This window comes from Saccostrea echinata, unplaced genomic scaffold (assembly GCF_033153115.1).
Source record: "Saccostrea echinata isolate AGI-Se365-2 ecotype Australia unplaced genomic scaffold, CSIRO_AGI_Sech_v1 ptg000051l, whole genome shotgun sequence".
Taxonomy (NCBI): Eukaryota; Metazoa; Mollusca; class Bivalvia; order Ostreida; family Ostreidae; genus Saccostrea; species Saccostrea echinata.
The window spans coordinates 10,190,102-10,262,190 of NW_026889800.1; the positions used below are offsets into that span (position 1 = coordinate 10,190,102).

General features: G+C 33.5%; 2 protein-coding genes and 1 long non-coding RNA gene across 8 annotated transcripts; 2 read left to right on the forward strand and 1 right to left on the reverse strand.

Annotated features, from left to right (window-relative positions):
• Positions 1–9,776: 9,776 nt before the first annotated feature.
• LOC133203758 (adenosylhomocysteinase-like 1) lies at positions 9,777–45,896 on the forward strand. 6 transcript variants are annotated; one of them, XM_061339537.1, is made up of 17 exons: positions 9,777–9,892; positions 16,869–16,953; positions 29,432–29,490; positions 29,888–29,975; positions 31,039–31,139; positions 33,612–33,683; positions 37,126–37,251; positions 37,716–37,892; positions 38,132–38,178; positions 38,405–38,468; positions 38,910–38,998; positions 39,466–39,536; positions 39,898–39,992; positions 40,216–40,314; positions 40,506–40,653; positions 41,141–41,261; positions 44,181–45,896. In XM_061339537.1, exons 1-17 carry the CDS (start codon positions 9,782–9,784, stop codon positions 44,185–44,187), a joined length of 1,560 nt encoding a protein of 519 aa, XP_061195521.1. In that variant the 5' UTR covers positions 9,777–9,781; the 3' UTR covers positions 44,188–45,896. The 6 variants fall into 6 exon arrangements, with proteins under 6 accessions (XP_061195521.1, XP_061195525.1, XP_061195522.1 ...); XM_061339541.1 differs by lacking the exon at positions 9,777–9,892 and adding an exon at positions 10,719–10,736; XM_061339538.1 differs by lacking the exon at positions 9,777–9,892 and adding an exon at positions 14,972–15,058.
• On the reverse strand, positions 14,135–22,595 carry LOC133203759 (uncharacterized). Its single transcript, XR_009723464.1, has 4 exons — positions 22,409–22,595; positions 21,959–22,038; positions 18,870–18,935; positions 14,135–14,240 (listed from the first exon to the last, which is right to left on the reverse strand). It is a non-coding gene; the product is annotated as an uncharacterized LOC133203759 (long non-coding RNA).
• A 12,688-nt stretch (positions 45,897–58,584) lies between the features above and the next one.
• Positions 58,585–60,407, forward strand: LOC133203696 (uncharacterized). Its single transcript, XM_061339467.1, has 3 exons — positions 58,585–58,606; positions 58,882–59,091; positions 60,190–60,407. Exons 1-3 carry the CDS (start codon positions 58,585–58,587, stop codon positions 60,405–60,407), a joined length of 450 nt encoding a protein of 149 aa, XP_061195451.1.
• Positions 60,408–72,089: the final 11,682 nt, after the last annotated feature.

Below are 72,089 nucleotides of genomic sequence, written 5' to 3' on the forward strand. Positions count from 1 at the left end.
AACTTTACCTTTCTGCTTATACTTTCGAGTTATGGTTGTAAAAATACAAATAACTACCTATGTTGTACAAAGAGTACTAACAGAATGAAGTCTCACACCGGTGAGCCCTGATCTTTCAAATAGTGACAGAACTTTTGTTATTACACGATCAGTACGTACTGGTCCCAGCCGACAAAGCTGGTAACAACATAGTCTTTGTTAAGGCTCATTATTTGAATTGTATTAGAGAGGAATTAGGATTTAATTTTATGGGTGGAAATCCAACTTACAACCATACCTCCCTTACTAAGGAGGAAATTCTTCAAAATCATATGTCCGATTTAGATATATTTAATATTCCCACCAATCAAAATGAATTTGAATTACCATACCTTTACTGGATTCCTAAACTTTATAAAAATCCTTACAAACAGAGATACATAGCGGGTTCCAGTAAATGTTCAACCAAGCCTCTTTCTTTACTCCTCACTAAAATATTTACTGTAATGAAGAAACTTCAGGAGTACTGTACAACAGTATATACGAGGTGTAAATCAGATGTGGATACTTAAAAACTCAAGAACTTTTGGAAAATTTGAAATCACAAAATTTTACTAAAATCAATAGCATCAAAACTTACGATTTTTCAACACTTTATACAACCATTCCCCATGATAAATTGAAGCCCAGGCTTTTTGACATCACAGACAGCTGCTTTTTCAATAAAAATGGAACTCGTAAATATACTTACCTTGTCATTGGTCATTTACAAAATTATTTTGTTAAAAAACATTCTGATTGTACACACAAGTACTCTGATGTTGATATTAAAAAGATGCTTGAGATTCTGATTGACAATATCTATGTGGTTTTTGGAGATCAGTCTTCTAACAATCTATTGGAATTTCCATGGGTACTGATTGTACCCCCTTATTAGCAGACCTATTTTTGTATTCATATGAAGCAGACTTTATTTAAAATCTTCTACATGAGAAGAAGAAAACACTTGCTGTGGCCTTCAACTCGACATTTCGATATATCGACGACGTATTATCAATTAACAAGAGTTACTTTCATTCATATGTCGACTCGATATATCCCAGTGAGCTTGAAATAAAAGATACCACAGATTCTGACACATCTGTTTCATATTCAGATATTTTACTAGAAAAGGAAGTTAATGGTAACCTAACAAGAAAGTTTTATGATAAACGTGATGACTTCAACTTTTCAATCGTCAACTTCCCTTACTTATGTAGCAATATACCCTTATCACCTGCATATGGGGTTTATATCTTTCAGTTGATTCGATACGCAAGAGCATACTCTACGTATGGACAATTTCTAAAACGAGGCAAGCTATTGACAAACAAGTTGATGAAACAAGGATATCAACAGTCTCGTTTGTAGTCATCTTTTCGCAAGTTTTACGGGATATACAATGACCTTGTCAGCACATTCAATCTATCATTGAGTCAAATGCTGACTGACGTCTTTCATATTAATTGTCAGGCCATTATTTATACTCTGAACTGTCTACAGATTTTTCCGGTTTTTTCCCCCGATCATGACAAGGAGCACACGGTAGGGGATACTCACTCCTCCATGGCACCTGATCTCACCTCTAAATTTTGAGGACCTTGTTTGCTCTGCTCCAAATTTGTATCGTTTCATTGGACTTTGGAGACTGAATACTATTTGTTATCTTCATATTTCATTCTGTTATGATTTTTGCTGAGTTTCTCAGACGATTTGCTAAATATGAAGGGGAAGATCTTGTCCCTTTGTCAGAATGCACAGCTAGAGTTTGAAATGATTGTATAATAAAGATTAAAATGCAATATGTGTTCCTTCTATCCTTCCGCTAATTCCTGTAAATTGGAAGTGATAAAAAATAAGAAGAACTATTTCATAAACAATTTTAAAAGTAATGACTCTATAGCCGACAAAGCTTGCAACAACATAATCTATTTTTCATTATTGCAATTTCAGGTCTGATAATCCATCTTATACTCATGTGTCCTTTCAAAGGATGAAATAATGCAGTTTTAGATATTGTTGCTGAATTTGACTTACCATATTAATACATACTTTAATTCAAAAGCTTCTTTAAAATACTCAAAAGATATATTGTAGGGTCGCGTAAACTGTTATTCTAAAACCATATCTTTACGCCTTGAACACATATCAAGTGGCTCGAAAGGAGAAACATCAGATGTGCCATAACATATTTAAGAGGTGTAAATTAAATGTGGATTCTCAAAAACTACAAAGAACTTTTAGCAAATTTGAAATCTCATTTTCCCCCAATATTCAACACTTTGTACAGCCGTTTCTCAAGTTTAAGTAATGATCGACCAGGATATTTTGCCATAATGCATCTCTTATAAACATAGAACCAGGAATTTTTCATTTCTCGTGATTGGTCATCTACAAAATTATTTTGACATAAGTCCCTCTGATTCTAAACAAAAGTATTCTAAAGTTGTTATTAACTATAAAAATGCTTGAGTTCCTCATTAACAATATTTTTGTAGTTAGCAGATTTGTCTTTGTATTCTTATGAATTGTATTCAAAAACCTCTACAGAATCTACATGAACATAAGGGGAAAGGGGGAGGGCTATGGGCCACAACGCTCCCCTGATCGAGTTACTATGGACCTGCTGTTCTTCATCAGCTAATTTTTTCCCTATATATTCTTAAGCAAACCTCTGATCCTCAATTGTGGCCCCACCTTACCCTGGGGGTCATGATTTGAACAAACTTGAATCTATTCTACCCGAGACGCTTCCACTTCAATATGAATAATCGTGTCTTTGCTATTCTTGAGAAGAAGATTTTGAAAGATTTTTTCTTATATCTTCCTATGTAAAATTTTGACATCCCCCTTGGGACCCCTGAAGGTCAAGATTTGAACAGACTTGAATATAGATATGTAATGAAGCTTCCACATAAGTTTCAACTCTTCTGGCCCAGTAGGTTTTTTTCTGATGTTCAGCATAGAACGCTAAAGTATGATTTTTGAAGTCTCGCATGAATCCCATATTAAGTAAAATTTTCGGGAAATTTCCTTACAGAAGTTAATCGTTACGGAAGTTAATTTCCAGCAATAAAAGTTGAAATTCTTGGCAATAGATAAAATTATCGTTTGTTTTAAAATGTGAATCAAAAGTATCAAGTATTTCATTCCCAGAATAATAAAATTATATTTTCATGCAAAAACATCCATGAATTACCGTTACGGAAGTTAAATTTTTAAGAGAGACAACCGTTTTTGACTAATTCATTTTGTTATTTCGAAAATGTAATGGTCTAAAGTAGCTGACTCGTAACTATAATCGATGAAATTAGGTTCTATGGTCAATTTCAGGTAAGTTTCAAAACTTGAAATAAAAGACATCACATAGTGACAGAGTCACAGAGTCTAAAACTTCTATTTTTTATATTTGGATGTTTTACTGGCTATAGACGATAAGGGCCAATTAACAACTAAATTTATATTACAAACGAGATGACTTCAACGTATCCATCGTCAACTTTCCTTATTTATGTAGTAATATCCCACTGTCACCTGCATATGGTGTTTACATCTCCCTACTTATTCGATACTCAGGAGCATGCTCCGAGGACGATCAATTTTTAAACCGAGGCAGGCTACTGACAGATAAGTTGACGTTACAGGGATTTTAACTTCCTCGTTTAAAGCCGGCATTTCGTAGATTCTATGGTCGTTATACTGACCTTGTTAGTAAATATAACCTCTATCACTGGGTCGTATTTTGGCTGACTTGTTACACCTTTGTTTTTATACTGAATTTGACTACGTAACGTCTACCTGATCAATACATAGGACTCACGGCGGGTGTGACCGGTCAACAGGGCAGGCTTCTCCTACGCTCCTGATCCCACCTCTGGAATTTCCAGAGATCCGTGTTTTATGCCCTCTTCACAAATCTGTATTACTTACAGATTTTTTGCAGATTGGTCACTATTCGTTATCTTCACCTTTTTAATTCTCTGTGAAATCTGCATTCTGTGCGTGCAGTTTAAAACAAAATCGTTATGGAAGTTAATTGATTTTCAGCGACATGCTATGATTTCGTATGAAAGAAGACCAATGCATTTCTTCGCGAGAAGTGGTTTGTTATCTTTTTATATAAAAAAAAATATTTTCTTTAACATTTCTTGTAATCTATTCAAAAAGCTTATAGGGTTGAACATTTCATCTTGACTGAAATTTGTAAACGAACGAAGCGACATTATAAGATTTGCAATGGAATACTTTTTTAAATAGTATATTGTGTTCATATCAAAACTTTAACTGCATATTTCAGTATATCGCTAAATGTTTAAATGTTTACAAAACCCAGTGTGTATGTTAAGTCTTAGAGTTGAAATCGATCTTTAAAATTATAGTTAAGATATTACAATAGTAAATTTGTAAGCGACATAAAAAAATTCTTAATAGGACATGTTTTTGTAGAATGACTGCGCTTGTTACACAATTATGAACATGTTCTGAGTATGATATACTTTTTAAAAGTAAAAGAATGTTCCTTAGCCAGGAACTATAACTCTTAAATTTATTTTCTAATTAACAAAATCTCAAAATGAAGCTTGAAATTTAAACAATTTACATTTTATGCACATCGATATGATTCAAGATTCTTTGAGGTCTTAGAAACGGTCTTGTAAGAAGTTGATATTTGTACTCCATAAATGTACAAAAAAAATTAAGAGAAATCGAATTTCCTTTAATCTAGCATTTGATACCAATGCTTATTAGCATGATATGAAATTAGAAGTGATCTGTGATGTCTTGCAACGATAGCACAAGCTTTTTACACTATCCTGAAATATATTTGTTGATCAATTTTCAATTAGAAAATGCATAGCTGGTGCTTTTATTTGTGTTTCCTGAAAATACATCTGAGATTTGATTTAACTGTAATGATGAGCTTTGAAGAAATACCATGGGTAAATACACGTTACGCTGTAAAATCAGAGACATTTTGTGAGCATTTTCAATTGCTTAAAATCTGATTTTTAGAACCTGAAGATCGGACTACATGTACCTTAACCGAGAAAGACAGGCTACTGACAAAGACGTTTATGTTACAGGACTTTCAACAGTCTCGTTTGAAGTGAGCATTTAATTTTCAAATTCTATGGTCGTTATAGTGATCTTATTTATAAATACAACCTATTGTTGAGTCAATTTTTGGCTGACATGTTTCATAAAAATTATTAGGCCATTGTATTTAAACTGATTTTGACCATGGACCAATGATGGACGACTCCATTTACCTGATAATGCAGAAGAGCTTCCTGTGGATGTGACCTGTGGACAGGGAATGTTTTTTCCTCCAGGGATCTGTGTTTCAGGGGATCTAGCTCTGTTTTTTCCCGTTCACCATTTGTATTATTGACCAGTTGTCCTTTTTCACAAAAAATCTTACGACTAAGACAAAATTTTCCCTTATTTTAACAAGTACGTATCTAGTCTGTAGTAGGGCACAACAATCTGTTATTTCTATTATATAAGCTAAATATTACATTGTAAAAAAAAATATTTCAGAGAAAAATATATCTAATAAACAAAAAATGCAGAGTTGACAAAATTTTATCTTAATCATAAGAATTTTTATGAAAAGGGCCACAGACTTTGAGATTGATCACTGTTCCTTGTCTTAGATTCACCTTTTCATCTCCTCAAGAACCATTGGGGTAGGAAAGTTAGAACGTATGCATGAATGTTTCCCATTAACATTGCATTTTTATTTGAAAATCTGCTCTGCCCCTGGGTATTTGGCAAACTTACTAAGTGCATGGTTATGATGAGCAAGGATGTCTCTTCCAAAATTGTGTAATTTTTGGCCCCTGGGTCAGGGGCTCTGGTGTTAGGGTTGGATTATGTTGAATCTATTGTGAGAATTCATTATTTCTTTGAAAATATTTTTCTCGATCTGCCTCTGGGTATTTAGCAGACAAACTAATTGCATGTTAATGATAAGCAAGGATCAGGTGTCTCTTCCAAAATTGTGAAATTTGTGGCCCCGGGGTCAGGGGTTCTGGTGTTGGGGGAGAGGGCTCCATTGATTATATAGTGAAAATGCATTATTTGTTTGAAAATATTCTTCTCTTCTCGTGGGTATTAAGCAGAAAAACAGTCATATTTATGATGAGCAATTGTCAGAGGTTCTGTTGTTAGCAGTGGCTGATTTAAGGAGGCGCCCCCGGCGCCCCCCCCCCCCCTAAAATTTTCAAAGTTAGCATAAATCATAGTTTCGTCGAGAAAATGTAAAAATTTCTACTTGGTAGACCTCATTTTTACCCTTCAAAATCTCTAGAATCCAGGAGCTTCCGGGGGCTTCGCCCCCTTGGTCTCCACCAGGGCTACGCCCTGGAACCACTGGGGGCCTCAAGGCGACCCCCATACCCCCTGCCTACTTTCTGCGCCCCCCTAACTTCAATTCCTTGATCCGCGCCTGGTTAGGGTGGGGCTGTGTTGAATCAATAGTGAAAGTGCAGTAATTCTCTGAGGATCCTCTAATTCTCTGCTCACGGTCATCTAGGAGGCAAACAGAGCTCGTACAAAATTGTAACAAGCAAGGGTATTTTTACCAGATTTTTGAAATTCTGGACCACTTGGTCAAGTGTTCTGATGCTGGGCAGGGCTCTATTTATACGTATTCTACTGAAAGAAGTTATTCTCCTTTGCTTTCATCTGTTATAATTAATCATTGTAGATAATGTAATTGAAAGATCAATTGAATACTAGTAATAGAATTATACAAGAGTTTTTAGCTCTACTGGTCAGAGGCCAAAAGAGATTAATTGCGATTAGTAAGGTGTCCGTCATCCGTCCGTCTGTCTGTAAACAATTTTTCAAAATGCTACTCCTCCTTCAGTTTTGGTCTGATTTCAATATAACTTGGCATACAAGTAAACTACACTAAGATACACAATTCTGTATATCGGTTTTTGATTTCGATGAACGGTGTTGCCAAGGTCACTAAAAACAAAATTTCTGTTACATACTTTCAAAATGCTACTCCTCCTATAAGTTTGGTCTGATTTCAATATAACTTGGCATACAAGTAGACTACACTAAGATACATAATTCTGTGTATCTTTTTTTTTTTATTTCGATGAACGGTGTTGCCAAGTTACTAAAAATAGAAATTTCTGTTATATACTTTCAAAATGCTACTCCTCCTATATAAGTTTGGTCTGATTTCAATATAGCTTGGGCCACAAGTAGACTACACTATATGATACATAATTCTGGTTGGTTTTTGATTTCGATGAACGGTGTTGCCAAAGTTACTAAAAATACAATTTTCAGTAAAATACTTTCAAAACACTACAGTAACTCCTCTTACGGTTTTGGTCTGACTTCAATAAAACTTGGCACACAAGTAGACTATACACTAAGATACATAATTCTTTTTATCGGTTTTTGGTTAAAATTAACGATGTTGTCATGGTTACTAAAAAATAGAAATTTCTGTAAAATACTTTTAAAACGCTACTCTTCCGACAGTTTTGGTCTGATTTTAATATAATTTGGCATGCAAGTACACTAAACTGACATACATAATTCTCTTTAAGTTTTTATTTTTACTTTGATGAACATTGTTGCCATGGTTATTAAAGTTGAAAAATTCTGTAAAACTCTTGTAAAAGGCTACTCCTCCTACAGTTTTAGACTGGTTGCAATAAATCTTGACACAAAAAGAAACTAAACCAAGGGTCATTATTTTATTCATTGTTGTTGCAAGGTTTCAAGGCCAAGTGCTAGTTTTCTCTTCCTTTGTTTTAAGTACAAACCCGTAGAGCTACAGTCTCATCAGAGACTTCTGGTTAAAATATATAATTAGGCCATCTTTTAAAAATTGTTTGGTTCATGGGAAGAAATTCTGTGGATTTTCTCCAGTGTTCCTTTAGACTGAATTCAATCAAAGCGCAATTAACGCTTATCTTTATATTACCCATGAGAGTGATGCGAGACAAATGATGGCAGCACTGTTTATAGGGAAGGATCCAACATTTTTTCAAAATTAAAGCTTTAAAAGAACAATCTAAGGCCTTTCATTGGAAGGGGGCGTGATTTCAATTTCCTACGTGCTCAATAAAATAACGAGTTTAAAATGAAACATATCATTATAGAAAATAAACGAGTAAACAATAAACAAATTAAAATAAAAAGGAAATTAAAATACATGTTTGAGTTTGTAACCCTTATTTTGATGTTAGAAAGTATAAGTTTATCACAGGTTACTAATTTTACCCCTTTTCATTTTCATTACGCAAGTAGTGACATATAAAAATACAGGTTTTTTCATAAATATGTCTTCGGATGTATACGGGGTGGAATGGGCTGATTTTAGGGCATAGATGGGAAGGAGAGTGTCTGGGGGGAAAATTAAAATTTCAAATATTGAGAAATATTGCCTTTGAATGCGTAGTAGGAAGGGTGTAAATATGCCATGTTTACCTTCTTCTCAAGGGGTAAGTTAAATATATGCAGGGTATGGGATAACTCACGGTTCTTAGAGGGACTTGTACACTATAGATTCTCCTTAGATTAAAAATATTTCAAGGCTATAATAAAAAAGAAATTTCAAGATAAATTTAATTAATTCTAAATTAAATTTAAATAAATTCCACATGCAAAAAAAAAAAAAGTAGAAGAACGCAAGGTAGCAAAATACTATTGAGCATATTAAAGGAAATAAATGCTATAATTATCAATGACATCCGAGGAAAATATTTGTAAAAGTATTTTTTTTAGATCCACCTCTCAAGATTCTGCCATAAATTGTCTCGAATCACTCTTAGGGGAATATTGGTGATTAGCGTTAATAGCACTTGTATATTGAGTTCAGCTCAAAGCTAAATCGGACGGGATTTCTTGGGATGGTCCTCTCCCGACCGACTGGTAAAAATGGCCAGACTCAAAACTTTTTTCCAGGAAACAATTATTATTTTTTTTTGTCCAACAGATTTGGAATGTTGAAATTTTCTGGAAAAAAATATTTCTCATCTACTTACCGACCCATTTTTTTTAATCCTGAGTCGGGAGAGGACAAACAAACATCATGTTAAAGTTGGCCTTATATGAAAAGTGCTTTAATAGTTTTTAAAGGTCAGGTAGAAGTAAATAATAAATAAATAAAAATAAAACAAAAATACCTTATCTTTGTACACTAAACTGCTAAATGTTCTAGCTTATAACAGACCAAGAGAAGCTAATGTACGTATGAGAGAGAATGAGATGGGTTTATAATTCTCAAGCACTGTTGGTTTGTTTAGTCTGTGGGGCAAGTACAGGTAAGTATATAGATCTTCTTTATAAGAGTTGTTACGGAGTAGAAGAGTAATTATTTTGTCCTATAAGTAATTCTCTTGCTTTTGGGGCAACACACTTCGTCTATCAGTTTATGTTGTTTTATTCTATATTTCCTGTATATATGGAATAATCGCCACTGGTAGGGCTAGTATGTGGTCATAGCCTTAGAAACATCATACTCGGGTGACCATCATGGGCTTTGGGCCTCAGTAATTAAATGACTAAATGTCTCTGATTTACTAACTCTGACTCCGAAAGTATATTTTTTTTTCTCTCTTCTAACAGTCTATGAAAAAAAAGCGTAATGAAATCAACAACCAAGTTACGCTATTTTCAAAATCCCGTAGATTGAAAGTCGATCGGATTTACTCGTCACTTTTGTATTTCGCGCGTAAAGCTAACCAAACCGGAAGTTTGTATCACATGTTAATAAAGGGAAAGCAAAATGTCGGAGGCAGACGTGGAGAACGGAGACCATGTGGGTCTGCTGGCTCAGAAGCCCAACCCAGGTCTCAAGTTCGACAAGAAGCTCTCAGAAACCGAGAGATCTACCCGGGTAAGTGTTGCCCAATCCCCTACTGACACCGTGGTGCTCAAATCTCCTGTAAATACCAGTAGACAATGGCCATACCTTTCACGCATATTCGATTTCGTGTTTGTTTATGTTTTTTTAAAGGAAAGGCTATGTTGCTTTGTTATTGTAAGTGTATATTGGATGGTATAATTGGTAGATTTACAATGTCACCGATTCCTTGCATATAAGGAGAGTAACATTTATATACACTGGTTGATGTCCAAGTTCTTTTTGGACAATCCTCTCTTTTTGGTTTTCGATCATCGTTGAAACAGATGATAGTGACATTGCCTTGACATTGTAAAGAATCATCGGCGGATCATATGAACAATAACCTCAACTGTCTTCTGTTTACAAAATTCTCATCGTCGTCAAATCCGATAAAAAATAGCTTCAACTTCTTTATCTCTCTAAATTCTTAAATTCACAATATTCAAGTAGATCTATCAGTGTAAAATATTGAAAAGAATTTTCAACTTATATTTTTCTTTCAGCTTTTTAATTTCTAATATACATTGAATTTAATAGTTGGAAATAATATCTAATCTAGAATAAATTGAAAAGAAAATTTTGATGTTGAAGTCTTGGATTCAAGACCAGATGCATGTTATCTAAAACAAAAAAAAAAAAACAACAAAAAAAAAATAATAATAATAATTTGCATCATATATCTTATTTTATACAATAGAGGAATAGTAATTTTAAATATCAACATTGTAATCAATTTTCAGACTTGTAACTTTTACCATTTAACAAAAAAAAAATTATTTTGTATTTCTGAATTCTACAGGAAATACGAACTGTAGCATTTACAAAACCCAGAAAAGTAAGTTTATATGATACTTGTATTTGGTTTTGCACATAAATTATATTCATAGGAATCTGGGACATTTGTCTGCAGTACATGTAAACCATAAAATTTATAGAATTTAAAAAAAGCAAAGAAATAAGAAATGTAAAGAAAAATGGCAAAGTTTAAACTTTGCCCTTTTTCTTTACATTTTCTTATTTCTTTGGATGTCATTTAACTATCTGTGAAATGGTATTTGAGAAGGAAATCACAAGACATAGTTTTAACAGTCAGTGTATAAAATTCAACAAGCCCTAAGTCCAGATTTTCTCAGAATTTTTTTTCTAAAAATATACTGCTAAAAGTTCTAATAAAGATTTCAGCCCTGCTGAAGAGTAATACTAGTATTTGACTGATGGGTGTTGAAATGTTGTACGTGCTGATTGTTTGTTATCGATGTAAAATAAGCAGAACACATAGTTGCTTTTAGGTTGTTAACCCATATTTATTTTGACCTTTTATCATCACTATTGGCATAAAAGCTAGATCAAAATGAAACAAACAACAAATAATTTTCTGTAAATCATAGTATTTCAATATAATTATGTTTGGAAAAAAAAATCAACTAAGAAGTATAATAAAATTCATGTTTATCATAATTTTATTTGTTAAGGTTTTAAAAAAGGATTATTTTGAGAAATTATTTTTGTTACTTTTAAACAAAATACTCAATGTTTGCCTTTATTTTTGAACTTTATGTATATATATAGTTTTGATTATGCAGCTTTGGCAACAGCATATATTAGGCCTAAGGAAAAAGAATGTTTATGGTTACTCAATAGAGAGTAAATTTTTGCACCAACAGCAATGCTTCTTTTGACATATATACAGTACTGAAATTCATTGCATACATTTTTCTTTAAACACTACATTTTATATGTTGTGAGTTCCTTACCATTTTGTGAAAGCTGTTGGATAGAGGGGGGGGGGGGGGGGGGGGATTCAGCAAGAAAAAATGAAGTAGTCAAACTTTAAACTTTATGTAAGAAAAAAATTTATATTAAAACTAAAACCCTACATACCAACCTTATTTTTTATTAGCATGTAGTAGTACGTAACCAAGCATTTTTTCCCCCTAGGCCTTTATAACAACTATCTTTTCATATTTCATATTCTATTTTGCTTTGATTTTTTTTTTCACTATTATATTTTGCTTTTTAATGCTGACTTAAGTTATCTTTTGTTTATAGACATCTTCAATGCCTGTTAATTTAAAAGAAAATTGCAATTCATAACCTGGTGTTCTTTCAGTCTGCACTTATTTACATGTATCAATATCAATAGTGAAAGTGAGACATTTTCAATACTATTAGGTGTACAGTGTACACAAGAAATTATAAGAGGTAATTAAGAGGAAACTGAAACTGTTGAAAAACATGACAAAGTTTTCCAAATAGGGCCTAGGAATGGGATGAATATTGAATGTTTATTCATAAACATGAGGTGTCTAATGTTATAAATGTCTATTATCTGATAGCTAATTTGGAAGGAGAAAAAAAGAGAACATGGGAGGAATTATTATTAGGATAGAGAATGCGTTTAGCTTGATTTTTTTTTTTTTAATTTGGTATTCAGAGCAATGTACCTTTCATACACAGGATAGATATTACATTAAATATCCTGATTACCATTCAGCTTTTATTTGTCAGTCATAGCCACACTTTAAAATAAGTTTTCATGTTTGACCTTCCAGTAACTGAACTTTCAAATTGAATATTTTCATAAAAGATATGAGAATTTTTTCATAAAATATTGTTTATTGTAATTTTTCATTGTCTGATTTGTCCAACCTTAGGCATATCATGCATATTTCTTTTCTTATTGCTTATGTTACAGAGTTACCTCTCTTGTCTTGCATTCTTCATCTGCCATGCTTGTAATGTGTGTTCAGACAGTATGCTGTAAAAAACAAACTTCTAGATCCAACTTAATTTTTTTTTTTTTCACAGCACTTACAAAGTGAAATTATGATTAAGAATTTGATATTTGAATCAAGTATAATTGAATTATTAAGTTATATAAAAAAAAAAAAATCTTTGTAAAATACTACTTGTAGTCTTTTGTTTGTTTGAGAGAGAGAGAGAGAGAGAGAATAGATTATAATCAGTACACATAAGCCATTCTGGTCAGTACATGGATGATAAAGTTAATATGTTGACACAGTTTGGTCAGAATGACATACAATTTACAGAACTGTCAAATTGATGTTTGGGATCACAACCTTACTGGACAGTGAGAACTGCTATAAATTTCACATGTCACCTGGTCCTATTAATGGCCTGGCGCAGATAGTCACCTCATATCCCACTCCTTTTGAAGTCCATTTACTATCCCTGAATTGGTCATTTTTGTCTCTTGCTTGTCCCTTACTGAAAGGAAATTTGGAATACCATACTAATGTTTATGAATAGTCAACTGATGATTTTTTTTTCTGTTAGTTACAATTGCATATGTTACACATTTATTTCTGAATCATCAAATACATGCAATCTCTGTAAGTTATTAATGTACTTTAAAATTATGCAACACTGACAATGAAACACGCTTAGACATAAATAATTAAGAAAGTAATCCAACCTAAAAGAATGTTTTCTTCCAGCAACAAAAACTTGTGAGATATAATAACGTGTAACCTGTATGTAGGACATTATATCTCTGCCATGTGCACACTGACAATATTATCCCCAAAATGTATTTTACAAATTATGTCATGTATATAATGCATAAACAGTATCAAATATCCAGTTTTGCAAACATATCAAACCAAAAAAGAAAAAAAATCATTAGTTTTAAAAAACAAAAAATTCGATTTATCTTTATAGACATAGAAAATTTTAATCCAATGATAAAATTACAATATTAAGATATTTAGAAAAATTAAAAGGGAGCAGAATTTAGTGGGTGTTTTTCAGGAATCATTTGTTTGAGTATATATAATGTTCAGATTTACTTACCTAATCACTTTGATGTCTTTGAAGATTTCTAGATTCTTTTGATTCAGAATCTGATAATGATCATTACCAGCTGCAATGTCTGATGACCACAAAGTTTTCTGTAAATAATGAACACTTCATCAGGAAAAAGAAGAGCATTTTTTTTTCTAACAGAAACAGTCTTCAAAATATTTTGACTGACTCAAATTCCACTTTATCAAGATCAAATATTTAGCTGTGTTAGATAATCCATTTGTTTTAAAATTAAATTACCTTAATGTAGATAATGAAATGCTGAAATTTAGAGACTACTTGCAGAATATAACAAAATAAATCACATGATTGCCTCAGAATTTTGCCTATGATCATTTGTTTGAATTGACTTACCTATAAATGAATAAATGACTTACCTATAAATGACTTTGATTGACTTACCTATAAATGACTTTGATGCCCAGGTTCTACTGAGCCTGATTATACTACATGTAGTACTAAGTTGTCAGAAGCACCATCTTAGTTGTCCACTTTGTTTTCCAGCCCCCATGATCTGTGAATATTGTATTAAATACATGTAAATAATACTTTCATTTAAGAATACAGGAGAGATTTTTTTCTTCAATAAAGAAGCAGTATTAAAATATTCAGATTGACTCAACTTCACCATTTTCAAGAGTAGAAACAATATTTGGTTACATAAGATAATCCATTTTGTTAACTTGCTAACTGCAGTTAGGACCTTAAGAGAAAATGGAAGTAAAATGTATAGGGATTAGAATGAAGTAATATGAAAATTAAAAAAGCAGTCCATATTACCTGTTTCTGATATAAAAATATGTAAGCCGTAAGAAATCCTGCACCATTGAACAACATCATATAATTGTCAGGAAAAATTAATTGTCCAAATTAATGTGTCCCATTAGGACCGTGCAGTAAGCCCCCTGAAGGCGAGTTTTATCTTTGGAACTATACTTAGAGGTTCGTTGCCTATACAACATTTATCAGCGCAGGAGAATTTTTTTTCTTCTTTTGTATGCGGTACATTTATCAGAGGAGGGTTGGAGTTGAATGTGTAAGTGTGTTAGTGACATGCTGGCAATGTTATAAGGCTACGTTTGACAGAGTGTAGAAATATTAATTATCAGTAGAAGCCCAGTAAGTGAAACCCATATGTCAGTTACAAATGACAGCCATAGTGTAGGGACACTCAACAGACTCCGCTAAAAACTTGTCCACTGGGGGACTAGGATTTTGTGTACATTGTTTCCTGTTTACCTGAGATTTGACCTTAGCTTCATGACGACACATCTACCCTTGCTGAGTCGAGCTCGTCGACCATCAGCAGCTATAGAAGAAAAGGATGTCTCGGTCAGTTTTTTAGTAGATAATAGTAAAAATAGTCTTACCTATAAAGGGGGATTTTGTATTGGTCAGTTTACAGTACTAAGCTAGATAGTTATGGAGTTTACCTACAAAAGAGGTTTCTTTTCAGTAAGATATTTATCAAAATAGGAGCACACAAAGGTGCTAAGCATATTATGATTGTAATATTTTTTTAAGCAATTTGTAGAGTATCATTTATAGGAAGTAGTAACTGTTTAAAAGAGATCAGATCTGACCATCATATAGTGACTCAGGTCCATTGCGTCAGTTTTACACCGAAACGGAATGTCCAATGTCTCAGTGTCCCGTTTTGAGTTTTACTATCTTAACATGGAGTCATAAAAATATTTGTTTTAAAAAAATATTGCGTAAATCCAAGTATATAAATGAGTGTGATTAAAATCGCATGGACCATAGGATTTCTTGGTTCTGCATTTTCAATTGTTTAACTTTCTTATACCAGGTTTTTGGTCTGACAAAATTTTGTCAAGTCCTATGTGTTCCTCTTGACTGTAATTAAAAAAATAATAATCAAATTACTTATACCATCTACAGACTGCAGGGCAAAAAGAATTGAGATTCATATATAAAATTCATACAGTTTAAGCCTTGAATGTTTTACATGTATATGTTATAAATGGGATAGATACCAAGCTTTCTTAATTGTGTTGGCCTTGTGTTCTGCAGGTTACATGTCCATTTTCAAGCAAGCTTGGTCCTTATATGCAGAAACTTGGGTGAGGAATGGGGTATCTAAATAAGGTGATATACTCAAGGCTGTTGGAAGGGGGAGTGTTTGGTGGAATCAGAATGTTGAATGTGTTAATTTTCCCAATAGTCAATTCTTCCAAAATTGAAAGAAAATATAGTTACATGTATATAATATAAACTTGAATTGCTATTCATATTCCTCTGTATTGCAAAACAAAAAAAAAATTAGTTGATAACAGAGACCAGAAACCCAATATATTATGATTTTAAAGTATAATGCTTATCCCCAAATTACCCAAAAAGTCCTCATTTTCCTAATCTTTATGGCCCCGGCCCCATTCTCAAAAAGTGGTGTGAGAGCCCTGGCTGATATAATATTTGAAAAGAACCCACGAGAATGGGTCCATTTATAAAAAAGTTAAAAAAGGCTTAGGGAAAGGGTACCCCTCCCAGATCAACCCCCCAACCCCCTTCCCTTTTCATGTAACCAGAATTTACCTGATGATGGCCCTGATACTTTTATTTGATCAGTGTCTGGAGTGTTAGAAAGGACAAATTTGGTGTGTGTCACTTTATTAAGCTGTCTAAGCAATTCTTGCTGTGGCCATAAAATCAGCAAGTGAAGAAAGTTGTATGCTGGCATGTGTATCTGTCACACAAATGTGTTTTTATTAATGGCAGATTTATGACATAAAGTTCAAATAAGCAACAGAATTGATATTTAAGATTATTTTTAAACATCGTAAATTCTTTGTCAGTATTTATTAGATATTGCCTGAATTCTATAATGAATGGAGAATTTATAGTTCATATGCTTGTTTGAATTTTTACGTACTATCATGATTTGTTGTTTCTTTTATATATATTTTTGATACTATATATTTATTCCTGTTCATGCATGCGTGCTCAGCTGCTTGGTTAACATTTACAAAATGCACTCTGCTTATAGATAAATTAACAAATTACCCTATCATAGATGCAGATCAGATCTTTACATTTTACATGTGATCTATTGTAAGCAATATAGTAAAGAGGAAGTCCTACATGTCATTGATTTTGTAGCTTCTCTTATTTTGAATTGTAGGAGATAAAGTTCAACCTCAACCCAGGCCGGAATAAACTTCACACACGCTCTATATCACAGTCGTCCACAGACAGCTACAGCTCACGTAAGTCTTAACACCCTCCCCCCCCCCCCCCCCCCCCCAAAAAAAAAAAAAAAAAAAAAACTAGACCCACCTAATAAACTTTGCACATGCTCTATATCACAGTCGTCCACAGACAGCTACAGCTCATGTAAGTCTACAATCTACAAACCCCTTAACCCCCCATCCTCCCAAAAACGAGACCCACCTAATAAACTTCACACCTGCTCTATATCAAAGTCATCCACAGACATCTATAGCTTACAAGTCCCCCCCCCCCCCCCTTCCCCTTCTAAGTCCACCATATTAACTTCATACACACTTTATATCACAATCGTACACAGACAGCTAAATAACCCCTCCTCACACCATCCCAGTCAAGAAACATCCCCTACGCCAATTCCGTCTTAATTCCATTCTTTCTTGTTCCTTGTTTCAAGTGTGTTCTTTTCCTTAATCATAGAGAATTCAATTTGTAATTGCACATGTATCTCATGATCATATACTCAAGAAAGAGAATGTCTGAGCACCGCTTCCTAAACCTCAGAGATGGAAAACTATGCAAAGACAAAACTAATCTCTTAATTATGATATTTATGATATTTAATCTATATATGAAAGATTTTTACACTTATTCTAAAAAAGGATACTGGTTCATTAGATTCAATAACATTGCTTATCCTTAAAACGTAATTAAAAGGTGCCCCTTTCTGATTATAATTCTGTGATTTCTATTGCTCTCCACCTTTCGCTGGCATTTCTGTGCCCAGTTTTGAGGCATAATACAGAGCAATCCAACCATCATGGTAGCTCAGTCTGTAGAGCATTTGCTCTGTGATCGGAAGGTCGTAGGTTTAATCCCTGGCCGAGACAGACCAAAATTGATAAAAAATAGGTTGCAGCTGTTTCTTCGCCAAACGCTTGGCACTTTGAAGTGAACGTTGCAGGTATTCTGGATGAGACCTTTAATTGTTGGCACGATAAAGATCCCTCACAGCTTATAGGTCCTGAGTACGGAATAAAGGTATAGATTTGAAGGCCTTCGTGTATATATATATATATATATATATATATATATATATATATGGTGACCTCTTCATTGAGCAAAAAATTCTTGAATGGAAAGTAAAACAATATACAATCAATCAATCAGAGTAATCTATGAAAACATGGGGGTCAATATTCATTTTAATAATTTGGTGGGAAGCTGGTGTATACAGAAGATTCAATGAACCAATACATTGACAAAGTTATTAGTGGTGGGATCGTAAAATCATGGGTAACCAATGAAATCCACAAACATTAGTCTTCCAAGAATAATATTATGATGACTCCACAGTAAAGATTTTGTGTGACTGTATACATGTACAGACTCTGAAAGGAACATTTGCAAAAAAAAAAAAGGTTGCATATCAGTTCAATTTGTGACTTCTTTCTAATTATCAAATCAGTTAATGTGAGGGATGAGTGTTAGGTGAAGATTTCTTAAATGTAGCCTAGTCTTCCTGCACCTAATAAAGCAGTATCAAATCAAGTCCTTTTGACAGAACAGAAGTTTTCTCATAAAATCAGGAGTTGATGAAATCATTCAGAGCATGATGGGTATTGTACAATGGTAAGGGGAGATAACAGTTGGAGCAAAGTGTGCCATCTTGTTTTTACTGAATTAAGAAAAGCATGAATAATATGATGGTTAAAATGTCACATGCCTTGAAGTGGTAAAATGATTAAATGACTTCTTGATCAACTTAATAGCTTCAATGCCCTATAGCTTGGAAAAAGTTGCAAGGTTAAAATAACAATTGAATGATCAAGAGAGCAAAGTAAACAAAAATTACTTTTCAGAGATTTTTTTAAGGAGTCAATCATGGAAAATATTGAAAAATGAGTGTAGCATAAGGATGAGCGTGGACTAATTAAAAGAAAAAAAGATAACTTACTGATGCTTCCTAACTCTCTTTTCTGTTGTTCTGAATGTTTTCTGGTCCTGTTTAATTAATCTCTCCCTGTGAATGACAAATTTAAATAATCATTTTTGATATGGAATAAAATCCTTGAAAGAAAAAGCTGTGGATCTCTCTTTTACAACTAAGTGCAGAGGTTTGTCAATTTTTACGGCTGTCACATAGTAACAGGTGAATCCAGTGCTATGCTGACGTCAACATTTCCTTCTAATTAATATGAATTTTTAATTTATCACCCCCTGGGATCTTGTCATAGAGGACATAGAGAAGACGAACAAGAAGCCGACCGGTGTGGGACGACTTGTTCTGACTTTATCTGAGGTTTTGTCGGGGGAAGGAGAGTGTAAACTGGTTATTAAAGGGCCAGAGCACCTCATCCAGCAGTGAATTCTTGTGACAGAAATTGAAAGTTATTTTTAGGGATATTTACGGTAACTCGTGGCTTATAACCTTTGATGACAATTTCAAGGTGTCTTTCATTTTTCTTCTCTATGCTGTGAGGTAGATTGACTGAAGCTGAAGCACTGTCTACAGAAGAGGATCTAAGATAGATTTTTTTTTTTAACTTCTTTAGGAACATTATCTTTTTGCTTTGAGAAATTTTTGTGGACTAGCCATAAAGCTGAATTGATCAGTACATCATCAGCATTGCTTAAGTTAAAATTTTTGAGTGGACCTCCCCAAATTCTGAGTTACCTCATCCCACCACCACCATTCTCAGTGTCACCTCCTTGGCATCTTACTGTCTGAGAGTGGTCACTGACCTATTTGAAGTAGAGGCCCAGATTGAAATGCGACCGATGACCGACTTGGAACCTGTAACTGAAGTCAGAGACATGGAGGAAAGTTCTGTTGATGCTGCAAGCAATTTGAAGGAACAGGCAGAGCAGGATGAAAAAGACGCTTTAGAAAATCGTAGCGAAAAACGGCCACGTGCTCAAACATTTTGTAAGTTTTGCCTCTCAAAAGTTTAAGGGATGTTTCAAAATAATGGTGATTTTGTTGATAAATGAATTTTTACTTTAATAGTTGATTGTATGTACTCCTCCCTTATACAGTGTGTCAGTACTCATAGGTACATCTTTTCCATGTGAAGTACTCACAAAGATTTTAGGGTCATGAAGTTCCACACAAAATTAGATATGCTTTCTAAAAATAACTTGTCATATTTGATTAATGGAATAACTTTCTTTAAGTGTAGGTTCAGTAATGCTAATTTTTTGACAGATACGTTTTTGCAACAGTAGTCAAAGATGTGATTTGGACAAGGGAAGAAAAAATGTTTTTCTTAAGGGGATGAACACTTGACTTTCATACAGTCCACTCAGATGTAAATGAAGCCTAATACTGTGTTCAGTTTTTGAATATATTTGAATTTTCAGTTGGAATTTTCGACTTAAAAAATGACTTTATCAGAAGAAATACCCTTGGGCAGGAAGGCATAGGTGTCGACAATTGTCATGATGTGTTCAGTCAAGCGTTAAACATGCTTGCTTACATTTCCGTTAACATTGACCTTTATTTAGCAAGGTGAATTGAAATAAGCTTTGATTGTTAAGTTACCATTATGGTTTAATTGTTATAAGAAATTTGCCAGAAAAGTGATTTTACCAATGTGTCAAATGTTTAGAATTAACTGTGACATCTCTCACATTGATTAATTATTAAATTTCAATGGTGTTTTTTCCCCTTAACGTCGTTGGTTGAGGTGTGGATGAGTAGTCTTTCTTGACTGATTTTTTGAGTGTCAGAGTTATCTTTCTTAGGACACTCAAAAGACTTGTCTGAAGCACCTTTGTCCTAGTTATAAAAGATATGATAAAAGTGATTGGAGATTTTTTTTGCAAAGATAAATTATATCTGCCTTAAAGGCAGAAAAAAGAGAGGTTTTATAATTAAAAAAAAATGTAAATAAATTTCAAGGGTTTACAGACTTGGACGCCTTCTACAATTTTATAAATATATAATTCAAGTATTTCCTGACTGGGAAAGAGGCCCATTTAATGCATGTAGAATTTCATTTCCTTAAGAATCATGCATGATTTTGAGTGTGGTTTTCAAAGCTAATAAACATGTTCTATCTCAATGTGGGAAAACAGTTTTAGTATTAAGATGAAAGAATTTTTTGTTGTTAATGTGTGGAAGGGGGAGACAGGAATACTGGCAGGCATTTGTCTTATAATTTTAATTTGTAAATTGAAATCTGAAATCAAACTTGGTTAAAAAGCTAAGATAAACTGGTCAGTAACAATTTTTATGTAGGGTTTGTTATTTTATACTTAATCAATGTTCCATTCAGAAAATATCAAGTGCTCATATAACATTTACTTGGATAGACTGCATTTGATCTTTGTGTGAAATGTGTAAGTTTTGATCGATACATGTACTGGAGCCAAATCTGTCTGATAATTAAATGAGCCTAATATTGACTAAACATCTGTATTAAGCCTGGCATGTTTTGAGTACGAGCCTTTCACACATCCTGGGCTTCCAAATGACCGGTCATTATGTAGTGTAAGGCGATTCAGCGATGTTCATTATCGAAGAGTCTCGGCCCTTCAATAAATCTATAGTAACTATACCTGATTTATACATCCTCACCAACAGTGGCGAGTTATTTACTGAATTATCTGTCAATACCAAGAAACATCAAATTCCTGCTCCTAGAGAAGTCTCTAATTTACTTCGCTTAAAAGGCAGGATGAAAAGAAATAATATGGTAACATGAAAATGCTCATGTTCATTTGTAGAAAATTGAAAATCGGGAAGACATAAACGACCTTCATTAAAAGCAGTTTGTATTTGATGCAGCTGTTGGTAGTTTATTAGCAGTAATTTAAAAGCTCACAGAATAGGAAGTATAGAATGTAATTTACGCTCACATACGATATATTAATTTGAAAGTTATCTGAAGTCTCAATTTTTCTTCATAATTTTTTTGAAAAATAAATTACTTAAATTTGCTATAAATAAGCAGATAACTGTGTATTATTAAGATTTGAAAAATAGCATGATAAATTTTGAATTCTTGTAGACAGTAAGTATTTTATGTAAAAAATTCTTACCTTTTGTTTGTCTTTGCGTAGCCAGTATATTCCAGAGACAGTTCTCTCTTGTCTCGGCTCATGATATTGTACTCCTGCATCTACGATAAACACGATAGGACATTGATTACATAACATTACAGGGATGCCTTCTCTCCTAGCTGCAATGATAATATAGAAAAATAATATATGAATATACAATAAATTCACAAGGAAGTCAGTTTTAGATTGATTTTTAAAATCTCCAGAAAACATTTCCCTGTGCGATAACAAATTTGTTGGAATCTGTTGGTGTTATTTTAGATCAACTGATAGTTAAACTGTCAGTGTAAGCATATTCAAGATTATTTAAAATTCTCTGCATTACATCAAAGCTGACTGCAACAATTTAATCCCTGTTTTACTTTTCTCTGTCTACAAATCCCCTTAACCTAATACTAATCATAATCTACATGTATTACCCTCTCTTACCTGATACTATTGACGGGGATTTTTTTCTCCTTCCTCTGTGGAGCTCTTCTTCCTGTGTTTTAACACTGTAATCCTCAGATATCATTAGTTCTATTGTCATGACTGGTACACATCACTCACCTTGGTTCAGATCCTCCCGATTAATTCCAAATAGACGGCAATTATTAACCGTGACTGGATTATTCCATTATATTTTGCCTGAGTTATTTAAAGTAATTGCCAGTGATTGTGTGTATTGGAAATAAATAATAAAGTGTAACCCCTAATGTCCTTGGGAGGTTTTTTAATACATCAGACAGGAGATGCTCTGGGGAAGCAGAGTTATCCTGCTACTGTGAAATAGCATGCTAACTGGACACATTTTTTGTGGTAGTTTTGTTTAGGAGGATCTATAAACATCCGGAGACTGTGAATATACTTATGACACTCTGAAGTTAAACATTTCTTGTTTACACGAGTATCTCTGTAATGTGATGTAAACACAGAAAATTCCAGGGATTGCTGAATCAGATATAGATGTGTTGTGAATTATTTGTTATTATGCACCTTCCTTAGTGTGTTAGCTAGCTCATGTAACAGTCCCTCCACAGTTTGGAGAGGGATTATACTAACTGTCCTAGTTTTCCAATGAAGAGGGCAAGTGTTTGGTGAATCAGAATCATTTATGCTGCATTGTTTGTACTATTCTTGTGCTTCATTTGTGCAGCATTTCTGAGTGTATAAGGAAGAGAATTGTTTAAAATTCCTCCTTTGAAATGTTCTGTTAGGCTGTTAGTATTCTCCCAAGGAAGTACATGCATAGACTGATAATTTCAATATGTTTTGTGATTGAAATACTGCCTTGTGCTCAAGTAATGTCAATATTCAAAGGTCAAAGGGCAAAATGAAATAGGAGGGTTACACCTTGTCGAAATCAAGGCACAGGACAGTTGATTGTTGAGAAGGTATAGGACCTGCATCCTTCAGGTTGGGACTTGGATATCCGACATCAAATGAGGAAAATTCTAGATAAAAATACTTAGTGATCCAGTGTGTTGGACACTGTTTACTTAAGTACAGAATCTATATGTACTGATAGATACATTTATCATTAGTGGGCAAATATTAAACAGCAAAGGTGATAATTGAGGCATTCATTCTAAGTTTTTCTAAGAAGGGAAAGGCAAATCTGTGCAATGTCTAAGAAAATGATTGGGAAGAACCTCTCAGAGGTCAGTTTAAATGATAGTCTCCCTGAGAAACTGAAATCCATGGGGGTGGAGGAGGCATTCCGAGCCCGGTCTGCTCGGAAGCGACATAGCATCCAGCTGGATAGACGGATCAGCATCCAACTCCAGGAACGAAGATCCAGTAACGCTAGCTCGACCAGTGAGACTGCTGACTCTGTATGTAAGTGCCATTATCAGGGTCAATTTCGTAGGCCATCTAGTCTCTGTCTTCTATTAGTATTAGGTAGATCTATTAGATACTGTTGTATTAAGTATATTTTATCTTTTATCTGAAATCAAGCTCATAGGCATTCCGTAATACTGTGTACCCTAAAGCATCGTTTTGTTTGTTCGTCATTTCTTAATTGTGTGGATGGATAATTTATAGATAATCTTGGATGCTACATATGCCACATGACTGCCTGTGTAAATTCAAATTAAAGATATAACCAAAATTTATTCAGCCCTCAAGGCTGTTCAACAGGGCATATACAAAATGTCATGACATTTATAGTAATTGCTTTACGATACACCTCCAAGGCAAATAAAATTTTGATTAAAAATATATTTATGAAGTAATCAAAAACTCGGTGTATGATGTAGTTGAAAAATTCAGAGGGTTTTACTATATGTTGATTTAACATCATACAGCATTGTTTTGAGATACAAGTGAATGATTACATAGCATGGCTTTATTTAGAAGTACAGTTGAACTTCGGTATCTCAAACACGGATATCTCGAATACCATGGATATGTCTAAGTGATTGAGAAGTCCGAACCACATATTTCTTAAGTATTTTACCCTCAATATCTCGAACACTCGGATGTCTTGAAGTTTTATCTTTCCCATCGAGTTTGAGATAACGAGGTTTGACTGTACTACTTTTGAAAATCATGTTTTCATGACTGATAATGCAGCTCTACATCAGTCGAATGTTTTAGCCGACCTGTTTACTTTTTAAATATCCTCTTATTAGAGGTAATTTCATATTTTTAAGCATTAATTATTTTGGCTATTATATATTTGATGTAAAAGTAAAGTAACTGAGGTCCTGCATGTTTACATAAACTGTCATATAAAGAAAAGTGAAACAAACTTTTATTGTGCCAAAATCATTATATGTGTACATTACTTGAAATAGTAAAAAGTGTATAGATTTTATAGTGAGGGGAGCAAGTATCATGAAGCACTGCTTGTCACTGAAAGCTCTTAAAGCAATGTGGGCGAAGAGAAAATTTGGACTTTGCACATTGAGCCAAATGGATTTTTTTCCGCAGTAACTTATGGTCCCATAATACTTTGCGAATTGCATCTCACCACAAACTATGTTCTCGCAGTACCTAGAAGTTCCAAGAAAAAAATTAACTCACCTTGATTGAATGGATGTATAGCAAATAAATAGTAGATTAAACATTCTTTTTTTTAAAATAAGCACTGCTCAGACTTTGTAGAATGGTAATGCAACTTACCTATGACGTCACATATACGACGTCATGTGACGTCAGAGTCTAGATGTACCAAATGTCATGTTTGAAGAGCCCTATCTAAATTAAAACTGAATAAGTATCTGCACTTGCCCTAATGGTCAAACCGTCAACTAATTAAATTACTGTAAATGTACTTTTTACCACAGAGTCATATTTCTACTGAATTACAATTTCTGTTTAATCTGCGGGTAGAACAGATTTCTTAGATTGCCTTACATTTACTTTAAGTACTCGTACACTGGGACAAATTTCTGCAGATAACTTGTGACTGCATACATAGCATATATTAATACCAAGCTTTAAAAAACACTTCTTCAGTAAGTGACTAGTATTTCTAAACCCTCCATACCCCCCCCCCCCCCCCCAATCTGACCACTTCCACAAAGGGACAAAACAGTAATCAGACTAGCAATAACAAAGTGACATCACAGGAGGAGAATAACTGTACCTGATCTCTTTAATAATTCTGAATAATAGTGACAACAAATTAATAATGACGGAAATCTACGACTTCCCAATAACAGAACACTTGTACATGGGGATCTTTTGTTTTAATTAACAAATCAAAAGAAGCAGTGACAGCAGTATGTAAGCCATTCCTGATTATAGTGAAATGAGATTCAACGAGCTGTATCATGGCAGCTTATAATCAACATCATTTTAGCAGTGTCATTTCTTGGTTTCAAAAAGCAATAATTAAAATCACTGAACTTCATTTTGTATCAGAATCTCAGTGTATGGATCGATCATCAAAGGATTCTTATTTCCTCTCTCTCTCTCTCTCTCTCTCTCTCTCTCTCTCTCTTGGAGCAATGGGGAAATTAAATTTGATTCTGTGAAGATTATGACTCAAAACTAGATCTCCGGATATCATACAGTAAAACTTGTCTCAAATGGCCATTAATGGCACAGTTAAGTTTGGCAGATTAGATACAACATACAGAATTGGAGTATGATATAGAATTACATATTTTAGGACCAACTTGAAAATATTTTAATACCTGGAATGCGCAGTCAAGCAGTCTTGAGATTGAACAAGATTTACCGTATCATGAGTATTCTTGTTAATTTTAATTTTTCCTAAATTAACCTACAGAGAAGAAGACTTATGACTGTGTAAGTCTGTTATACTCAAGAGTTGGAGGGGGTTTAAATAAAATATCAAACTTCAGGGATAACATGCTGGTAATGAAAGATTTCCAGATATGCAACAGAAGCACCAATTGTCAAGTTGAGCAAGAAAATGTAATGACTATCGTTAACAATAAGCAAAATCATTGAATCTGTCAGGGAATATTACAAACTAGAATTTGAAAACTTTTTCATCTGATACCACCACCCTTTTAAAATATATACTATAGAACTGGGGGTATGTAAATATTGTAAATGTCATCATGTTTACTTTGTCAGCTGATTTATAAATGAGGTTTTTTAAATCACTTGTTCGAAATATATAAAACTGTTCAATAGAATCAGGTGCACATATTTTTTTTCAAAATGTATAAATTTAAAGTATGAATTATATGCAGGGAGATAAAGTCACTGAAGTTTTTGAAACATGGCTTTGAAGACAGGCATTTAAACTTTAGAATTGTAGAGCCCAGAATCTGCAAGAGACAGCGCAATAGGCATAATTCAGTGCTTACCTTAAATAAAAGGTAAAAACCTGACATTGTGAGTCCTTGACAAAAAATTTACAGCCCTTTTACAGTTGGACGAGACAGAGTTGGGACCCAGAATAGATTATTCATTTTTGGTCTCGTGTATATCTCCTGATAAGCCTATCGTCAGGGTGTTTTAGAACATGTATGTTTGATTTGTGATTATCAGATAGGAAAACAGCTTATTTTATGAACAAATTTAAATAAAAGGTCAAAATTGTTGCTTTGAAATTTTAGAATGCATCCCCGGTAATTTTTATTGTTTTATTCTTGTCCATTGTCTCAACTGTCAAATGATCTGTACAATTATTAACTGTGCACATTTTTTAAAGTCATATGTGTTCAATTTGAGTTCCTGTACCTATAAAGTCCCCCCCCCCCTTGATTTATCTCTGACCTTTAGCTAACAGGTAGACTTAAGAAAAGAAAACATTTTATTACTCATTCTTATTGTTTGATTATGTAGAAGAAAATGGTACATCTTCAACAGGACCACAATGAAAACTAGTTGTATGCTAATTGTGTAATTCTGGATAAATAAAGGTTATTATTATTATTTATTATAAAAAATGCAGTTTATTATTAAGATTGTGGAAAAGTAGATAAATTCTTTATGGGGTGGATTTATTATGGGAAACCCTTATATTAATACAGTACAAACTGTCTAATCCCACACCTGTGCAACCCGTTTCACTGTGAATTCTGACTTTTATTTTTAATCCCATTTTACTATTATCCAGGTTTTTTTTACTGTACAATCTGACATCCTGTCTATTCCAACACAAAAATTGTCTCCTTTAGCATGTCAAATTAGATAGGTTTCACTATAATGTCAATGACATGATAATTTGATATTTATTAAAATTCCAATTTAATTTGCAAAGTCCTGTATTTCCTAAGTCTCTAAGCTTGAGTACTGTACTGGAGTAACTTTGGTATGCTGGATATTTGTTATGATTATAATCACATTAGTTTGCCCTTTATGGATTTTTAAACATCATACATGTGTCAACATGGGTTGTTAATGACTGAATCAATAGCAAGGTATAATCTAGATCAAATTCTTGAGAGCCAGGTATAAAACAGATAGACCAGAGCATTACATTTCATTCCAATTTACATGTTTTTATAACTTCTGTATCTAGTTATCACAGTCATTAGACCTGACACCAGAAAATAATCATCATTGTTTGAGTATTGTGACCACCTATATGTCTTTGATAAGATCTTGGGTGTACAAAATTTGGATTTTTTGCAGTGTCAAGATTTTAGGGATGACTTTGCAATAATTTAATTCTATTGTGCCTGCAGCTTTACATGCATACATGTTGAAATAGTCACATTAATAATTATACTAATAAAAAATGATGATTGAAGCTCGTCTAATCAAATTGACTGGAAGAAGGTGCAAACGAATCAAAAAACGGAGATAAAAAGTAATGTTTGCAGGGGAGACAACTCTTACAGAGACCTACTGACATAGAACTGAATTCCCTGACATTTTTATGACAAAACCTTTGGTGTCTTTCCCATAAATACTCATCTACCAGACCAGTGTTTGATTAGGACCAACAGTGACCTACATAATCTGCTCTGACAAGTATATATATACCCAGCTTTGTGAGGCATTACCTATGTGGAACTCTCTATCAGTTTGTCTTTGTTTCAATATCTGCTATCATATTGGGGTGTCCGAAGACTTAGTGACCAATCTATTTCTACCTCTTATCTCTAAGGGTAGCAATGAAGTAAAATGTCAGTTGTGGAATTCCATCCAGCAATAATTATGAACTGTCTGTAATCAGTTGTCATGGATTCTGCCATCAATTTCATGATTTCTACATTTCACACCTGCTCAGAAATGTGACAATACCATGTTGACAATTTACCTGACATCTGCATTGTCTAGATCTTGTGTTCAGACATAAACAAGGTGATAAATGCCGTGCTTGTTTTGCTTGTGAAGAAACATTAGAGGGATACTTTGTGTGTACAGATGTCATGGATTATTTGGATGTTCCCGTTCAGAAAACTCGGACTGTACGATTCGTGGAGTTTGATACGGATCATCCTCTGAAATTGTTCAGTCTACACAAACCAGGAGGAAGCAATGGTAATCTTTGGAATTTGAAAGGAGAAATCGGGTCAATTGATCTACTGACAACTATTGGATTTTTAATTATGGTCAACAATGGATGTGCTGGACACTCATAAAATGTGTATTGATTATGTACTAGTATAATTAGTCCTCATGAAAGGTTGTCAAAGTATAGCTTGGAAGTATTTAATAAACGCTCTATATATTTATTGTAAGGCACCTGATGAAGCTCTTTTGTTAGAGTTGTTTCCCTTGAACATATATTTTTTAATAAATTGAGCATAACACTTCATTGACTAAACATTTAGTTGTGTCAATTTCAGATGTTTTTAATCTCCTTTTACTATGGGTACCTTTAAAAGCATTTCTGTTATTTGAAACTTGCTGCATTCTGCTGTTTAAGATTTTCTTGTGGCATTACTTTATTCACATTTTTTTATTATTTAACCAATTAAGACCAGTCAGAATTAAGAAAAACTATTTTGTCAATACAGCAGGTAAAAATTGTATGATGTATGGGTTTAATATGTATGTTTAATTTGATATGCATCTTTTTCCCATTTTTAGCTTCATACACTGGGAGTTCTTCAGATGAGGATGAAATTAACCCCAGAGATAAGAATCAGGTATGTTGTCAAGCAAAGTTATATCAAATCTGTCTTATGTAAAGTAACATAATTACACCCCCCCCCCCCCCCCCCATATTAAAGTTTCTTTGAAGTATATTGAAGTATACACACCTGTATATTTCGTTAAGTTGAAAGGGGCAATAACTCACTTTCCTGACTATCTTCTTTTTTCTCTTGACATTAAATTTTATGAGGCCTTTTGAGATTTTCTGTTGTGAATTGAGAAACTTCAGTACAGAAAAAAGAAAATGTTCACTTTCTTGGCTATATATCTTCTTTTATTCAATATCGCCTTAAGAGATTTTTCTGTTTGGAATAAAGAGTCCCAAGTACAGAAAAAGAATGATATTTTCAATTTAGATATATAATAACAGAGTCATGTTGACTTTTGTAGAAAAACACCAAAGGCAGCTCAGATTTCTGTGTGAAGAATATTGACAATGCCGCATTTGGAAGAAGGGAAATTGAAATTGCTGAGCAAGGTATCGTGTCAGTTTCAGAATCAATGCACAGTGGATGTATGAGAATTCTGTAGACCCTGAAAATCTTTCAGCGTAGCTGAAGTTTTCATTCCAAGCACATAGTGTTTGTTTTTCATGGAGCTTTCCCAAGCAGCAAGAAACTGTCCATTCTTTTAGTTCTCCTTTCATTGATTTTTTAGATCACCATATATCACATGGCGGTATAGAAATTTATTCTGAGTGTTGGAGAAAATTAGATTTTTTTTTATTTTCAAAAAAAGAAAAAAAAATGTCTGCTAAATAAATAGTTAGGTTGAGCAGGATATCAGCATTTTCTTTTGTTAAGAAGATGTTTGCAATACACCAAATCATTACTTATACATACTATGGAGTGGTGCATTTATATCAACATTAAAGAATATGTTAATGAATTCTGGGTCTTTAATCTAATGTTTGAACAGTAGTGGAAGTTATTTGCAAAAGTTTTGAATCTTTAGCTTTTGGCAAACAATTTCAGCAGTAATTAAATGGATCCAAATGATTGTCTTTTCTGAACAAACACAACTTAGAGGACATATTGACTTTAATTCTGGTGTAAGTTAAGTGGCTCCTCCAAACAACATTTTAAAACAATTTGGTTTTTAAGTGTAAACATTGGAAAGCCATATCACTTAAGTTTAAGAATTCATTCTCCTGCAACTGTAATTATGTAACAGCAAACCTTCTGTAGCATCAAATAAGTTGAATTTCTTTAATTACATGTATCACTCAATATTTTAGAACCACACAGTTACAGGGAAAAAAAATACATATTAATTTAAGAATTCAGATATATTTATACTATTCTATGACTTAAGAATAAGTATGTTAAAGAAAACTAGTATACTTATGTACATGCCATATTAAAAAGTCCATAAAAATCATTTCAATTTGTCTGTTTACTTGGTTTACTTGTGCCGAAAGGTAGCTAAAATATCAATTGCCAAAAAGGCATAGAATGAATTAGAGTCAATTCTTGCAAAGAAAATTAGTTTTGTAGAATGTTGTAACTGTATTACTCATTGACAGTCCTGTTGTTTAACAGAGATGCCCGGACTGATAGCCCTTAGAAAAAGAGCGGAGAATGACAAACCACTCAGCGGGGCCAAAATTATTGGTTGTACCCACATCACAGCACAAACTGCAGTATGTATTATACAACATTTAGATTATAACAGCTGTTAGTATAATAGTAGTTTTAATTACAGATGCTTTTCACTCACAGCTTTAAACATGGCGGAATTTTTTTAGTGAACATTTATTAAAGCATATGAAGACTCAGCTCTCATATGACAAAATAATTTGAAATACTCTGAAGGAACTTATAACTGTGTGCAAGAAATATCTGTAAGTTTTGTGACCTTGTTTTTATTTGCGAATATTTTGCGCCACAAACCAAATGTTTCATTGTGTATTGATGTAGAATATTTTCTCAGTTGTGAGTTATTTGCCACAGATAGGATTCAAACTGTCAAATTGTGAATAAAAGTTGTCTACACCAGTAATTATTATGGTTGGTATACAGTATACAAGCCAGTATAATATGGAAAAAGGGAAATTGAAGTTTTTGTACAGTAAAATACATTTATAACAAACACATCTATAATGAATTACTGGTTACAGTGAAGTGATTTTCATTCTATGTGGTTTAAAATTTAAAGTGAAATTTATGGATTTTTAATGAATTACTTTTACAATGAACCAAAATTCTTCATCCTGGAAATAAACGTTTTACTGTATATATATGTATACTAAAAAGTGTGTATATGCTTTTCCCTGCCACCCAGTGCTCACCCAAGTGTGATAGCTCTTACTGAATAAAATGAAAACCATCTATCTAGGCTCACACAAAACTGAAGGACAAATTTTAAATTAAACAAGTATAGACTTATTCTTCTTGAGAAAATCTTTGTGAATATTTATTCTCATGTGGGACAAAAATCAAATTGAAAAAAGTTAAAAGTTAAGAGACAGTTACAGAGAGTGAGAGAGACCTTTGAGGTAAACTGGAAATTGATAAAATTAGTACATGTACAACATACAGTAATCAATCCTTGAATCTTACTAAATACTGTAAACCAACTTTTATTCGCGTGCGAGATATATCCACTTGTTTTGTGACCTACTTTAATTCGCGAATATCAATGGCCGCGAACCATTTATTTTGCTTTGTATTTGTAGAGTGTTTCCTCAGTCACAAAAATTAATCGTCGTGGATTGATTTTAAGGGGACTAATTGTGAATAAAAGATGATGCAAATAATAGTTGGTTTACAGTAGCTTTGGTTTACATACTCTGAAATGAAAACCAAAGATGGAGACAACTATATTGATTTGAGAAAGCTTGATGCCTTTGATTTGATTTTTTATGAACCCAATGGTAATTGATCTTTCTGCAGCATGATTAAGGGATTAACAATTTTATATGCTGTTCCTTAGGAAGTGAAGATTTGTCCTTTTATTCTTTGATCATGATGTTGAGAAGATTAGAGCATTATTCTGAGATATAATAGAGGAGAATACAAGTATAAGGGTTTATTCATCCAGGAAATACTACTTACCCAAAAGGATTATAATTTTATATTTTTCAAGATAAAATTTGTTACTGAATCCTCACCCAACGCACCCTCCCCACGCCCTCATTGTCTCGTAACATATCATATGGAGACCAAATCCAAAAAGAAAATAAAGTCTTTGCAAGTTGCTATCTGTTTTAGATCATTTTAGCTTTCGTTATTCTTGTAATAATAAAATTCCTCTTATCATGGATTCATCAAAGAGCATGGCTTCTAATACTGAATAAAGATTTTTTGATACCCATACAATAGCTTGAGAAAAAATTGGAGTGATCTTACAATTATGTTTTTGCTCCCTGTCTGATAGTCTGTCTAATTAACAGCTTGTCTATATCTTGACCATTGTTGCTATGGAACGATTAATTTGGATTGGTTTGATGTAATCAGTGATAGGGATGCTTTTTATCTTGGGAGTCAAAAGGCATGGCTTCCATTATAGTTGAAAATAGAATTTTGGTTTCTCTGCAATAACTTGAGTCAGAATGTTTAAGGATGGAATGTTCATTTTAATGCCAGTGGTTATTCTAATGTAAAGCTTTTTTGGAATGTTTTTGGAGTCACAGGGGCAAAAGTCTTAGTTTCTTTCTTTGTAAAAAAGGTTCATGTATGAGGGCCATTTGGAAAGTTTAAGAATAGTTTGATGAAATATTAACCGTTTAACAAAATTTAATGATTTTGATATCATTGAAAAGATCAGGAAAAAAATGCACATATTGTGACTTCACTTTTGTATTTTTTTTTATGTAATAACTCAAAAAATGACATAAAAAAACTTTGTGCTTAGTATACTTACCATAAAAATCACTTTAAACACAGTTAGGAGGAAGTTTTGATAGACTACAGTCTGTCATATGGCATTATATTCAGGACCTTGTATAGTTCTGAGACAGAGTGTGTCAAACATGGCATGGATGTACCAGCTAATGGTCATATCTAATTTTCCTTTATGAAGGTGTGTGGATGTGTATAGTTTGACCAGTCAAACTAATCAAATTCCATATTTTGCAACATTGTTATAATGAATTGTTAATCACTTTAAACAGGTGCTTGTGGAGACTTTAGCAGCTCTTGGTGCCTCAGTGAGGTGGGCAGCCTGCAATATCTACTCTACACAGGTAAGTAATCACAGGGCAATATCTACTCTACACAGGTATGTAATCACAGGGCAATATCTACTCTACACAGTTAAATTATCACAGGGCAATATCTACTCTACACAGGTATGTAATCACAGGGCAATATCTACTCTACACAGGTAAGTTATCACAGGGCAATATCTACTCTACACAGGTAAGTTATCTCAGGGCAATAATTCCTCTGCAGGTAAGTCATTATAGGGCAATATGTACTCTACACAGGTTACTAATCACAGGGCAATATCTACTCTATGCAGGTAAGTCATTACAGGGCAATATCTGCTCTACACAAGTATGTAATCACAGGGCAATATCTACTCTACACAGTTAAATTATCACAGGGAAATATATAATCTATATAAGCAAGTAATCACAGAGGCAATATCTACTCTATGCAGGTAAGTCATTACAGGGCAATATCTAATCTACACAAGCAAGTAATCACAGGGCAGTATCTGCTCTACACAGATGCAGTATCTATTCTAGTATTCTACACAGGTAAGTTATTACATAGCAATTTCTACTGTATGCAGGTAAGTCATCATAGGGCAATATGTACACTACACAAGTCTTCACAGGGCAATATCTACTCTACACAGGGAAGTCATCAAAGGGCACACTTTTTACTCATATTGCCATAACAAGCAAATCAGTGTACAATGAGATTTGTTTTATCAGGATAACACTTATATTAAATACCTCCTTATGATGAAATCTAATATTTGTCATGTACATTGAAGCATTTTCGGCTGTATTTAATCTGTATTTATGAACAGTAAATTTTTCAACATCATAGGGCAATATTGTGCTTGTATTGGCCCTTCTGGGCACCATTGTTTTTTTTTTTTTGTGTATTCGAAGCTGTTTGGATTTCATGAATGGTTCTATATTGTGCAAGGGATAACATGGTGCATGTAAGTCACAGGGTGATATCAGAATCTAGGGCAATATCAGATTTTTATTGCCTCAAAACTCTTAAAGCTTGGAAGCATGCATGTATATTGAAATATCAAGCAACATCTAAATTGTATAAGGAAATGAAATTATTAGTATTTGAAAAGTTTTTTGTGCATTTTTTATTAAATAAATGTCAGGGGCTAAAAAAGTTGTTAGTTTCTTTAGAACTTCAGGATGACAGTAAACTTTAATTCATCATTACATGGAAGAGCAGTTTGTCATCTGTTAAATCAAGCTCTGTCAGAATCGGGTAATTTCCTGGGAATTGATTTTTTTCTGTCTTCTCAATTGGAAGTGGTGAGAACTTATGAACGCTTTCATAAGAGCTCACTTTAAATTCTCAATAGACTATCCTTGGGGGGGGGGGATTAATCATTGTGAAATAAATCACAAAACATATAGATTAACAATACACTACAGTGAAAAATAGTTGTTTTCTTAATTACCAGGACTGAGTTGCATCAAGGCTTATAACCTCCATAGACAGTTTACTTTGTAAAAGGAAAAGAGAATTTATAGCTGGACTGGGAATCAAACCTGGAACCATCGCATTAATAGTCAGGCACTCTAACCATTGAGCTACTCAGGCCAATATACTCAGTCGATCTAGCTCAAACCACTACTCTTACATTTGTCCTTAAATTGAAAAGATGAAAATTTATGGCTGAACCAGGAATTGAACCTGGGACCCTGCATTTCTAGTCAAGTGGTCCAACCACATTCAGCTATGCAAGGGGATCTCCATAATCCGTACATCTCAAACCACTAGAACTTATTGATAATTTCTTTATCAGCATAACACTAACTAAAAATAACTCTGGGTTAAATAATCTGTTTTATAATTGGGCTCAGATGATAAAAATGTGAAAAGTGATTGGTTCACTATTTCAGAGAAAGGGGTGGGGCACAATGTTTTGCATATAGGATAAAGAATAAAATGTGTAACCATTGTATAGTATAGTTAATAAACATCTGATCAGGCAATAAACAGAATATACAGTTGAATTTTGGTATCTCGAACACTGATATCTCGAATACCATGGATATATCGACTAATTTAGAAGTCCCGACCACTTATTTTTAAGTATTTTACCCTGGATATCTCAAATACTCAGATATCTCGAATTTTTTTCTTGGTCCCCCAGAGTTTGAGATAATGAAGGTTGACTGTATTTCCCAGGGTGATGGGAAGAGCTCAGTGTGTTCTGTTGCCAGAGGCCAACAGTGATCTAATAGATTGTAAGTCTGAAATTCACTAACCACTGTATATGTATTGTATATACCTTTATAATATTTGGTGTAAATGGACTAGTCAAAAGTTGAGTTGATTTGATTTAGTGCATTTCTGAACATGCAAGATGTATGTACATGTATATTTATACACAAGACATGTAGTGATATACATGTACTTGATTAAGCATAAGCTGCTTTCCACCAAAGGCAATAAAAAAAAGACAAGCCAAATGTGAGATCTTCACAGTATTAATGGTGTGTTTCAGTATATCTCTTTGAAGTTAATTAAAGAGGAAAGACTAATGGATATAAAATAATAAAAAAAATATTAATAAATATGAAATAAAACAAAATCTGTAGTATTACCAGTTGGTAATAGACAGTCTGATGCATTGATTTTCCTGTATTGACATGATCAAAGAAAATAGTTTTTCTGATGCTCAGTCTTTTATGTACTTGTAACATACAGCCATAGGTGTATTGTACACACACACACACACACAAAAGAAAAAATTAAAAAAAAAAAAATGTGGTCTAAAATGATCTGAATTAATTTGCTTTCAGTTGTTGATGCACATTATACGTTTTCTACAGTTTTTATTCAAATCTACTGGGTAATTTCATTTAAATTCAGAAACTGATGTATTATTCTGTATCCGCCAGTTAGTTATGTTTCAATCTAGACTAGTTCTCCTAGGGGACACCAGTTTTGATGGAGAACAATGTAGAATATTTGATGTTGTACAGCTGATAAGAATGACAATTTGTCATTGGCAACTGTTATGTTTCCATGGAAATTTCTGTAGTGTGCAGCTGATAATGGCTAGCTTGTTAATGACTCTGTAATAATGCATAAACTGCACTAGCAGACATTCACAATAGTTAATATTGCCTCAGCACCCTTTAAAGCATCAGAGGAAAAGTTCATCCATAATGTAGTTGAGCAGGTTTTATAACAAAGAGTCAGATAATTGTAGATATGAGGTGATGGTTATATTATATAAATTAGTTGAATGTATATCTTATGAAAAGTTGGAAAATAAATCATTTTTTTGTGTAATTATGTAGTCCTTGATGTCTTTCATTAATTCTTTTATTCTGAGGTAGGGAGTTACCTTCTTTAGAAAACACCAAAGATCTAACATTCTTTCTTATATAAGATGAAAGTGTGCAGAAAGAGACTTATTTTTATCCCATTGAATCAATTCTATATGTTTTGTTATGTTTACAGAATGAAGTGGCAGCTGCCTTAGCAGAGGCGGGATTCCCAATCTATGCCTGGAAAGGCGAGACAGAGGAGGATTTCTGGTGGTGTATAGACAAATGTATCAACTCCGAGGGCTGGCAACCAAACATGGTAAAACTGATTATAGTTTAATAGTATACCATGAATTCATTATCCCTTTGGAGAAGAATGTCTTTATTGGCCTGTAGATCCTAGATGATGAGGGTGAAGCCATCCACCTGATATTGAAGCAATACCCAGCCATGTTTAAACATGATTGAATGTCTATATTGGCCTTTGTTGTAGATCCTTGATGATGGGGGTGACACCACTCACCTGATATTGAAGCAGTACCCGGCCATGTTTAACATGATTAAATGTCTATATTGGCCTCTGTTGTAGATCCTTGATGATTGGGGTGACACCACTCACCTGATATTGAAACAGTACCCGGCCATGTTTAAACATGATTAAATGTCTATATTGGCCTTTGTTGTAGATCCTTGATGATGGGGGTGACACCACTCACCTGATATTGAAGCAGTACCCGGCCATGTTTAAACATGAATAAATGTCTATATTGGCCTCTGTTGTAGATCCTTGATGATGGGGGTGACGCCACCCATCTGATGTTGAAGCGTTACCCTGCCATGTTTAACATGATCAAGGGAATTGTGGAGGAGAGTGTGACGGGTGTACATCGTCTTTATCAGCTCTCAAAGTCTGGAAAACTCACCGTCCCTGCCATGAATGTCAACGACTCAGTCACTAAGGTAGATAACTCTGTATAAACAAAAATAACATGTACAGTTTATCTCTTCCAACTTTAATGTGCATATTTATGTGACGAACCTAATACATTGAGTGTTTCATCCTGATGTTGATAAAACTGATACAGTTGTTCATTTCAAATATACACCTTAAAAGTAATTTTATGAGGTTTATTTTGATGTATTAATAATGAACTTTCTATTTATTATAATGAATAAAACCTTTTTTTTTGTTCTTCCAGACAAAGTTTGATAACCTTTACAGTTGTAGGGAATCTATCCTGGATGCGTAAGTTACTTGTTTTTTTTTTTTTCTTTGTTTTGATCCATGATTGGAGTTGTGATGTAGCATAGAAATTTGTGCATGACAAAAATTATTCATAAATATTTTTAAAGAAGTACTGGTCAATTTAAAAATAAATATTTCCAATAATGTGTATACACTGTAAGTTAAAAAAACCTTTTTGATAAAGACTTTGCTTTTTCCTGCTTATTTGATGGCTGTTATTTTCCAGGTTAAAACGCACAACTGATGTGATGTTTGGAGGAAAACAAATCATCATCTGTGGTTATGGAGAGGTAAGTCAAAGGGGAATAACTCTAATTACTTTTTAAGGAAGAATAACATTGCCACATTTTTCCCTCTAATGGATGCAGAGTTAAGGTTAAGGGTTAATTTTAAATCATTTATAATGTTCATTTATACTATCTATTTGGGTATGCAGGGGTTTAAAATGTTGGCTCAGAAAATTACATATCAGGAGATCAGTTTCTCTAGAGGATTTAATTTAACTGTATTTTGGAATTTTTTATGTTTTTTTGCTAAATTATACATTTAAGATTATTAAAAATAAAAATTAAGAAATATATATTTTCCTAGTGTGTAAAACAACCTTAACGCATATTAAAATGTGAAAAGTTACGATAAGTAACTAAGAGCTTTTCAATTTTATAAAGACTTTTTTAACCCTTCTAAAATTCTATCACATATTTATTATTGTCCTTTATACTTTTTATCAGGTTGGAAAAGGTTGTGCATCAGCTCTCAAAGGACTTGGTTGTAATGTAATGGTATCTGAGATTGACCCGATTTGTGCCCTACAGGCTTGGTAAGAACTACAGTCAAACCACATTATCTAAAACTTGATGGGACTGAGAAAATACTTTGAGATATCCAAGGATTTGAGATATCCAGGGTTAAATACTTAAGAAATAAGCACGTGGGACTTTAAAATCACTTTGACATATCCATAGTATTTAAGTTATCAGTGTTTGAGATACCGTAGTTCAACTGTGTGTTAGAACCTCTGTAAATACACTGCAGAGTTTGATCTGAATGATAACATTTAAAATAATTATCTTTGTTCTAAGACTTAAGTTATGTACCCATTTTCTGTTAATAAAAATAAATTTGTAACCTCATAAGTACTTGTAATATGAGTACATTTGATATGAATTCTGTGAATTTTTATATCTGACATTTGGAAATGGACATTTCTGTATGATATACAAGTTCTGACCTAGTTTTCCTGATTGTTAAGATTATATTTCACAATTCAGTTTTTCTGAACTTCAGTATGGATGGTTTCCGAGTGACCAGACTTGAGGAAGTGGTCAAGAACATTGATATCCTGATCACCTGTACAGGTAAGGGGTTCCACATTTTATCTCCAGCACAAAAGAACTCAAACAAGGGAAGTTATTTTAATAAGCTTAAAAACTTGCATTGAGCTTGACTTCCATGTATTCTATACTGTACAAATGAATTCTGATTTTTTTTATGTACATGTATGCTTTGTTTGATTGTTTCATTTTTATTTTGGGGAAGGGTTTTTATTTTTTTGGGGGGTGGGGTGGGGTTATGCTTGCTGTCTTTTTTTAAAGAGGGTATAGTAGGAACCAATACTTTGTCTTCATTAATAATGATTTATGTTTAAATATTGTCACATAGAATGCTGCAGATTACAAAAATGTAATATCAATATATGTATTGTTATCTTTATAACAGGAAATAAGAATGTAGTAACTAGGAACCATATGGACAAAATGAAGACTGGTTGTATAGTGTGTAATATGGGTCATTCCAATACAGAAATTGATGTGGTGAGTTGTACATCTGTCTGTCTGTTTGGTCAGAGTGGACACATGTCCATCTGGACATTGTTAATGTTTGTTAACAGCCCATGATATTTGAGTGTCGCGTTGCTCTAACATGTGCTTTTATCAAGTATAACTCTGTGTATGATTTTAAAGAGGGCTGTATAATTTGGAGATTTTTAGACTTTTCTTTGAAGCAGTCCTGTATTTCTCTCTTTGTACTACACAGGGTTCTCTGCGGACTCCTGACCTTACCTGGGAGAAGGTGAGGTCTCAGGTAGACCACATCATCTGGCCCGACGGAAAGAGGATCATTCTGCTAGCAGAGGTAAGGATCCTCACAAAAGATGGACATCTCAGTTAAAAAAAAATTAAACATGGTAAAGATTTATGGTTGGTTAAGTAGACTTTGATTATTTTTTTTCTACCTTATTTTAAAATGCTATACTGATACTGAACTAGTCTTGTAAGGCTTAGCGAGTTAACAAGTGAACTTTGACCTTTCCTTTACTACTCTAGGGTCGCCTTGTCAACCTGAGCTGTTCTAGTGTTCCCTCTTTCGTGGTGTCCATTACGTCTGCGACTCAGGCCCTAGCCCTGATAGAACTATACAATGCTCCACAGGGACGTTACAAACAAGACGTCTATCTTCTGCCCAAGAAAATGGGTGAGTAGTGTTTATGTGAGTCTGTTTACAGATGAGATGTGACATAGTTTTATGAAATGTGTAATTTCTTTAAATTGTATTGGTGAAAGTGTGTGCTTTAAGTGTATCCTCAATAAATTTTAGGAATATCTATAAATTCTGGTCATCCTGAGGTTCATGATGATCTGTATTTTAAATAATACCTAATACTAAATAATTTAATTTTTAATATTTAAGATAATTTAAAACATTTACATGAGAAATAAAACAGAGTAACAACATTATTTGGAAGAAATGGAGAGAGTGCAGAGACAGATGCAAGAATTAATCTATGGGGGATATGGAACACCCACCCACCCCCACCATCACCACCACCACCCTGCTGAATCTGCCTATGGAGTCGTAGTTTGCTGAAAACAAGCAAAACAAAATTGATTACCGAAGATGTTCCTTTTTCCTTAAAATGCTTATGTTGTCAATGTCCATTATTTATATTCTTGTCTTACAGATGAATATGTAGCAAGTTTACATCTGCCCACATTTGATGCCCACTTAACTGAACTATCAGATGAACAAGCAAAATACTTAGGTCTGAATAAGACTGGTCCATTCAAGCCAAATTATTACAGGTAAGAAAATCACAGGTGTCATACACTGTAATTATACCCCCCGCAAATGAAGTTTAGGGGGGTATATTGGAATCAGCTTGTCCGTCTGTCTGTCCGTCTGTCTGTAGACGAGATTTTGTCCGGACCATTTCTTGAAAACTGTTGCAAGGATTTGTCTGAAAATTTGTACACTTATTCTTTGCCATATGAAGGTGTGCACCTGGTATTTTCATCATGATTGGATAATTTTTTGCATTTTACAGGTGTTTTTTTCATTTTTAGCTCACCTGAGCTGAAAGCTCAAGTGAGCTTTTCTGATCACCCGTTGTCCGTCGTCCGTCCGTCTGTAAACTTTTCACATTTTCAACTTCTTCTCAAGAACCACTGGGCCAATTTTAACCAAACTTGATACAAAGTATCCTTGGGTGAAGGGGAGTGTAAATTGTTAAAATAAAGGGCCAAGTCCCCTTATAAGGGGAGACAATCAAGAAAAGACAAAAATAGGGTGGGGTCATTAAAAAATCTTCTTCTCAAGAACCACTGGGCCAGAAAAGCTGAAACTTATATGGAAGCATCCTGGGGTAGTGTAGAATCTAAATTGTTCAAATCATGACCCCTGGGGGTAGGGCGGGGCCACAATAGGGAATCCAAGTTTTACATTGAAATATATAGGAAAAATCTTAAAAAATCTTCTTCTCAAGAACAACTAGGCCAGAAAAGCTGAAACTTATATTGAAGCATCCTGGGGTAGTGTAGATTCTAAATTGTTCAAATCATGACCCCTGGGGGTAGGGCGGGGCCACAATAAGGAATCCAAGTTTTACATTGAAATATATAGGAAAAATCTTTTAAAATCTTCTTCTCAAGAACCACTGGGCCAGAAAAGCTGAAACTTAAGTGGAAGCATCCTCGGGTAGTGTAGATTCTAAATTGTTCAAATCATGACCCCTGGGGGTAGGGCGGGGCCACATAGGGAATCCAAGTTTTACATTGAAATATATAAGAAAAATCTTTAAAAATCTTCTTCTCAAGAACAACTGGACCAGAAAAACTGAAACTTATGTGGAGGCATCCTGGGGTAGTGTAGATTCTAAATTGTTCAAATCATGACCCCTGGGGGTAGGGCGGGGCCACAATAGGGAATCCAAGTTTTACATTGAAATATATAGGAAAAATCTTTTAAAATCTTCTTCTCAAGAACCACTGGGCCAGAAAAACTGAAACTTAAGTGGAAGCATCCATTGTTCAAATCATGCCCCCCCGGGGGTAGGGCGGGGTCACAATAGGTATTACAAGGGGGGAAATTTGGTAAAGAACAGCATGGCCAAAGTTACTCAGGTGAGCGATGTGGCCCATGGGCCTCTTGTTATTATGTGGTTTTGTCGGAATCTGTTCCCAGAGACTATTGCATAGATTTGTATGAAAATTTGTACACTTATTATTTACCATATGAAGATGTGCACCTGGTATTTTCAACATTATTTGATAATTTTTCTGCATTTTACAGGTGTTTTTTTTTTTTCATTTTTATTGACTTAGTCATTTCGAGTTCATGTCTAAGGTTTGAGACATAGAATCTAGAACATCTGTACAAAAATGTGAACTACAGCTTAAAACTACTCATTAGAACTAAAAAAAAATCACAAAGTATTAAAAACAGTTTTTACATTACACAGCAGATAGTGTAAATTATCCATTTGTCCCCTGGGAGTAATGAGTGGACATGCATCCAGTTAAAGATTAATTAATGAGTTCAGTGTGGGAAGCTGTTAGGGCATCTCTGATCAAGCAGGTCTTATCTATATCTCCTGGGAATTGGGCAGAAAGAAATAAAGATCTCTGTTGTCTAAGTCTCTTAATTGTAATTTATGTCTGTCAAAATACATAGTTACTGGAACCAGCCTTTTATTTTTAAAATGAGTTTGATGTAAAGGTATTAAGATCAATTTGATTTTGTATAATTAATTATAATATTTTTTTTCAACAATCAATTTGCAGAGTGTCATGTCTCACCAAGATGACAGATAGTTGCAAACTATTTTTTTCAATGTAATAAAAAACACTGTAATTACTAGTATTGATGTTTTATTAGGCTGCACCTTAGTTTCATTCATTAAAAAAAAATATAATGAGTAATTAAATTTTCACTCTAAATGTTTAAGCAAATTGTGAACATCTCTCACATCTAGAAAACATTAGTGATTTGGTACCTTCTCTGAAAAACCCAGCGGGGGGTATTTGTCCCTTTTGGACAGTTCTAGTTTACTATTGGTTAGGCTCAAGACATAAATATTTTGTTTACTATTACAAGCTAATAAAAAAAGGGTTGGTAGGTAGGATTATATTTTAATTTTTAGAATTATTTTTATAACATGAAGTTCAAATGCAAAAACTTTTTGACCACTTAATGAAGCTCACTTTTTCTTGGTGCAGTATTTTTCCATCAACCCTACAGCTGTCCCAAAGTAGTAAGGAACTTGTGATGTATAAAACATAACATTCAAAGGAATTAATACCGACACATAATTTCTTTATTGTACATTAAAAAAGCATTTGGGTCAGCACATAAATCTAGGGTTGGTCAGGTAACCGTGAACATTTGGGTCGGCGCAAAAATTTAGGGTCGGGTAACCATAAACAAATATAATTTTGCTAGGCCTTAAGAATTATATTACATCTTAAAATGATACTGGTAAGAAGTCACACATCATATACACTATAATGGGGGGAAAAAACTTGCTCAGTAAATTACTGTGGAGCAAATACAGCCTGGCTTGTTAGATATCTTGTTCTTTTAAACTATTTAAGATCATGTATCATTAATTTGTTTTGCATTCAGATTGCCTTAATACCTATAGCACTTGCATTTTTCATTCTCTAATATGGATTATGCATGATTCAGATGATAATGTGTTAATTAATATTTTTCTTAATTTTCAGATATTAATGCAGCCATATCCTTTATATGAAGATTGAACATCTCACTATGGTTTTTAAGTCATTCAGTGCCCTCTGTTGTGTGAAATTATACAAGTCTTGATGACTTAGAGCTTTCCATTGTTTTAGGTGTGTTTAAGGTGTGCTCGATTTGTTAACTTGGACACCCCTAGAATGTTATTTGAATTATTCTAAGGTATTTGAAGCACTCTATATTGTGATATTGAGATATTTTTTCTGTGATGAAATGGTTTTGTTAATGATTGCCGAAAGTTTGTCAAAATCAAATGGCAAATTTTTGTTCATTTTTTTATGTGGGCTATTATCTCCCTTTCTTTTCATTTCAAGAACTAAATCTGGTATTTAAATACAATGTATTAAAACAATGGATAAAAATATGTGTAATTCTTGCTGGATTTTTTTTCTTTGTTCATATGTTTGATAGCAAATGTTTAGTGCCAAATTGTAAATGCAATTGCTGAAAATAATTGTTAATCATGTTTTATTAACTGAGAACAAATTTTAAGAGTTAAATGAATTAAATACTGTATACATGAATTTGTAGAAACAATGAAATACTGATGATAGTCATGTGTTTTTCAGTAGATCTTTAACACTTAGATTTTTTGGAATATCATTATTGTTAAGTTGCCCAGCAATAAAATAAAAATGGCAACATTACAGTGCAAGAGAATGGATCAGTGATGATCAGTGTGTGTGTATGTCTGTTTGTGTCCTATGTTAGCATGTTAACCAGAAGACATTGGTATAAAGGACTTATATAATTTTTAGGTGTGGATCCAAAGGTTGAAAGTTTATGGAGACGGGATATTGAATGTGTAAAGTTTATTATGGTAAAGGAATATTTTGATGAAAAAAGACCTGAATTAAGGCTTGGATAACATAACATCCATGGTTTTACTTTGGATCCGCTCCTGTAGATACTGGTAATCAGTGATGTTTTTATGTATCAAGATGTTTGAGATTCAGTTTATATGACAGTTTAGTTTGAAACTCATATTTTATCATAAAAATCTTTCATAATACATTCCTTTTTGAGAAGAATAAGTCGAGGGTTGTTTATAGTTTTTTTTTTTTTAGTTTGATTGCCAACATAGTCTGCATTACACTCAGGAGTAAAACTTTTTTCTTCCCATTAAATTAATAAAGTCTGTATTCCTTAAAATCTCAGGGGACATGCATCTTGTTCTGAATTTCTGTATGTAGCCAAACATGATATAATTTTTTTCTTTATTTGTTATGAGGTACATGTATAAGGAAAATTTAGATGCAGACTATTTGAAATTGTCACGAGGTATTTCTGAATAGGGTTTTATATATGCATTATCAAATTAAAAAAAAAAAATTAAGTTAAAAAAAAAAGATGAATACATGTAATTGGAAATATACATATTTTCATTGTTAGAACTTTTCATGGTATCTTTTTTTTTAATATTGAAAGTGAAATTGAGAAATATTGCAGTATACAGGTTTGTAGATTTTTTTAGCTCATTATATCAAAGAATCGAAAACGTGGCATCTCATTCATAGGAATTTCCATTTTCACTGTACTACATTCATTGTCCTTAAACTTTGAAGCTAAATAAAAATTCTGTGCATTAAACTATGCTTTACTAGTCAAAAATATTTCTCATTGTAAAAGATTTGATTTTTTTTTTTTTTTTTTTGGTATAGACTAATAAACTTATTCAAACATGAGATCTTTCTGTTACTAGTTACTTATCCTCTCCATGCCCCAGAGGAAACGTGAGGCTGTTGATTTTTATCGTCCAACTGGTTGCAACAAAATGTCACTTTCAAGTCCACAATGCAGCTACATGAAAGTAATGGAACTTTTAACAAAACACAGAGACGTAAAAGGTAGTCACTGACATTGGACTAACTTTTTTGATTCCCTTCCACCTTACGTCAATAAACAATTAGTTTTACATCATATTAGCACCGAACTTGAAAGTCTGAAATGGTCTATTTGAAAAGCCAAAGAAAGTCCATACTTGGATTCTTTAACATCAGAATACAGGCTGGGGATCTGTGATAATGGATGTTGACCACAGACCTTTTAGACCCCCATGCGTCACAGAAAAGAAAATTCTTAAATAACTCGCCAGTTCCTTGAACTGAAATTTGTCAACAATTAAGTTGACTTCGTAAATATTAGTAACATTCTTAATCACAAAAAGGTCCAGTCTTACAAAATTTTCTCGTATTTCAAGATAAAGCCCACACCCTGTACTTCTTATAGATATTCTTCCACTATTGCTTCCAGTTTTTCTAATCCGAAAAAAACTCTAAACTGTCTAAGATATCCATCTAACAAATCCTCCTACGTGTTCGTGTTCTTCTCCCTACAACTATACTATAAGATGGATGTTGAAATGTATTAAATGATTGAATGGTATTTATCCTTCCGTGTCAGTATTTCATGAGTGACAAAAAGTAGACTGATTACATATATGATCAGTACGTACAAGTTCCAGCTGTCAAAGCAGTTATCAACGTAGTCTGTTATTGGAACTATGTAACAGGAACTTGACTTTAAATCAAACTTAGCTCATAGTTTCCTTATCCTTAAATCGTATGTCAATTTTTAATATTTTCAGTAATCCCGACAATTAAATTGAATTTGAATTATCATATCTATATTGGTTTCCAAAACGTCGAAAAATGTTAAAAACAAAGAAACTTAGGATGATCTAGTGTTTCTACAAAGCTTCTCTCTGTACTCCTCGGGAAAATATTAATAACAGAGAAGGAGAAACTTCAGCAATACAGTAAAATATACCTGGTATTCGAGAAGTGATGTTAAACGAATGTGGGTACTAAAAACCTTCCAAAGAACTTTTGCAAAAATTGAAATCTCATTTTTTTTTCTCGAAAATCAATAGCATGAAATCCTTAGACTTTTCACAACCTTGTATTTATAAAGATTCCTCAATAAAAAAATAAAACGAGGCTTTTTTGACATCAAAGACAACTTCTTCTTCAGTAAAAATTGAACTCGGGAAATTTTCATATCTTGAGATTGCTTCTCAACAAAAATATTGTATTAAAAATCATGATTATACACCAAGAACCCTAAAGTTAATATTAAAAAGATGCAGGAATTGCTCATTGACAATATATATACTTCGAAGACCAGGTCCTCCATTGTGCTGCTTTATTAGTCGACCTGTTTTTGTATTCTTATGGAGTAGAAATTACTCAAACACTTCTGAATGAATAAACAAAGTATCTTTCTTCAATTCGGCATTTAAAAATCCACGACGTTATATCAATCAAGAATATTCATTTCCATGAGTACGTGGATTCGGTATATCTCATTGAACTCGAAATAAAAGACATCACAGAGTGTGCCACAGGTGCTTAATAATTGTAAACTTTACTGAATAATATAACAGCCGTTAAAGGCAAACTATGACAAACAGGATGACTTTAGCTTTTCCACTGTCAACTTTCCCTTTTTAGCTCACCTGAGCCGAAGGCTCAAGCTAGCTTTTCTGATCGAAATTTGTTCGTTGTCTGTCGTTGTCGTCATCGTTGTAAACTTTTCACAATTTCATTTTCTTCTCAAGAACCACTGGCCCAATTTCAACCAAACTTGCTACAAAGTATCCTTGGGTAAAGGGGATTTAAGTTTATTCAAATGAAGGACCACCCCTTCTTCCAAGGGGAGATAATTACGAATTCGTGAAAAATTAACGGCATCATTTAAAAATCTTCTTCTCAAGAACCACTTTGCTAGAAAAAATTAAACTTATGTAGAAGCATCCTCAGGAAATGTAGATTTAAGTTTGTTCAAATCATGACCCCCACGGGTAGGGTGGGGCCATATTGTGCAATCAAAGTTTTACATATAAATACATAGGAAAAAAATTCTTAAAAATCTTATTCTCAAGAAGAGCAAAGCCATGATTAGTCATTAATATGCAAGCAATCTCAGGTAGTGTAGATTCAAGTTCGTTCAAATTAATCATGACCCCCGGGGTAGGGTGGGGCCACAGCGCATAGTCGAAGTGTTACCATAAAATACATAGGAAACTTCATTAAAAATCTTCTTCTTAAGAACAGCAAAGTCATAATTGGTCGTATTTATATGCAAGCATCCACAGGTAGTGTGGATTCAAGTGTGTTCAAATCATGACCCCCGGGCGTAAGGTGGGGCCACAGTGGGCGATCAAAGTTTTACATAGGACTACATAGGGAAAATCTTTAAAAATCTTCTTCTTAAGAACAGCAAAGTCATAATTGGTCATATTTATATGGAAGCATCCTCAGATAGTGTAGATTCAAGTTTGTTCAAATCATGACCCCCGGGGTAGGGTGGGGCCACAGAGGGCGATCAGAGTTTTACATACATGTAGGAATACATAGAGAAAATCTTTTAAAATCTTCATCTCAAGAACAGAAAAGCCATGATTAGCCATATATTTATATGGAAGCATCCTCAGTGGTGTAGAATCAAATTTGTTCAAATCATACCTCCGGGGATAAGGCGAGGCCACAATGGATGATCAAAGTTTTTCATAGGAATATATAAGAAAAAACTTTAAAAATCTTATTCTCAAGAATAGCAAAGCCATGATTGGTCATAATAAAATAAAAGCATCCTCAGGTAATATAGATTCAAATTTGTTCAAATCATGACCCTCAGGAGTATGGAGGGGCCATAACAGGGGATCATAGTTATACAAAGGAATAAAAAGGATATATCAATAAAAATTTCTTCTTAATAGTCGGTACGCAAGACCATGTTCCCAGCACTATCAATTTTTAAACCAAGCAAGCTCATGAATAATAAGTTAAAGTTTCAGAGCTTTCAACAGTTTCGTTTAAAGTCAGCGTTTTGCAAATTGTACGGTTGTTATAACGATTTTGTTTGCATATACAACCTATAGCTGAATCGAAATTTGACTCACATGTTTCATACCAGTTGTTAAGCTACCTTTACATACATACTATCGAGTCATTCCGTTTATCATATAGTACTAATTTTGACTAAAAATTACCTTATCAATACGGAAGGCTCACGCTTGTGTGACTGGCCAACAGGGAAAGTTTACTCCATTAGGCACCTAATCCCACCTCTGGTGTGTCACTTTCCAGTGTCTGTGTTTGCTCTTTTTAATGATTTGCAATTTTTAAGAATTTAATCATTAAATAAAAGCAACACTTTTGGAAAAGCGAAAACATGAAATTACCTCCTTTGAAACAACTTTATTTCTGACTACACCTAGTGTAAACATTAAAAATATCCGAAATAGTAATTTATATGTAAAAAATTACTTGACATTCTTAACAGATCCCATCTTAAAAAAAATAAGCAGTTAAACGTTTCTATATGCATTTCAGTATAGAACTTCAAACTAAATTCTATTTATACCAATATGGCATTAAGACTATGTTAGCAAACTAAACAATTAAAATGTTTTCAATTGCTGTTTTGTAAATCTTAAGTCTGTAACAATTTGATGATTATTACGACGCTCTATCTCAATATTTTTAATGTCTTAAACTTTCAAGCCAATTTAAAGAAAATACCGGCCTGCTCATCGCTGGTAGCTCATGAGAGGATGAACTTTTAATTTTTACAAAGAATCTTTAAAGATAAACAGATCTAACGTATAAAATACTGGTATTAAGATTTGGCTTTTAAAAAGAACCCATTTTGTCTTTGACATATTAAAATACTGTTCCACTTTCAAAGACGCCTCAATTCTACATAAACAAGTATTAAATTAGTTTTTGTATATATTCAGTTCTATATTCCGATAATAAAATTCAACTTGGAAGCTTATGTTGAGCTATTAGCCATTCCTTAACCAAAGAAAATAAGGGGAAAATGATAATGAAATAGGATCTGCATAAAACACTCATTTCACGACTACAAGGGAATTAGTTAAATTGTTCTCACGAGTTAGTGGTTTTGACCTGGGAAGATTTTGTCCGATGGAGACCAAGAGCAACAGTTTTCCAGGTCTACCCACCATCGAAAGACAACAGTATGATCCCTCCCCCGTAGCTATAAAACGTGTATGATTACCTAACATGTTATATATAATATTCAGAAGTAATAATATAGTCCTAATACTAGTATTTAGTTGACAGTATAATTTAAATTACAATTTCAACATCAGTTCGTAATAATTTCATGTAAGCTTAAAATGGTTAACAGGAAAACATGAATCAAATTCCTGCACCGAATTACGTTAAGTACAGATAATACAAACAAAAATTGGATGCCTGGATTGATATATATTTTTGGACCTATTTTAATTGTAAATGATGCAAATAATACATTTGGGTGAATTCCAAAAAAATGACCACCAAACTGAATTTTTTTGGCAAAATTCAACTACTTCTAACATATTTTTCACTTATATCATCATATTGCACATACATTCTAGTTTAATATCCTTAAGTGGCAATAGAATAGAAAATTGGATTAAAAAGTTTCAGAATTTTTATTAGTAAAATTTCTTTTGAAAAAAGAAAATATCATTACACCTTAAAAGACTTTCTAAAATACATAATCACAAGAAATTTTAGTTTTTTATGCTTCAAAATGGTAAAAGGGGTATAAATGATTAAATCTAGACCTTGAATGAGTATCTTCTTTTGTACATGTGACAAAAAATGGGCTTTTTGATTGTTATTTTACATTATTTTTTTCAATTCTGGTTTGAAAAGTTTTAATATGAAAAAAAATATGTAGCAATAAAATTCCCCAAATTTCACTTTTTTGTCCGTTCAAGTCAATTCTTTAAATCTAAGCCAAAAAAGAATTGTTATATACGAGTTCTCTTAGGAAAAATACTAGATTTTAAAGTGACCCTATGTTACATTATTGTGTTGCACTCCTGACATCTGATATGTATTTTATTCAACGTTGTTTTAAAAATTATAACACACTATAACCCATTCTTACTTTGTAAATCAATTTGTCGTGTTGATATTTTTCATAGTTTACAGCAGGTTTTTCATATTTTGAGGACCTTAAGACATGCTTATTTGCAAAGTGTAATGTATATAAACTGTATTTAAAATAAATGTGAAATGATGAAAACTATTCCCTGAATGGACTGTAAAATTTCTGTAATTTGTTGATAGACATAGTGTTTTGAACATCCAATAGTATCAAGCATTTTTTTCAACTTCATTTTAGTAAAGATAGTAAAAAAGCATCGGTAATTATGAAGCAGTTTTGTTGCACTCCTGACTGCAGTAAAGTTTAAAATTAAAACCATAGAACACAGAAATTCATAAAGTGTTGGCAACATCAAGTGGTAATGAAATTGTGCAATACTTATAGTCCAATACTTCATAATTAAAACAGATGAAAGTATTTAAATTCCATTGTATCTGGAATTATACCCTATTTTATGCCAAAAAACTAGCTTAAATGTATATTTAGAAGATAAAATATATTTTAAAGCATATTTTCCTTTAGAAGACAAACACAGTAACCCACCAGAAAAATTCTACTCATCATTTTTTCTTTATTTTCATTCTTATTGGATGATTTATAATTCTAACATATTTGTTGCACTCCTGACCAAAAGCATTGGGGCCTTTAAAGTAGAATTTGGAAGTGAAAATTACATAAGAACTTGTTCTGTTGTTTCAGTGAAGTTGAGGAGGAATTACTTGAATTTTATTACAATGTTTTAGTGTGTTTATTTTTAACGTTCATTAAAATAATCACAAAAAAGATAAAAACACATCTGAATTTATAAAATTGAAAAAGGAAGGATTTTAATAATAAAAATGTCAATAATTTAGCATTAAATTATACAAAAAGATCATTATTAATTAATGAATACTTCTAAGCATGAATAGAAGTCTTTTCGTCACACAACTTGAATCTTTAAAAAAATGTGTTGCACTCCTGACCATAGAAATATGGATCTGAAGCACAGACAAATCCTGTAATTGATAAATCTATTTGGTAAAAATGTTCTTTGTGTCTTTATTTACCAAAATAAAAATCAGAAAATCATATAATGATAATAGTTTTTTTTATGCTTGGGAGCAAAACATCAAATGTTGCACTCCTGACATTTTTGGGTATGCACATATACTTGACTCTCATTAATGGTGCTTGTGATTTATGTAACATTTTTAAGTTCTAAAATGTATATCAGTTATTATTTTACACTTCCAAAATTCTTTTTTGTCTTAATTTTCTATCAGAATTTTACAATTGATGTTTTTTTGGCAACACTACATTTTTTCTGTTGCACTCCTGACATGGTATAACATTTTTTTAAACATCAGCCATGACCACAACCTGATTAAACAAAAGTAATGACAGTCCACATTTAAAGCTCAATACTTTGAATATTATCAGGAAAGTCTTTATTTTCAACATGAAGCATTATTTTTTATTTCACAGATCTCCAAAAAATATTGAAATTTCAAAATGTCACAAAAAGGTGTTGCACTCCTGACAATTTTAGCATCATTTTTGGGCATACCTTTTTTGTTAATTGAGATATCAACGAGATACTTGGCAGGTATTTAGACACTATCTAAAGACATATGCTGAGACATAGAAACCTATTTTCATTGCCTGTATTTTTAGTGTGGGTTGATATGTGTTTGGTCATTTTTTTTTAATTCACCCATTTCTAAAATGTTAAGAAATTGTGAACTTTCTATGATGTTCAAAATTCTACCTTTCTGCAACCATCCTTGTTAATCTTTACATTTTTTTTGTCACTTTAAATCCTAATAATGTGAAACTTCGAATGAAAAAGTAAAAACGATGCGGATAAACCTTATTCATTTTACTTACATAAACATAACTTCTTGTTATTTTCAAGATATTTTATTAAAGTTGTTTGTATCATCTGTCCTTAAATCAGAAATGGGACTAATAATATTATCACTTATAATAATGTAAGGATATAGTTAAATCATGATGACATGAACGCTTTAACAGGTTGTATTCCTGATATCGAATACCAGAAGCGATTTCAAGGATAATACCCGAGTATTCTCTCCAACCTGTTTAATATTAGGGTGACTCTTTCACCATGTAACAGTTCATTCTCCGACTTGAATACAGTTCCACAATTTTACGATATGCAATACATTTCAAGAAAAAGAGGAAGCAGTTAAAATATTTAAGTTGTAAGTTAGGTAATGATATTTTATCGTGATCATCGTTGATTCAGTTCCAAGGATGCATTTTTATCAATAGCTTATTACTCGGCAGAAGTAGGTGTTGAAATATGTTTTATTTCAATTATCTAAAACCTATAGGCCCCATTGATATTTTTCAAGGAAACTGGATTTGTATTTTGCAATCAATATTCTTTTAATTAGTGATGAAAGCCTGTAAGGATGAATCGTTTTCCTTTAATTAACATAAACATACACGCTTCTGAATGAAATAAAATAATCTTTATGAGCGATGCTGCTTGAAAAAAAGATCAAATATTTAAAAATACCTTGCAAAAAAGTTATACAACTTTTATTCTCGAGCACATGCTAAAGTAATTGGTTCATAACATTACTTTGGAGTTCAAATGAAGTTTCTTAAAATATCAAGCAGTACTGGCCGGTTGCGCCTTGGGGAGAATAAGTCCTCATGCCAGCACTTACATTACAGCACTCTGTGGTTAATAGTTTTATTGTTTCATTGTAATGCATTCGTGAGTTTCGAACACTTCTCTATCGGATTTCTGGGATCTTTATCAAATCACCTTGATGTCTTGTTCATAGCTGAGGGATTTAGTTTGATTTCCGCCGCAATAAATTGTAAAATAAAATGTAACGATGATCGTCGGTGTATTGGGCTGGAGATTTGTAAAATTCGGGAGGACTTCTATCAATGCAGGGCATGCTGTGCTTGGAAGAAACTCGGGAGAGAAAAGGCTAATGGTGATCTGAATAATTGCAAGTATTTCCGGATGGTATGTTTCTTTATGAATTGATACAAAAGAGAACGCTTGTCAATAATATGTTTGTTTGTATAGAAATGTGACTATCAGTGAGTCAGACCTTGTATTCCGATTCATATACAGCAGATATAAGAAGGAAAATCACTCATATGAAATATGGAGATAACGAACAGTATTCCACCTCAAAGTCCATAAAAACAGTACAAATCGGGAGCAGAGAAAACACGGACCTCCAAAAACATCAGAGATGGGATCAGGTGCCATGGAGGTGTGAGCATCCCCTGCAGACCGGTAATACCCGCCGTGTGCTCCTGCTCCTTGTCATGATCGATCGAGAAAAAAAGGAAAAAATCCGTAGACGATAATGGCCTAACCATTTGTATGAAAATTGTCAGTCAGAATTTGACTTAATGATAGGTTGTATTTGCTGACACGGTCATTGTATCGACCATAAAACTTGTGAAATGATGACTTCAAACGAGACTTGATATACTTGTTTCATAAACTTGTTTGTCAATAGCTTGCCTCGTTTTAGAAATTGTTCATACGTAGAGCATTCTCTTTCGTATCATCTGGGAAACAAATACTCCATATGCAAGTAATGATGGAATATTGCTACATAAGAAAGTCATAAGTAGGCCATTATTTATATATGTACACCGAACTGTCTACGGATTTTCCCGTTTTAGCACACAGCGGGTGTGACCGGTCGGCAGAGGATGCTCACTCCTCCATGGCACCTGATCCCATCTCTAAATTTTGAGGTCCGTGTTTGCTCTGCTCCAAATTTGTATCGTTTCATTGGACCTTCGAGATTGAATACTGTTTGTTATCCTCATATTTCATTTAATATCAACTTCAGAGTACTTTTGTGTACAATCAGAATGTTTTTTAACAAAATAACTTTGCAAATGACCAATGACAAGGTAAGTATATTTACGAGTTCCATTTTTATTGAAAAAGCAGCTGTCTATGACGTCAAAAAGTTGGACTTTAATTTATCGTGGGGAATCGTTGTATAAAGTGTTGAAAAGTCGTACGTTTTGATGTTATTGATTTTGGTACAAATTTTTGATTTCAAATTCTTAAGGACACACGCAACGTACCTTACCTACTGATAATTTTTCAAGATATTCTTAATTTAGGATCATTATAATTTAAGCCTTCAGATGTTCAAAGACAAAAAAATCAGCATGTATTACCAGGGGTTTTGAAAAGATATCAATTGATGAAAATTCTCGTATAATTCAAAGAAAAATATACGAAAATTACTAGCTATAAATACTAATATATATTCTAGAAGTTTTGTTTATCCAAACTTGTTTTAGAAAAAGTGTATAACAGCATATATAGACATTAAAATGTAGCACACAGTTCCTTTAAGTATTGGAACTCTTCAACTCCAGGGAAAAATACAATAAAGTTTAAACTACGTTGCGTACGTCCTTAAGGTGGTCCGATCCTTAGGTTCTGAAAATCAGCTTTTAAGTAATTGAAAATGCTCACAAAAATGTCTCTGATTTCACAGTCACGTGAATTTACCCATGGCATTTCTTCAAGGTTCATCATTATAGTTAATCGTATTATATAGGGAAAATTATCAAATCTCAAATATGTTTACAGGACATGCGAATTAAAACACCAGCTATGCATTTTCTAATAGAAAATTGATCAACAAATATATTCTAGGATAAAAAAAATACATGTATCCAGGCATTTGGAGAAAATTGCATCTTTTTTATGCTTATTCAGTATTTCAGTTCTTCTATTTACTTTAATTGCTATATAATATATACTGTAAAAAGCATGTGCTTTCATTGCTAGACATCACAGATCAAGTCTTATTTCATATCATGCTAATAAGCATTGGTATCTAATGTTAGATGAAATGAAATTCGATTTCTCTAAAATGTAATTAATTTTTTTTCTTTTAAGGGGTACAAATGTCAATGTTTTACAAGACCGTTTCTAAGACTTCAGAGAACCTTGAATCATATTGAGATGCATAAAATGAAAATTGTTGCATGAAAAGATCTCAATTTCAACCTTCATTTTGACACTTTTTTAAATAAAATAATAAATTTCAGAGTTATCCTTCCTGGCTGAGGGTCGGATATCCTTAAATGTTCCTTGGAGTTTTTAAGTATCCACATCTGATTTACACCCTTTCTTGAATATTCTGTTGTACAGTACTCCTGAAGTTTAGAAGGTAGAACATTTTCCAGAACCCGCTATGATCTTTGTTTGTAAGGATTGTTATGCAGATTTGGAACCCACTATTGGTATGGTAATTCAAATTCTTTTTTGATTGTTGGGAATATTAAAAATATTTAAAACTGATATATGGTTTTGAATAATTTCCTCCTTGGAAAGGGGAATGGATATAAGTTGGATTACTACTTAATGAGCCTTACAAACAAAGAAATGTTATCTGCTTTGTCAGCTGGGACCAGTACATACTGATTGTGTAATCTATCTGATTCTTGTTTTACTTCTACATTGTTGAAGACAGAAGGGTTAGATGGTTTACATACTGCCCCTCAATCGCTTGATGCGCGATTTCAACATCCATCTGATACATTTAATCCATTCTGACAAAGTGTCAAGGTGTTCTTTTTCAAATTTGGTCCATTGTCTGGCATAATCGTCTACTGAAATCATTATATTTATGGAATTAGTCTGGCGTAATCTTCTACTCAATTCATAATAATTATGAATATATGAACTCTAATATATATCCTTTCTAAACAATTTCTCACTGACATCAAGTTTCTAAATAATTTCATTGTGCTTTATTATAATATATTTGCATTCAAGAAAATGTTTTTATACATTTAAGTTACTTATTCCCACAGGTATATAATTCCACGAAAATGACGCGAATTTCTTGGATTTCCATTGTATGTCTTAAATCTTCTTTAAGTACGCTCTTACAATTTTCCGCTGTAAAGTGCCCGCGAATTTAACATAAATAATCCCTTTTGGAAAAAATGTATGCCTGCAGTATTTGACTTCATTATAAATGTCAGACGGTACACAGAGATAATATTTTCATGAAATAAAGAAGAAGGCTTTAACGCAAACTGAAAAATCCACCCTCTCAAAATTTTACATAATTGTACATTGTTTATCTCAAAGATACCTTTGGGAATATAAAGTTTTGTCAACGATTAACCTGATAACCGTTCTATCAGTCGTTAAAACTACTTTTTGGTTACTCATGTAATTTCTAGAACAACATTATTATTTTCTTTATAAGGTATCTTTATACTTGTCCTTGGGTTAATTTGCTGTTAAATGTGATCTACCTATCAACGATATAAAAAATTGATTTTATTAGTTTTCACAGTTTCTCTCCTTAAAAGCTTTGATTTCCAAGCAGTATACAAGGTTGTAGACCTGAGTTATTATTACCTAAATTAAAGCAATACCTTACAAGTACAGCCAACTCTACAATATAAAGGTAATCCAAGCTTCTGAAAATCAGGGGTTGAGTAATTGAAAAATGATCACAAAAATGTCTCTGAATTCTCAAAGTAATGTGTATTTACCCGTTGTATTTCTTCAAGGTTCATCATTAAAGTTAATCATATTATACATAGAGAAAATTATCAAATCTCAAATATATTTTCAGGAAACGCGAATAAAAGCACCAGTTTTTCTAACTGATAATATATCAACAAATATATTTTAGGATAGAACAAAAACTATAGGTATCCTGGCATTTCGAGAAGATTACATGTTTTTTTTTAAACTCATATATATATACAATACTTTAGTTCTTCTATTGACTTCAATTGTTATATAATACATATAGTGTAAAAAGCGCTTGTGCTATCATTTCAAGGTATTACATATTATTTCTAATTTCATATCATGCAAAAAAAAAAAAAAACCACTGGTATCTAAAGCTTGATTAAAGGAAATTCGATTTCTCTAAAAATGATTTTTATTTTTTTTTTACTTTAATTGGGTACGAATGTCAACCTTTTACTGAACCGTTTCTAAGACTTCAAAGAACCTTGAATTATATTGAGATGCAAGAAATGAAAATTGATGCACTAAGAGATTTCAATTCCAAACTTCATTTTAAGATTTTTTTTAATGAAATAATAATTTTAAGAGTTATCGTTCCTGGATGCGGAGCAGATATCCTTAAGATGCCGCATTGCAATATAATTAACAATTCTACAGATGTAATTTGAACATACATGTAAAATTAATACACGTGACCAATTAGCTTAAAGGACAGCATTTTACAAGAGAAATTTTTTCTACTAATTCTCTTCAAAAATTTGCATTTATTCTTCTTTCATTTTTGATGATGGATTGTATTTGTGAAAGAATAGAAAATTAATTTTAAAAAAAGAAAGAAAAGAAACCAATTTTATATCTGGTTAAAATGAATTGCTCGGAAAATAAATAAAGGTACAAGTACATCCATAATCTTATTTTCCTGCAATTTTTCATAGGTTGACACTATGGTTCTGGACAGCAGGAATTGTAAGTATATCAGGTGATTGAGCAAACATTTCATTATTAACGAACTCTTAAGAATAATAATGTAATTTTCTTTTTTATTAATGATTCTTGTCTAGGATTGGGAAACAGATATATATAAACCATTATAATTATAAATATAACTTTATGCTTTTGAGTTGAAATATCACACACCTTGTCACTTTCAAAATTATTGCAGAGTAGCAGAAATGTCTAAAAATATCAAGAATAAAACTGATATTTGACTATATTAGAATATATTTGATATTGTATTTCAGTGATTGTGGGTTCTTCAGCCAGCATGAGCTCAGTGTTCTCTAATGGATATCCCCCTCATCTCGCCTCATACGCTGTGGACAACATTACTGATTGTATTTACACCAATGTGGCGGCCACACAGAGGGAAGAGAATCCTTGGTTAAGGATAGATTTAGGAATGATGTTTGATGTTCAGCATGTTCTGGTATATGCTAGGCCTGATGGTTTTGGTGAGTCTACATAGAATATACTGGTATCTAGTCTTGAGCTGCAGTCTTCAAGGTCACCAGAGTGTATATTTAAGGAATGATTTTAAGTTTTGTGTGAGTTATTGGTGTGTAAATCACAAAGACTTGTCACGTAGGCATATTTCATAAAGCGCGTTAGCGCTTTATGAAAAATATACCTACGTGGAAGTCTGTGTGATTTACACACCAATAGTTCACCCTTAATTTAAAAACATTCCTTATATTTACATTTTACATGTTTAAAGCACCAAAAATATACTCAGTGTTTGAATTTCTCGCTGCCCAATATCGTTACATTTTTATTAACGTCCCTGTAGCCTTAATTGTGACGTCACTTTAGTGCGAGTTTCATCGTATAATTATATTTCTACGCGTGAGTATACACGGAAATGGCATTCAAATCAATTTAACAGTAAGTTTAGTAGAAAAACACAGCAAATGTTAATATTTGAATGTTTTTTGAACAAATACATTTTATTTCTGACATTCTCAAGAAATGTCTATCAATTTTGATACACAGCAAAAAGATGCAAATAAAATGTAAAATTCTTAGTTGAAAGCCAAGGTGATAAACAGCTAGTTGCAAAAATACAATTGACGTACTATAATTCATAAAACAACTTTTCCTTTACTATAAGTTTAGCACCTTTTTAACTTCATTCTTGTTAAACAAGCTATAGATATTCATTCCAAAGGTCTCTCAAACTTATAAACTGGATATTCTTTTATTTTTTACTACGATTTCAAAGTTAGATAACCTATCTTCCTACGTTTTAATGCCAATTACTTCGTAGGAAGTAACAACGTCTGAGTTTTAAAACAGCCTCTTGGATATAATATTTGGCTCAAACAAAAGCCATCACAATTATACATTAACCAATCGTACTTCTATCATTACTTTTTTTTTATCTTCCTGTATTTTTACAAAGCATATATAAAACTAGTATTTGTCTTCTACCAGGACTGGTTGAATAATTTGATTTTGAGATTTTAATATAACGTGTACAAAAAGCAATTTGTTCTTAAGGCATATTATAACTTGACATTTATCAATGAAAAATAGACTCTGTTTTATTACAGAGCCGGGAAGGACCCACAATCTCTTGACAACGGTTTCTAATGATGAACAGAATCACACCTGTGGTTTCTATCCAGGACCAACTGACTTAGGTGACCGTATCGCAGTTATTTGTAATAATCTCACGAGAGGGCGCTATGTAACCTTGACAATCCAGTCTAACTCTGGTAAAAAAGATATTTTGCAAGTGTGCGAAATCAAGGTCTTTGGAAAACCTTAGGATGTGTCAAGATCAACAGGAAATAAATATGTTTATATGCCCGATTTTGCAGTGTTATCAACAGTCAAAAATAATTACATTTTTATTCAAAACAAATTAAAAGACTTGGGTAAACATTTTAGTAAAAATAATATTTGGAACCTTACGCGCTGATTTATAATGCACTTCTACATGTACTCTGAAAATCATATAAGTATGATGGATGTAAGGTCCATATGATAACGCTAATAAACAGGAAATAAACAAGCATTCTGGGAGTATTGCATTAGCAATACTAGTCCCCTACCGGTAAGTGTAATCTGGTTACCGTTACAAATTGAAAATGCCATAATTCCGTCAAAAATCAATGAAGCGGAACGAAATGCAAACTTAATCTATAACTCATCAAGGTAAAGTCACATATCAAAGGCATATCAAACCTCAGCTCAATATCTGCAAGCGTTTAGAAAAAACTTGCTGAAAACCCTGAAAAATTGAAAAGGTCGTAATTCCATCAAAAATCATTGAAGCGGAACGAGATGCAAAGTTAATCTGTAACTCATCAAGATACACTCGTACCAAAAATCAGCTCAGTATCTGCAAGCGTTTCAAAAAAGTGCGGAAAACCAAGTGGGACAGACTGACAGAGGGACAGCTAGACGGACAGACAGACAGACGGATGGTCAGACTCAGAGGAAATCTATAGTCCCCTCCGGTTTCACCGGTAGGGGACTAATAAATTTCTTTAATGTTATACAGTTATGGAATGGGTGTTAGGGAAACAGCAAATTTATGGTTCCCCGTGGGAGGAAAATATTTCTCGAGCGATTTCAAACGATGGCGAGATAAGTTATTTTTATAAAGTGACCTTACTCCTCTAACAAAAACACTATAGTTAACTATAGTAATAAGTTGGAACTTTGATTTTCCTCTTTACTCTTGATTTGAATCATTAAAGCACTCTAAGATGGTATTTAAAAAAAAAAAAAGGAAAACAATAAATTGTCATAAATAGAATTTGAAAGGAAAGGATGACTCCACTTAAAGACGTGCGACAATTGCCACAAAATAAAATTTCAAAACAGGCATTTTTCTTTGAATAGCAGGAATGGTCAACATCTGATCTACAACTTTAGGTAATAACATTAAATAAAATTTAATATGTATTTACGAAGTATACAAAGCTGTTTTTAAAGACAAGGGTCATCACAATTTCTTGAATCTCCATACGATAATGGGGACGCCGACTTTTTCACATAGTCTGCGCATGTTTGTCTTCGTTTAACAGTTAGTTGTATATTTGCATTAATAATGTGTCAACGGGAGATTAACAGAGAAACATGCGCTCATGGTTTAAGGACATACCACGGCCAGGAACACGTTAAGTTCCTAGACAGTACCGTTGTCAGAAACCTTTAAAGTTAAGCACTGAAACTGGTTCGTTGTCCTGAACATACAGGTGAGGTCATGATAAAATCCGTCCGGTGTCATGACTTGAGAAGACAGGCTGTGAGAAGTTTTTCATTTTTCAAGTTAAATTATCTATAACAGTGTCTGAAATTGCAATGGGAAACAGGGCTGACACCCTATTTGGAGCTGTATGAATCTCAGCCGTTAAAATCGATCCATCGATACATATTGCCGCCGGCGACTATTTGTGCCGAGACAAGCCTTTTTCTTCCTCCTGCGTAATGGAAGACAAAATGTACAGTCAAGCATCGGCACGTTTTGTCGTCGGCGACAATATGTACTGTGACCATTGGCACATTTTGTCGCCGATATATTGTGTTGAATATTTACTAAGGTCGTGAAGAGAGAGAGAGAGAGAGAGAGAGAGAGAGAGAGAGAGAGAGAGAGAGAGATTGACACACATACACAGAGAAAGAGAGAGAGCTAGACAGACAGAAGGATAGACAAAGTGTTTGGCTGATAAATAAGTGAACAAGTTGTATTTATTTAGCATTACTCGCAATACTGTAGGGAGAAATAATGTTGCTCAGAAAATTGTGTCCAGCATTGGTTTACATGACTATGATATGTCAAAATACCGTAATTCTTGAGATATCTGAAAAGTCAGTCTATTCTTTTTTCTCTTTATATATACATGGATATTAGATTGAAAGGTATTTGGAATTCAATTTTTGGCTTAATTCTCATACGAGTGCCGATATAATTGGTGTAGGGGTTGACATATTTTTAGCTCAACTTAGCTGATAGCTCTAGTGAGCTTTTCTGATCACATTTCTTATATCGTCCGTCTGTCTGTTGGTAAACTTTTCACATTTTCAGCTTCTTCTCAGGAACTACTGGCCAATTTCAATTTCAACCAAATTTACCAGAAAGCAAACGTGGATGAAGGGAGTCAAGTTTGTTCAAATTAATGATCATATCCTCTTTCAAGAAAGTACATGTATAGTTAGTGAAAATTTAGTGACATGTTTAAATAATCTCAAGAACCATTGTGTCAGAAAAGTTGAAACTTGTGTGAAAGCTTTATTATAAAGTGTAGATTCATTTTTATTCAGATCATGTCTGGGAAAGGGTGGGGCTACAATAGGTGATCAAAGTTTTAATAGAACATTTAAGAATAATTCTTTCAAAATTTTCTTCTCAAGAACTTCTGGATCAGAAGAGACCGTTCACTGTAGCTCAGTCGGTAGAGCGCTTGCTCCGTGATCGGGAGGTCGTGAGTTCGAATCTCGGCCGCAACTGACCTAGGTCGATTAAAAATTGGTAGCAACTGTTCCTTCGCCATGCGCTCGGCACTTTGAAGTGAAAGTTGCGGGTCCTTTGGATGAGACCGTGTCACAACAGGCGTTGGCACGATAAAGATCCCTCACTGCTCAATGGCCCTGAGTGCCGAGTAAAGGTCAAAATTTGAAGCCCTTCACCGGTATATGGTGTCGTCTCTATATGAGTGAAAAATTCTCGAATGGGACGTAAAACAACATACAATCAATCAATCTGGATCAGAAGAGATGATACATACATGAAGTATACTTTTATTTTGTTAGATTCTGGCACGAAAAAGATCCCACACTTTTCATGGTCCTGAGATCCGAGAATAGGTCTAAATTTTTGGCAACTGGTGATGTCTCCTTATGAGTGAAAAATTCTCTAGAGGGATATTCAAACAAGAAACAAACAAACAAAATCAATTTTGTTCAAATAATGACCCCTATAGGTAGAGTGGGTCCCCAATTGGTGATAAAAGTTTTCCGTTGGAATATACGGTATACAAAAACTCTTTAATATCTTCTCAAGAACCAAAGGCGGATCTAGCACCGGCGCATCCCACCCCCTCCCCCATCCCTATCCCAACCTGCCCCCTCCGTTTGATTTTTTTCATTTTTCTTTGCTTTTGTAAATTCTGTTTCTTTAACCTGCATATACTCTCAAATTTGTCCACAGGTCAAATTTATGCTCAGTGAGTGTATGTACACATTGTCGCCGGCGACAATATGAACAGGACGACAAAATGTACCGTCACAATCACGCTGCATCATACGAGATACGTCAATGTGATTTACACACCAATTACATTCACAAATCCACCAAAAACAAGAGGACCATGGGCCACATCGCTCTCCTGAGCACTTTGGTTCGGAAATAGCAAAAATCAGTTAGGTATTCAAAAGTTTAAATATTAAAGTGGGGGGGTGGGGGGTGTATGATTTGAACAAACCTGAATCTACACCACCTAAAGATGCTTTTAAACTAATATGACTAATAATGGCTTTGTTTTCTAAAGAAGAAATTTTTATTGATGTGTCCTTTATAATCCTTTGTTTAACTATGATCCCGTGTTTGGCCCCTCTGTGTGGTCATGCTTTGAACAAATTTGAAAGCATTACCTGAGGATGCTTTTATTTTATTATGACCAGTCACGTTTTTGCTGTTCTTGAGAATAAGATTTTTTAATGATTTCCCCTAGGTATTCCTATGTTAAACTTTGATTTGAATAAACTTGAATCTGCACTACCTGAGGATGCTTCCATATAAATATGACAAATCATGGCTTTTTAAAAGATTTTTCCTATGTTATCCTATGTAAAATTTTGATAGCCCACTGTGGCCCCATCCTACCCCCGGGGGTCATAATTTGAACAAACTTGAATCTACATTACCTGAGGATGTTTCCACATAAGTTTCATATTATCGGAAGTCTTGCCCGATTTTTATCTCTTTCTTTCGTCGGCCGATCAATTTTATGCATGTCAGTCGGGTCAAGTTATTTTTTGTTTGCGTCTGTGGCCGATTCAATTGAAGCACTCATTGAATAGTCTGTCCACCAACCTTCGATCATCGGCCGACCATCGGCACACAGTTTTTAAAGTCGGTCGTCAGTCAGTCGACATTTAGGAATTGGGTTTTCATACAACTGTCGGCCGAAGATGAAAATCAAACTGCGGCCTAGCGAACGATGATCGGGTGACGGTTGGCCAACTTATAAATATTTTTACTTTTAAAGGTATCGGCGTCCCTAGGAATTGATATGACTACTCTGCGTCGCCCGATACTGTTTTATCAGCCGACGATACGAAAATAGTTTGGTCGCCCGATCATCGGCTTAAATTTGACCTAAGCATAACATTTTAATTTTGTTATACTAATGATATACAAGGAATTGTATATGTTTGCATACTAGCTAGGATGCAGGTGAATTGAAAATAAAAACATCGCAGAATAGCACGTTGGTGTAAGCTGCTTTATGACGACCCCGAGATTCAAATATATTTGTAACATGCTTTGTATTCTTTTAAATAAGCATATATTTGATCATTTCTGTTGCATTTTATTGATTTACTTACATGTTAAGAAAAATGACACCAGACCAGATAAACTTAACATGTACTGACAACGGACTTTTTGCTTATAAATTGCGATTTCTTAAAATATGTTAGCTACAAAAGGCTGTCAATTGCCTAATACATTGAAAATGAAGTTTCTCTTCATATTTTAAAATAACAAAACCATTTCGATGAATTAAACATAGGAAAGATATAATTTTCCAGCTCACGATCATGGCTTCACACATGGGCATGTGATCGCCAACCAAAACTCCTCAAAATGTATTGTGGATATCAAATACATAAATCTTTATATAGAATACTGAGTGTTGTATCTGTTTCCCAAAATTCAAAATTATTCTTAGAATTTGTCAAAAACGTTAAAATTTAGGCATTATGTATAAATTCTTGTATCTTTTGCATGACACCGGACGGATTTTATCATAACCTCACCTGTATGTTCATGACAACGAACCAGTTTCAGTGCTTAACTTTAAAAGTTTCTGACAACGGTACTGTCTGGGAACTTAACGTGTTCCTGGCCGTGCATACGCAACGTACCTTACCTACTGATAATTTTTCAAGATATTATTAACTTAAGATTATATAGTGCCATCAGATGTTCGTATGCAAAAAATCAGTATGCATTACCAGGGGTTTTGAAAAGATACCAATTCATGAAAATTCTTTTAAAATTCAAATAAAAATATACCAAAATTTCTAAACATATATTCTAGATGTTTTGTTTATCCAAACTTGTTTTAGAAGAAGTGTTCAACAGCATATATATCCACTAGAATGCAGCACACAGTTTCTTAAGTATTGGAACTCTTCAATTCCAGGGAAAAAGACAATAAAGTTCAAACTATGTTGCGTATGTCCCTAAGAGAAAAAAACCCCTGCTCTTCTTTCATTCGCTTTCTCTGTTGTAACCAAGGGCTGTGGCAATTCACCACGTGATTTCTATGGTGTCCGGATAGGGCCATTTGCAAAAGCTCAACAGCGCGTTCACAAAAACACGCCGTCGCGCTAACACACAACACGCCGTCACGCTGTAGAGTGGAAAGCTGTGTTAGCGAGTTTTGTTACAGCGCGACAGCGTGTTGTGTAAAGTTGCGTTAGCGCGACGGCGTGTTGTGTAAAGTTGTGTTAGCGCGACGGTGTGTTGTGTGACAGCGCGACGGCGTGTTGTGTAAAGTTGTGTTAGCGCAACAGCGTGTTGTTTGAAAGCGTGTCAGCGCGATGGCGTGTTTTTCTGAACGCGCTGTTAAGCTTTTGCAAATGGCCGTCGCGCTAACACACAACACGCCATCACGCTAACACAATTATACAAAACACGTCATCACGCTTACACACAACACGCCATCGCGCTAACGCAACTTTACAAAACACGCTGTTGGGCTGTCACAGAACTCGCTAACACAACTTTGCACTCTACAGCGTGACGGCGTGTTGTGTGTTAGCACGACGGCGTGTTTTTCTGCACGCGCTGTTGAGCTTTTGCAAATGTCCCTATCCGGACACCATAGATTTAACTCTGTGAATACTAAATTCCGTCACGTATGTGACTTATATTTACACCCACTGAAAATTATCTGCTTTATTTCTTTGAAAAACCGTTGCCGTTTATCAGTCTGTAAACACCGCTAAGCATATTACCTCTACACATTTCTAATGAGCAGTAGCTGTTCCATCAATGAAATGTACAATGACGGACATATCAATAATACACTATTTCATGTTCTAAATCCTACTTCAAATGATTATTTGCACGGATATAAATATAAACAATAAAATGTCTTTTTTTTGTTTGTTAGTGCGGGAATTAACATTGCAGCTACTGCAGAAAAAATAACATTCTTTTTTGCAATTTTTTTTCTGAAACAGCTTCAACATTCATTCCCGATAAGATATAAAAGTAATAGAAGCGACGGAAAAAGACCCAAAACCGAGCGTTAAGTGCAGTTATCCTTCCCTAGAGCTCCGTGATCGGGAGGTCGAGAGTTCGAATCTCGGTCGCGACTGACCTAAATCGATATAAAATGGGTAGCATCTGTTCCTTCGCCATGCGCTCGGCACTTTGAAGTGAAAGTTGCGGGTCCTTCGGATGAGACCTTAAAAACCGAGGCCCCGTGTCGCGGCAGGCGTTGGCACGATAAAGATCCCTCACTGCTCAATGGCCCTGAGTGCCGAGTAAAGGTCAAAATTTGAAGCCCTTCACCGGTATATGGTGACGTCTCTATATGAGTGAAAAATTCTCGAATGGGACGTAAAACAACATCAATCAATCAATCAATCCTTCCCTAGATTGTTCTTTGAAAGGAATTTTTGCAACATCGTTTTTTAAACTCAAAAAGCGAATAACATGGATGAGTGATTTGATGCATGCATCTCATACAGGAACCACGTTTTTTTTTTTCCGAATAAAAAATCTGGCCAGTTTTGAGATGAAACGTTTCTTTCTAGAATCTGTTGATGTATACTATATCTGGAGCACATTTTGAAATCAGGCCAAATTTTCATTTATTTTGTAGTTTAAATTTATTTGAATATTTTCGCAAAAAGTTCAACAAAATTAAATTAAAATATGTTTTCTAACTTTATTTTACTTGTGTACTAAGTTTCTTTTTTGTGCGAAACCAAAACCACAAAAGGAATAGCATTGTTCAATAAATTAATAAGGTAGAACATTTTCAGTAACCGGAACAACACCCATAGAAGTGAAATAGGCAGATAACGAATAGTTATCATGCTCAAAGTCTATTTAACTGTGCCTTGAGCTTTTCTAAATTTGAACTAATTTTTAATATCAAACAGATCTTGAGGAGGCGGAGGAGAATTTTGAAAGATCACATAAAAACATTCATCTAAATAAAAATAAATAAATATCTATATAAAAAACTAAATGCATTGAAAATTGAATAGTTTCATACAGTATTTTTAGATTTAGTAACCGAGGTAACACAACTCATCTTAATTACATATCTCTTCAAGAAATAATGTATATGCACATTCATGTAGTCATGTACCAAGATTTCTTCAAATAAAAACAAACGGTAGGAAAAGTTGCCTTTTGATAATTCATTTATTAAAACATGTAAACATAACTCAGAAAATATTTGATACTCACAATATTCATGTCTCATATTCAGTACGTAAAACAACATACAGCAACATATTCAGTACGATATACATGATTTTTTGGTAAAGTTACATTTTTAATGCAAAAAGTAATCGTCAATAGTCAATATGCAATGATCTATAAAACTTATGCTTATTTTCTCTAATCTACTCTAAAAGTCAATCATGTATAAAACTAATTATCAACTTTATACTGTAGTGTTACACTGAAATTGATAATACATAATTAGTCTTATTACTGAGATTTACTTTCTTTTTTCCAACGTGGAATAGCAACGTTTTCAAGATATGACACAATATCATGATTGCCATTTCTTTTCGCACAGCTTAAAGGCGTAGAGTTAAATGTAGTGCGCTTTGTCGGGTCTGCCCCATTCTCACAAAGAAGTTTTACAATATTAAGGTTTCCTTTGACCGAAGCCTGATAAATCGGAGAAACGCAGTATTCAATACACCTGTTGACATTCGCACCTTGTGTTATCAATTTCTGTACAAGGTTTTCATGACCACCGCTGCATGCAGCTAAAAGAGGCGTCATGTCACAATCTCCTTCGCCATCGCAATCATCGTTCCAATGAAAGAAATTGCGAAGCATCTTTATCATTTTGGTATCACCCATAACGTAAGCAATATGCAGTAGTGCAATATTTCCTTTATAGTTCAATTTACGTCTTTCCATCTCCTTTTTTAAAAAAGAAACAATCCCTGTTGATCCAGCGAAGCAAGCTGCAAACATCCCTTCTTCAAAAACAGTTTTTTCGTCATTTTCTATTGGAATATTATTTATAATAGCTTCGGATATTTTACGACTTCCACTCAGACATCCAAGATAAAAAAGTACACGTTTTTCGTGTTCTGTTGGGCAGAACAATTGACAAAAGTCTTTCTTTAGTTCTTTGCTTTTTTCAAGCAGATAACAAAATAGACCATTTAGACCAAATGCTACAATTGGTCTCATCAAATTTATTTTCCACTCTACAGTCCTTAATTTGGAGTTCCATGATTTTCCTAAACGGTCTTCTAAAAAACATTTAGCTAGTTCTTCACTGCTACAACCCTTAGCAACTAGTTTCCACATTTCAAAAGTGGGGAAAATGTTGATGGTCTCTGAATCTGAGTCACATATTTCATTTTGGGAAAATAAATAAAACACTTTCAAAATTTTTGGAACAGACGATAACTTCAAATTTTTATCAAATAATTCTAAAAGTGAATCAAATATGTCATCCATTATTTCTTCTCCTTTTTCTTCATCGCTTGAAATGGATAACTTTCCCCAAAACATTGACTTTACCTCTCTTAATGGCTTTTTCTTTAGGAACTGTATAAAGTATTTCGAAAAGTTTTCATTTAACCAACAACGTGCACCAAAGGCATGCAATATTTCCAAGTTTCGAATTTCAGTATACATCCGGTTTGCAAGGATACGAAAATGCGTTTTCTCTACTTTTAATTTAGGAACTTCTGAATTTCGTTTGTTCCCAATTAAAATGTTTTCTTCAATATACTCAATGCTCATATAACGAATATACAGTTCTGGGTTGTCTTTTCCAAAGTCGTATCCAATGACTTCTTCAATAATTTCATTAGCAATTTCATATTCCCCTTCATTTTCAATTATAAATGATCCCATTAATCGATTAAAACTTTTCGACAAAGAAAGCAAACTTTCTAGACAAAACTTTATTTCACATTTTTCTACTAGTTCTTTGAATATTTTGGCAAGTGAAGATCGCGAATTCGAACCAAATAAAACCACTACCAATGCAGTATAAGCAATTCTATCCTCTTTTTTAATCTTATTCAACTCCTCGAGATAGAATTCGTAGGGTTTGTGGAAGAAATCAACCCCTCTCCTTTGACATTTTTTTGTATCGCAAAACATTTTTACCAAGGTTGGAAAACAATTGTCTTCAACCTCGGAGAAATCTATAGACGGTAGCACATTCTCCTTACCCTTGCTATGATTTGCAAATATTCCCTTTTTATCGTTTAGAGTCAAAGAATATTTTTTGTTGTCCAAATCCAAAATGCCGGGATGGAATTGGAGAAACTCACTGTAATCTTTTGTTCTGATAAACACATCCTTTCGCATCGTCATCAGTATTATAGAATCTTTGTGCAAATTTAGAGAGCTATCTTTCAATATTATGCTATCATCTAGGAAAAAGCTATCCGTCAACCCTTGACTGTATAGATTCTCCATTAAAAATATTTGTTTTTGTTCCTTCTTTGCAAACAATTGTATGTCTGATGGTTTTTCTAAGTACAATATAGTGAATCCTTGCGTTTGAAGTTCAAGAGCACAATGACGAATAAGTGCTTTTTTACCTACCCCAGGTCCACCAATAATTAACATGTTCTTACTTCTTTTTATTTTCCTCCAAATTCCTTTGAATAAATGGGTTTCAAAGTAAAGCTTATTTTCCTCTTCCCATTGCTTTTGTACCAACAGAGTATTTGGTTCTAAAAATGAAAATAAACAAGATATTCATTGGCCACAGCGCCCACCTAGGTCAAGTTTTCTTCCTTACAAATTAGCATATACTCATATAAATGAAGTTCCTGTCTTCTCCATAGGTCATTTTCAATTTTACTTACTCCTTCTAGGCACCTAATCCCCACCACTGGTGTTTCCAGGGGTCCGTGTTTTTGTCCTGTTTATTAGTCCCCTACCGGTGAAACCGGAGGGGACTATAGGTTTCCTCTGAGTCTGTCCATCCGTCTGTCCGTCTGTCTGTCTGTCTGTCTGTCTGTCTGTCCCTCTGTCTGTCTGTCAGTCTGTCCCACTTGGTTTTCCGCACTTTTTTCCTAAACGCTTGCAGATATTGAGCTGATTTTTGGTATGTGAGTGTATCTTGATGAGTTACAGATCAAGTTTGCATTTCGTTCCGCTTCATTGATTTTTGACGGAATTACGGCCTTTTCAATTCTTAAGGGTTTTCCACAATTTTCTTCTAAACGCTTGTAGATATTGAGCTGATTTTTGGTATGTAGCTTTACCTTGATTAGTTATAGATCAAGTTTGCATTTCGTCCCGCTTTATTAATTTTTGACGGAATTTTGGCATTTTCAATTCTTAACGGGAACCAGATTACACTTGCCGGTAGGGGACTAGTATTGCTAATGCAATACTCTCAGAATGCTTGTTCCTATTGTTTCCTGGATTTACGAAATTGATCACTATTCGTTATCTTCACTCCTTACATTACATCCTTTGAGGAACCACTCAAACCTTAGGGAAATAATGTAAAGAAATGCGAATATTTGCACACTATAGGATGCCTGGAAATCATTTTAACCAATTAATTATGATTATCACGAGGAGAAGATTCTTAATAATTACCCCCTATATTTCTTAAAATTTTTTTTTATTAAGACCCAATCTTAGCCCAAGGGATCATGATCTGAATAAACTAGCTCATTTTACACTAAATGAATAAGCTTGTGTTTTAATGTGGTTAATTTTAATTTTTTACTTACAGTTATCTAGATTTTTTAACCATATAATACTACGTGTATTCCCCCTCCCCTTTCAATTTGGCCCTACCTAGCCTTGGGTGTCAAGATTCGAACAAACGTTAATTCACACTACTTGAAATTGTTTACATATCAATGTGACTATTTGCAGCTGTTGCGTTCAAAAAAGTTTCTTACATATTTCATACAAAATTTAGATTCCCTTTTTTGGCCATAAACCTAACCTCAAGGGTCATATATTGAAAAAGCAGATTCTACAATACATATTCTTTGTAGATTTTTTCCGTTATTT

Bases quoted from the DNA above. Each gene is read 5' to 3' on its own strand.
- LOC133203696 (XM_061339467.1), top strand. From the start codon at position 58,585: ATGGTTCTGGACAGCAGGAATT. The intron at 58,607-58,881 runs GTAAGTATATCA...ATTGTATTTCAG, and splicing joins GGTTCTGGACAGCAGGAATT to TGATTGTGGGTTCTTCAGCC. The intron at 59,092-60,189 runs GTGAGTCTACAT...GTTTTATTACAG, and splicing joins TGCTAGGCCTGATGGTTTTG to AGCCGGGAAGGACCCACAAT.
- LOC133203758 (XM_061339535.1), top strand. From the start codon at position 23,584: ATGTCTAAGAAAATGATTGGGAAGAACCTCTCAGAGGTCAGTTTAAAT. The intron at 40,315-40,505 runs GTAAGGATCCTC...TTACTACTCTAG, and splicing joins GGATCATTCTGCTAGCAGAG to GGTCGCCTTGTCAACCTGAG. The intron at 40,654-41,140 runs GTGAGTAGTGTT...CTTGTCTTACAG, and splicing joins TCTTCTGCCCAAGAAAATGG to ATGAATATGTAGCAAGTTTA.